The 72089-nt window shown below is 44.4% G+C and overlaps 1 protein-coding gene and 1 long non-coding RNA gene across 2 annotated transcripts; both read left to right on the top strand.

Annotated features, from left to right (window-relative positions):
- Positions 1 to 23313: 23313 nt before the first annotated feature.
- On the top strand, positions 23314 to 30783 carry BMP2 (bone morphogenetic protein 2). The gene is made up of 3 exons (XM_039528339.1): positions 23314 to 24423; positions 25267 to 25607; positions 29258 to 30783. The coding sequence occupies exons 2-3, from the start codon at positions 25274 to 25276 to the stop codon at positions 30100 to 30102; spliced, it is 1179 nt and encodes a 392-aa protein (XP_039384273.1). The 5' UTR covers positions 23314 to 24423; positions 25267 to 25273; the 3' UTR covers positions 30103 to 30783.
- A 9229-nt stretch (positions 30784 to 40012) lies between these two features.
- LOC120402037 lies at positions 40013 to 54291 on the top strand. Its single transcript, XR_005596922.1, has 3 exons — positions 40013 to 40120; positions 46923 to 46982; positions 54051 to 54291. It is a non-coding gene; the product is annotated as an uncharacterized LOC120402037 (long non-coding RNA).
- The last annotated feature ends 17798 nt before the right edge of the window (positions 54292 to 72089 follow it).

Raw genomic sequence — 72089 nt, forward strand, 5'->3', positions numbered from 1 at the left:
CAGACTCACTTGCCTCAGTAATAGCCCTCCTGAGCTGGTTGATTACAGAAACATAGTTCAGATGATCCAAGAAGTCCCCAGACATAGTCCATCCTTCATCTTCAGTGCATACAGTCCTTAAAATCACACCTCTTCTCGCCCATTAAGAAAACACATACCACATTCTGGTATCTTCTGCTATACCCAGACTCTTTGTCAGGCCTCGTCTGACCCTCAATCATAACGACCTCCCCAGCACTTCCACCTGGAGGGCAACCCCATTCTTCCCAGTGGGAACCCCCACAGCTTCTCTACTGGGAGATCATCCTCACCAGAGAAGCATCCACCATTCCCCCTGGCTCCAGCTCTCTGGTTTAGAAGTCAGCAGGTAACTCCCTCTGCTGCTCTCTAACCTTCAGTCCTCTCTAACCCTGGCTCTCTGGCATTAGGGAGGTCTTGCTGCTCTCCTGTCTTCAGCCTACCCAGGAACCACCTACAGCTTCCTTCAGGGACATCCTTCTGTCTCCTAGTTTCTGGCAGCTCTCGCCTGCTGATCTCCCGACTCTCCCATTCTCTGATGGCTCTCACCTGCCCTTCCTGACTGAAACCTGGCAATAGGGTGACCAGATGTCCTGATTTTATAGGGACAGTCCCGATTTTGGGGTCTTTTTCTTATATGGGCTCCTATTACTCCCCACCCGTCCTGATTTTTCACATTTGCTGTCTGGTCACCCTGCCTGGCAACCCTGACTCATCAGGTCTCTCAGCCTCTAGGGCCTAGGTGCCTCTTCTAAGCCCAGTTGGAGTGAGCTGATGAGTCTCCCTGTGACACATCCATATGGAATTACTGGCAAGGATAGCCGTCCCTTGTTGAACCTGTACAATCTGCAGCGTGGGCTGGGCACAGTAAATTGAATGGAAGATAAGGGTGATGTTTTGACTTCAAGTTCCATTGACATGCACATGATATACCAGGACATGCATAGAGAAAGACAGAGCAGTAGCATCAAAGCTTCAAGATGGTGCAAGGAATACTAACCCTGTAGTTTCAGTTGTGTCCTATTAACCCACCGCCAGCAGTGTTTCCCAGAGAGCTGAAGTCCTCTAGGCACCATAATATACTTACATGTGTTGGGAAATGCACGTAACAGGATCTTGACAGAAAGTGAGACTTAGAAACCTGAGTAGACTCATCAGGACAAGAAATGGAAGAAAGGGAAGTGCACAGAAGAACGAGAATTAACATACTCTCTCTGTCCCTTTGGTATGTTCTGTTGGGCACTAACTTTCTGTTCCTCCTGGGCAAATATCGGCTTGAGGAGAATGTCTGCAGGGGAAGATAGTTAAATGATATATGGGATCCGCTAGGAAAAGTTCTCTCTCTGCATTTGAACTTGAGCGTGTTTGTCTTTCAGTTGCGCCCTGCATGTAAATCTTCCTCGTGCTGTTGTTTCTGACAACGTTGAACTAGGTTGTGGTGGTTTTTATTTGTTTTTTTTTTCATGCAGAATACAAATTTAAGTCCATTCTTTGCTATGCCCTCACATTGGGAGAGCACAAAAACGTTTATTTGGTCATTTCAATGCTCAACATTTGGTTATTTCAAATTTTCCTTTACATTTTAATAGGCAAAATCTAACTTATGTGGCTTCTGCTCCCACCACAGCTGAGCACTTTCTGATCTGTAGTGCATTCTGCCTCACAACACCCCTAGGAGTTAGGGAAGGGCTATTTTAACCATTTGACAGCTGCAGGATTGAGGCAGAGAAAGAGAAGCACAAGGTCGTGCATGAAGTTTGTGGTAGAGCAGGAAATTGAAACCAGGTCTCCTGTATCCAGGATAGTGACCTAACCACTGGATCATCCTTCTTCTCACATGGCACACAGCTTGAAAAGAAGCCCAAACCCTTCCACGTACAAACACTGATACCTTTCTTCCTCAGCTGCAGATTTAGTCTCTGGCTCAGTTAACTTTAACCAGATCCTTCTTTCCCCAGTACACTGATGTTTATGCAAGCCCCACCCTAGGAAGGGATAACTGATATGTCTTGCCCTGATCCCACACTTTGAGTTGCTGTACTTTTGAGGAGCATGCTATCAACGTGCAACACTGGAGGTTGCTTCCTTCTCTCTCCTCCATGGTACTCAGATCTCAGTGAGGACCCTCCCTACTTTTGAGGTTAACTAACTGGGTCTGTCTTGAATCCTCACAGAATCTTGCACTAGCGGGGTTGCCAGAGCCTGACCCACCCAGGGGGGGAGTGGGAAGGAGCTTTGCATGCTACTGTGGACAGGGCTGTCCCCATTCTCTCCATGCATTAATCCCATGGGCCTAACTGGAGCTACTCTCATCCACTGAGCAAAGAATGGACTCCCACACAGAAAACTAGTGACTATGGGTATGATCCAGCAACACCACTGACTATGGGAGTCTTTCCTATTGACTTCAGCGGGCTCTAGATCTGGCCCTGTATCATTGTACCATGGTCAACAGAGCGTAGGCATGGTGAGGCCAAGCCAGTAGAGTGGTCTAGGGTAAGCAGAAGCACTCTTTCTTCTCCCTGAGAACCTCCTGGGTGAGTGTCAGAAGAGAGTTCAAAGGTGGCCTTTATAGGCATCTGAAACAGCTTGCTGCAGCTCTTTCTTCCTGACTTTAATCCAGCCGCCGTAGTGATCCAGCTGGCACTGCTCTGGAATTGGCTTCCTTTGCTACACGCTCAAACACTTTCTCTGAAAGCGGCTGCTGCAGTAGGGGAAGATGCCTCTTGCTCACCCAACTTACGATGGCCGAAGGCCTATTAACAGATGTCTTTTCCTCCTTTCCCATGTGGTTTTTACTGCTTTCCTGGATCGCAGCATGTTACATTACTGTGGGCAGCTAACGGCCGTGTCCAAAAGCAGAAACAGGTTCCCTCATTTGGACTGACATTCTCATGGCAGCAGCCAGTTGTAAGTGGTGTGACACGCTGCTCAAAACAAAGGCTTTATTCCAGCTCCCTATTTGATTCCTTCTTTACCAACAGACACGCTATCTTTAAAATGCACGGGGGCCGCGGAGGAGGAAGAGCAGGGAAATGTTACAAAAGTGCAAGGTTTCAACACGCTTACTAAGCCTGGGACTGTGACTGACTTGTAGAGCTTAACTCTTTTGGCCAATTATTTTAATGATGCTGCCGACGCTCCTCATTCTTGCGCTGTTGCTGTGCTGCTGAAACAGTCTGTGCAGATCACATGGGTAATATTCTGACAGAGAATGGGTCACCCAGTAAGAAAAAGCAGCTTGGGAAAACCACTCCTCCTTTTTCAGGCATCCTTTTCCCTCCTCCCCTTCTCTCTCTCTCTCTCTCTAAGCTTTGAAGGCTTAAATCTCAGATGGGGGCTTACTTGAGCTTTTATTGCCTTTTTTATCCCCAAAAGCTTATGTTCACTCAAAATGGCAATTACTTGAATTTAACTGAATCCATTTTGTGTCACTCCAGACTCATTGCTTGATCTCAATAATAAATGAACTTACAACATATTTTTATTACTCCAGGCTCTGTAGTCATGTAAGCCAGCTCTCCTGAGTTAGGCTTTCCCTTTCGTACGTAATACATACCGTAGTCAATTCTGAGCTAGTGCCTGTAGATTTAAGCCGTGCTAAGAACATGAATATAGCCGTCTACAGGTACACTGATGGAAGAGTTTAACTAACATTTGTCAGCGTATTATTGTTTGTTTGTATTGCGGTAGCATGTAGAGGCCTCCACTGAGATTGGTCCTCTCTATATATACATAGTAAGGGTATGTCTACACTGTAAGTGCTACAGTGGCTCAGCTGCAGCTACACTACACTAGTGTAGACACAGCCCTGATCAACACTACAAAGTTAGATTGATGTAACGTTGATCTAACTCTGTAAGCATCTACACTACAATGTTGCTCCCATCTATGTAACTCACCCACTGCACTGACTTAATAACTCCACCTCCATAACAGGTAGGTCAATGTAGTTAGGTCGACACAGTGTAGACACTGCGTTGCTTACATCAACTGTGGCTGCCTTTCAGAAGCCGTCCCACAATGCCAGGTAAATCCATGCAAGCGATCCTGGTGAGGATATGCACCGCCGACACAAGGACCATAGAGTGGACATGCAAAAGTGATTTAAGTGCTGCGGTGGCTGTACGTTGACGTAAGGTAGGTCGACTTAATTTTGTAGTGTAGACATGGCCTTACTACAGTGCAGAAGGTTTTTCATTACTATAGTAAATCCCGGTAGCTAGGATGACAGAAGAATTCTTCCATTGACCTAGCTGTGTCGACAGTCAGGGTTAAATTGACCTAACTAATACAGGGCATGAAACTTTCCACAGTCCTGAGCAATGTAGCTAGGTCGACCTAAGTTTTTAGGTGTGGACCAGGCCTCAGAGGCAATGCCTGTCTCAGAGAGTTTACATACTAAATAGGCAACATGGATAAGAGTGGCGAAAGGAAGATGGGGCAAAGAAATATTAAGGTCCTGATCCTACAATGTGATCAGAGCCCTGCACCCACCCACAACCCCATGACTGCTGTGGGACCCTGCCTCAGTGTTGCACATGAAGCCACTGGCAGAGGTAGGATATGAGCGCAGATTGCCCGAGTCCTATTCCAGTGCTTAACCCCAATCCCAGCCTTCCTGCTTGACTGCAGTAGAATAAAACACCAACTGGGGTCAACTTAACCCTTTGTCTCCAATGTACAGGTATTTTTGCTGGCCTACTGGATAAAAATGTATTCATCAAAGCTGTGTGAAATGTTGGAAGTGAAATATGTGCCAAAGTGAAACTTGCCTTGTGACAAACCCAAAACTCGGCCGAGGTCAGCCACAATGCCAGTGAGCCTGGCACCCGGTTGACCCAATCTATGGTTTTGTCTCAGACCCATTTGGAATCCTGATTGGCTGCTGTCAGCAGTTTTGCCCGTTCCCATTCAAGCTGCGGGGGAGTGTTGCCATTATGGGCAAGTTTGTCATTATGGGCAGTTGTCTAGCTCCCCAAAGGAGCTCTGTTTGTACCAGCTGAGGATGTGCTCCCATGCCCTCCTGGAGTCTGCATGGCCATGGCTGCCTTTCTCTGCCTTGGCGTTATTTTAAGGATTTCGTTCCATTTTGTAATCAGGCTTGCATGACAAGGTGCTGTCTGCATCACTGAAAGGCCATCTCCTTTTTAAGGTGCGTTAGCTTTCAGGCTGCCTTAAAAGCTCTTGTATCAAGAACCTGGTTTTCTTTAAAGGTTTGCTCTAACCAAGTGTTTGCAATCATGATTAGAAAACTTTCCAAACCTGCTCTCCGTTTGCTTAACTGATGAGATCCTGATTGGGTCCTGGGAGGTAAGCATGTCCCCAGGTGAGGCTTAGGAAAGGGAAGCCAGACAACACCCTCAGGGGAGGAGGTAAACACAGGGATTTTGGAAGCTGCTACATCAAATAGCCAGGGAATTATGATTAAAAGACTCTGACCAAGGGATAAAGGTTAAAATCCTGGCTCTACTGAAGTCAATGGAAGTTTTTTCCCCTTGAATGCAATGGAACTATAAGGGAACAGCTATTCATGTGTTAAAATAATCTAACCTTATCAGACCTAATGCTGAGTAGCAGAAAGGGGTTAGCCAAGAAACTGGAGCCGAAGGAAGGTTCCTTAGTAGTGAAAGGGCCACTTAATCTGTAAAGCTCTTGGGTATGTAGGAAGTTGCAGCGTTCCTAACTAGGCGTCCACTCAGCTCCTAATGGACTTTTGCCATTCGCTTTGATTGGAGCGGGATTGGCCCTTTAAAATGGAGCCCAGAAAGAGCCCTGAGTAATTTACTGCAGAAAGGATGGAAAGGCCCAATAGGTGTGGGACTCGTAGGCAGTAATAGCATGATGAGGATAGTTAATGCTGAGGGGTATGGAGTGCCTCGAATTTCTCCAAGAACTTCTGAACAGTGGCTGAGGGGGTGGTGTGACAGGGCACTCGAAAGCAGTTGACCCCGGATTTCTGGTTTGATGAACTAGCAGTGTTATAAACAATGTGTCAGACACAAAGGAGGGAAAGATCAAGCCATGATTTTTCTGCACTAGACCATGTCCAAAGCCAGAGCCCTGGATCTGAAAACCATTCTCTTTGTGGGACTAGGAAATCCCAATCTAAACTTTGTGGCATACGTAAAGCGAGCAGCACTATTACCCGTTACCGTGCTTACTCCCCTCACGAGCCCCAGTGCCCAGAGCACCAGTGTTCTGAAAATCACACCAGCATCTGGAGCTCTGAAACCTATGGGCATTGTGCCCTGCTCTGAAAGATGGAAGCCAGAATTTTCAAAAATGGCTGCCTAAAGTTAGCCTCTGAGGGCCAGATTTACAAAGATATTTAGGCATCTAAAAAAGTAGATGTCTAACCTTCTTAGTCAAGGGAAGTTGGGCACCTAACTCACTTAGGTGTTTTTGAAAATCCCACTAGGTGTCTACATCTTTCGGTTGCTGGTACGTAGGTATTTTCCAAATAACAAATCCTTATTTAAGTGCCTGAATATAACTGGTCAGATTTTCAAAAGTGCGAGTGCTCCACAGCTCCCACTGCAGTGAGTGAGGTAGTTGGAATGTAAGACAGAGCCATGGTAGCAGGTCCATAGTTAAAGCTGCTAGCTCACTTTCCAGCACGGACGGGTTTTCAAAAACACTCAGCATTGGACTAGTTCTGCCTCCATTCAATTCAATGGTAAAACTACCATTGACAGCAGTGGGAGCAGAGTTGGGTCAATGTTGGGTGCTTCTGAATATTCCACTATCGAAAACCAACTGTGACCCATGCAACCTTCAGGCCCTCTGTTGTATGCAGTGTTGTTGTAGCCGTGTCGGTCCCAGAATCTTAGGGCATGTGGTGAAGATGCACTGTGCCAACGGGAGAGAGCTCTTCCATTAGCATCAAAAAACCACCCCCGTGAGCGGCACAAGCTATGTCGGCAGGAGAGTTTTTCCCGCCGACAGCGCCATGCACACTAGCGCTTACGCTGGTATAATTTATGTCGTTCAGGGATGGAATATTCACACCCCTGATCTGATTTTTTTTCCATCATGCTTGAGATTTTTCCTGTGCTGGGTAAATAAGGCCCAGCTATTTTGGGGGGGAGGGGGGAAGCATAGGATTGAGCCCTTAGGGTACGTCTTCAGCCTTAAATCCATTGCTTTTTGAAAAGCCCTTTAAACACTTCTCCCCAACCTGGTGTTCTCCCAAATTTTGCCCTCTGATTTTTGTACAACTATTCAGCTTTTTTATTGGGCCTTTGGAACATTTTTAATTATCCCTAAAAGATCATAATCAGCTGCAAGGAAACAACCTGAAGAAGAAACGCACTGATTAAAGCATCTATAGTTGTTGGAGTTCTGGGGCATGATGCTTCCAGCTGTTTAAGTTGGGTAAAAGAGCATTTTAATGGCTCCAAGCCATTTAAAAATGTGTTTTTTATATATATAACACATGCCACTATTTGCCAGCTGGCCTTGACTGACGGCAAATTGCCTGGCCTATAACCTGTACTGCACCATAAAGCTGCCTGATTCTAATGGGTTATTGATCCTTTCTTGCTATTACCCCATTGTTTGCTTAAAAATAGCAATATTAAAAATTCCTTTGTCACTAGCAGGGCCGATTAGGAGACTGTTGCAACGTACTAGCTGGCAGTCTTGAGGGGCATCAAAATCTATTTACATCTCCTAACGCAACTGGGATATTCTCTTTGCTAATTTACTGCTGACATTAAAGACAGTTTACACCTGACAATCCAGCAACCTCTACATTCAAAGGATTCTTTAGAAAAGCTGAAAGGTCTTTCTTTGGCTTCAATGGACTTTGAATCAGGCCTCAAATCTAAATATTTCAGTAACTGAAATCCATGTGGTTGGGATTGAAAACACAGAATGGTATTTTCTGCAACCGTTTGAGTTTCTACTGGGGGAATTTGTATGCACAACTTACCGGCAGGGTGGATGGGCTGGACAGTTTAATACACTAGTACAACTTCCCGCATGCGCCATAAGTCTGGACTCTTTAAACCTTTCAGCTCTTGCATTTTGTTCTTGCTATGGGGACATTAAGTCAAGCAACAACTTTTTGTCGCTGGCCTGTTCTCATGCACACTCTGTGCCACTTCAGAGGTTGACCACAATGTGTCTGGGGTGTGCTGTGGGTGAAATTCCTACCCATGCAGTGGACCAACACAAGGCCTACATACAACTTAGGTCATAGTTTGAGGGCTTTGATGAACCATACATGGTGCATTTGAGTTGCGCTGGCCCTTTGCCCAGGAGTGAATTTCACTGCTGTAATTTACAGGCTTGTTAAAAGTGGGATATACATTTTACCTAGAAATCTTCACCACCATCCGGTGCAGAGGAATTTTGTACTTTGCAGTTTTCCACTGAGAACTAAACTGCATGCATGTCTTTGTGTTTCTGGGGCATGATTGCGTGTGGTACCATGTGCTAACGTAGATAGTTTTACTGGCATTCATTTAGGATGGCTGCATTACTGAGAGTGATACAGTTCATCCTGACCTAGTGATAATGAAACCTTCCTACAACCACATTGTGATGGGGTGTATAAACCCCATCCTGCCCCAGTCACTAAGGGGTTAAGACAAAAACATGAACAATGTCATAGAAAACTTTCAGCAAAAATGACAAGACAAAAAAGACCCCCCGCCAGAACAGAGTCTTTATTTGCATCACTATTTTTTAATCTCTTGGGGAGGGGGGGAATTCCCCACCAGCTGGAGCAATGAATATTGCATTTCACTGGGCAACGTGGAATTTCAGCTTTCCACTAATATAAGGACTGTGGCCTTGATTCTCCAAACACTTATGCATGAGCTTAACAGTTATGCCTTCTATGGGACTGCCCTTGTCAGCAACGGTAAGCATGTGAGTAAGTGTTCGCAGGATCAGAATCTGTGGTTTGTATTCCGGATGACTTGCTTGTATAAGATGAATTTGACTAGCAATTGTTGGGTTTCAGACCAGTAATCTGTGGTCTTACCTGATTCAGGTTCCTGACATCTTTGGGGGACGGGGGGGGGGGGAGGCGGAGGGGAGGGTGAAGAATAATATTTGGTGGGCTGTTTTGTTTTGGTTTTAAAAAGTGACTGTTGGAAATCTGCTCAGAGGTTTGGAATGTTAGTCCCCACGGAGACAGATCACGGAGCAGAGGGGAGGTGAGAAGGTCAAAGATGCAAAATAAATGGAATTTATTCCATGGTTCCACAGCTTGTTTGTTTATTGAGTGTTTTGATTTATTTAAAATGAGTTTATCCCATGGCTGAGTAAAGGCATTTATTCAATGTTTGTCATACCCACCCACCACATGTGAGTGTATGTGTGTAAAAATATATATTGTATATAAATATGACTCAAAACAAAACAAAAAAAGGCAAAAATCAAGCAGCCCCATAGTAATGCTATTCTAATTGCACCATTCAAATTAGAAAATGCAAAGTTTAAGGCACCAACAGGAATGTTAACCGAAAAGCACCGCACATCCTGTATGTTTTATGCTGTATAATGTCTTAAGATCCTGATTCCTGAAAAAACTCAAGGACATGCCTGACTTTGGGACTATTTGCAGCATGTATTGAAATGAGTAAATGTGTCAAATTAAATGGACAAATCACTCTATTGCAGGAGTGGAACCTCAAGTTGTTAAATACTGTAATCTGCTCAAATACATGTTCAAGAAGAAATGCAGGTAACGTTTCTATCCTTCCGTGCAACATGGGCTGGCTAAAGTTGTTGTAGGAGATGTCATTTTTATATTTACTGACACTGCAACCCTAAAATTCCACAGTCATTTGCTTTTCATTCTTTAGGGGTTTTATATTTTAACAGAGGCGGGACTGGGACATAAATGCTCCCTTGCACAGCCAACAGATACTAACGCCCACCTACTAACTGGGTGATGCTGCTGAACTTTGGAAAGTTACACTCCCTTTTATGAATGTGTCACATCTTATCCCCTTGGATCTGCAATCTTCACAACGAGAGGAAGATTCCAGTGACAGCCTGGTTGCTAATTTTGGCGCAGTCTGTGCCAAACAAATTCCAGGAAAATGAAAACCCTGGCGGCTGACTGCTCTTAACAGTTGCTGGAAGCAGAGAGAGAACTCAGGAAGAGGTACCGGAAGTACTGGACTTGAAGGATGGCAGATTGCAGTCTTCCAGGGAGCATGGGGCACAATTGCTGAGGAAAGATGGAGGGAAGACAGGAAACGCAGAAGGACGCTGAGGAAGGATGGAGGCGAGGGATGCAGAGGGGAGAACAGTCATGCATATTTGCTGCTATGATTGAGATATAGCAGCAACACCTCTGGTTTAGCTGACAAAGACCTGATGCATCAACATCCCTCCACAGCCCCCAAGGATGTCCTGGTGCTGCTTGAATGTATTAAGACTGCGGCTCCAATATGGGGCAAGACCCATGCAGAGAAAATCAAACAGAGGCCCGGTCAGACACATATTGTCATTCTCATGTACCACAGCAGTGTTCTCCCAAGTGGCAGGACTGGACCTGGTCTGGAGTCCTACCTGGCCAAGCTGAACCAAGCACAGTAAAGACTTGAACCTGGATATGGCGTCTTCTTATATTGCCTCATCTTTCAGGAGCATTTCTGCATGCTCACCTTCCGAGCGATCACACATACAAATGGGACAGCCAGAGCATGCAAGACACAGAGCCACCAAGCAGCTCTCAATGTTCAAGAAAAGCCAGGAGGACCTGCTTGAAAATCTCCCACAATCCTCTAGGCCAGCAGCACTCTAGGAGACTGTGTGTAGGATAGCTGCCTGGATTCTTTCAGAGTACACTGGCATGAAGATGTAGACAGACACACCCAGGCTCGACTGACTGCTGTAGTGGTAACGAATCTGCTGTGTAGACATCCTGAATGGTGTCTGTTGTAACACAGGTCAGACAGCTGTGTTGGAGCCCATTTACACTAAATGAGCTTCCACCGGCAGTGAGCATGGTACGTTATAGACCCAGAGATGTCCTCTAATGCGAGATGCTCATATTCCTGTTGGGCCTGGAAGGATACATCAGTCACCCCCCAAGGATTAGGGCCAGACTTTCAAAGGTATTTAGGCACCTAAAGATGCCGCAAGGCACCTACTGGGATTTTCCAATAGTGCTCGTTTGCATCGTTAGGTACTTTTGATCTTAAATGCGTTACCACTTGCTCCTATTCAGCATGACAAAAGGGCATGTTACAATGGAAACAAATGGTTCAACATACACTCTCTTTTGTGGTGTAACTGTGGATGCTTTCTCCAGTTCCATACAGTTTGTTTAGGGTAGGGTGGGTTTTTTTGGAGGGGGTGCTTTGCAGGGCTTTGTTTTACAGCTCTCATTTCTTCAGTTCTGTACAAATACAAACTTTGGGTGGCTTTTGGGGCGGTGGGAGTGGGAGGGGAGAAAGGCAAACACTGTTCGTTGGAGTTGCCTCAGTCTCCTGTGGAGCATCCCACCCATGGGAAACATTATCTTCCGTTGGCTTCTATGCAGTTAGCCACAATCAGGTTGAGTAAAAACAAACTGCTGATCTCTGTTCTGAAATTGCAGTGATTTAATGTAAGCTGTTGGTATTCGTCATGGCTGGAGGCCCAGCCAGACTCAGAATGGTAGTGTGCTAAACACTGGACTAACACAGAGGACAGTCTCTGATCTAAAGAGCTTGCACACTAAATCAAGACAGACACGTGGTAGTAGGATAAACAGGCCCAGAAAGGTGAAGTGATTTGCCTGGGATTACCCAACGGGCTAGTGTGAGGTCCAGGTCCCCTGAGTCCCAAATCAGTGCCCTATCTACTGGACCCTACTTCACTGAGTTCTGATGCAGGAGGGATAATCCGGGGGTTAGGGTGTTGGCCTGGTATTTGGGAGGACAGCGTTCAATTCCTTGCCCTGCACAGCCTTCCTGTGTGACCAGGGGCGAGCTACATAAGCCCAGATCCTCAAAGGTATTTATTTAGGTGCCTAACTCCCATTGACTTTGTCTCTCTGTGCCTCAGTTCCCCATCTGTGACATGGGATAATAGCACTTCCCTACATCCCAGGAGAGTTGTGAGGATAAACATTACAAGATCATGATGGGCTCCAATACTACAGCAATGGGCGCCATGTTACCCTTGTCTGATTTTACTTGTTTCTATTCTATTTCCAGGGGAGGAGCACTCGGGAAGCCCAATCAAGATCAGGGCCCCATCATGCTAGGCACCATACCAAGACGTACTCCCTACTCCAAAGAGCAGACGCTGTAACATCCCACTCCTGTAACTGGATCTGCGTGGCCTGACCTTGTTCCAGTCCCTACTGTACTCAACAGGGCTCGGCCCAGGCCCAAGATCGCATGCCGATCCGATTTCAGCAGCGAGGCCTCTAAGACTATCACTTATGAGAGCCTGGTTAACTATTAGTTTTTTCAACTAATGTGATGTGAGTTGAGAAAGCAGGTGGCAGAGGAAGGATGTTCCAGGGGTTAGAGGCACAGGCTTCCTGTGTGATTTTGGCAAGTCAGTTAGGGTGAAATCTACAAAGGGACTTTAATTGCTTAAATCCAACACTTACGTGCTATTGAGAGTCTCAAAACCTCTGCTCAGCTGCTGCCTTGCTCTGTGGGTACCTAGGTTTCTACTAGGAAAGTCCCATATGTCAGTGATTCTCAACCAGGGGTACGTATACCCCTGGGGGCATGCAGAGGTCTTCCAGGGGGTACATCAACTCATCTAGATATCTGCCTAGTTTTGCAACAGGCTACAGAAAAAGCACTAGCAAAGTCAGTACAAACTAAAAGTTCATACAGACAATGACTTTTATATTCCAATTGATTTACTTTATAATTATATGGTAAAAAGGAGAAAGTCAGCATTTTTTCACTAACGGTGTGCTGTGACACGTTTGTATTTTTATGTCCTGATTTTGTAAGCAAGTAGTTTTTAAGTGACATGAAACTTAAGATATTCAAGACAAATCAGACTCCTGAAAGAAGAACATGTAGTTTGGAAAGGTTGAGGGCCCCTATGTTTCTGCTGTTGGGCACGTGCAAAACCACCCAAGCCCTGCTGCTGATGCTCCTGCCTAAATCCTGGCAGGATTCTTCAGCTGGGCATCCCCCTGCTTATCTCATCGAGGGGCTTGGTCTGATAGATGTTCTTAGGCCTTCCACAAAAGACAACTGGGGCTGACCAGGATGGGAGTCAGGGGGTGTGCCCACTCCAGCATATCTAATAGCCAGGGAGTGAGAACCCTGCTTTCAGATCCCCACCACTCCACTTGATTCACAGCAAGGACTTACACTTGGGTCCTCCTACATCCCAGGAGTGCCCTGACCTTGGAGCTATTGGCTATTCTGGAGTGGGATCTCGGTCTCTCCTGTTGAAGCTGGGTTTTTTTCTGTATGAACTACATATTCCTGGGTGAGACTGCGTGTATCGCTCAGAGGTTAGAGCCCTCAGGTAGGAGACCTCAGTTCAAGTCTCTGCTGAGGAATGTTTTATTTATACAAAGTGGAACAGCTCCACCAGGAGATAGTGAGAGACTCATTCCATGATAGCCAAGAGCCTGGGGATTGGGGCTCTGATGTGGAACGGGAGAGACCAAAGTTCAAATCTCTGCTCCAAACCAGACAGAGCAGGGATTTGAAAATGAGTCTCTCATATTCCAGGTGAGGGCTCTAACCACTGGTCCTCTGGCTGACCTGGCTTAGTCACCTAAGTCCAGGGAGAGGGCTCATGGCTGAGAAAACTGATTGGAGATAGATACCTAACTACATTTCAGTGGTGGGACCTCTTCTTGGCTAGCTTAGGGGCTCCCTATTGAGGTTGCTGGCCTCTGTCAATCCCATCCTTAGGTGCCAAACTCCTCCTGCATAGTAAAGGGAATCTGGTCACCTAACCATGAATTTCACTGGGCAGCAGGGTGCCTAAAAGTTAGGAGTTGAAATGTCTAACTCCCTTTGTGGATCTGTTCCTTAGGGACAGTCTACACTACAAATTAGGTTGGCTTAACTACATCGCTCAAAAATTTCACACCCTGTGCCATGTAGTTAAGACGACCTACTTTGTAGCATTAGATGCCACTAGAATTTGTCCCTCAACCTACCAGCTGCCTCTTAGGTGGATTTACTACAGTGAGGGAAGAACCCCTTCCGGTGCTGTAGTAAGTGTCTACGCTACAACTGCAGCTGTGCTGCTTTAGGATTTCGAGTGTGGATGCACCCTTAGCCTCTCTGTGTCCAATAAGCATAATAACACTGCCTTACTTCACAGGAGTAGTGTGAGGGTAAATACATAGAAAGATTGTTAGATGCTCAGCTATTAGAGTAATGGAGGCCATATAAGTACTGTAGATAGATAGAAAGCCACTATAAGTTGGGAGAGCAGGGCAGGGTATTGCTACTAATGTCTGGTCTCTGTATTATAACAATGCTCCCTAATATGCTGTAGGTGGAACTTTCAAAAGCCCCAGAGGGACTTAGTGACGGGACCCGTGCTCCTAAATCACTTAGACTATTTTGAACACCGCCATCCTGTTCTCATCTTACAGTGGATGTAAAAAAAAAAATCATCCACCAAAAGCTACATTAAGAGCAACATTCAAGATGATGAACTTAAACAAATCATAGCTAAAGCTCCTCTGAAAACTAGGCAGAGCTGGGACCAAGGCGAGTAATTGAAACAAAGCGATCAAAACCAAACCTGAAAACAGCTTTACTTCCAACGTAAAACAAATATCCTGCGTGAGCGCTTGTGCATAGGACATACCATACGGCAGCCACAAAACTGTATTATTTTTTTCTGCAGTCCTGTCAAGCTCTAAGTCTATGACGATATTTCTATTCTAATAGGAAATTTTAAAAAACTGGAATGATAATGAGCTGAGAAAACATGACTCTAGACCAGAAAATAAAATCGCAAGTGTTCATTATCAAGGGAATATTGGCAACTAAGTGTTAGAGAACAAGAATGCCTGATGATGCAATGTTTTTCATCTGACACTGAGCACAGAAAACCTTTTCATATGCTCTAAATCTGCAGCTACAATAAAGCCTTCATAGAGACAATCTGCTTAAACTGAACGTCATACTTGCCTTTATTTTATTTTAATTGCAAAACGCTATCCAGTTTCACTGCTCAAATACGCAGCTCTTAAGGCAATATGCAGAGCTCCATATTAGCCTCCATTTTATTGGACGTCAATATCTCTGCAGTGACGAAGTTATAAGCTACTGAAGTGGCATAGCTGTGACGCAGCCATCTCTCTTATGCAGGATAATGCCCACACCTAATTTTTTAACCATTAAGATTTATATAATTGAAAAACCTTGCTTGTTCTTGACCTTCCTGTTTGAATCCACTACCTCTCCATAACAGTATTGTTCAAATGTGCAATTTTACGGCATTTGTCAGTGGAAGTTTTGCCATTGACTTAAATAATCAGAGGATAAAGCTGAATAGTATTGGGATAAAGCGAGGAGTCGGCCCCAAATAATGCCTACCTCTGGTATACTACTTTTTATCAGTAGAGCTCAAACCAGTTTACGAAAGAGGTCAGTATGATTATCCGCATTTTACAGCTGGGGAAACCAAAGAACCAAGAAGGGTAGCGATTTGCCCCATGTCTTTCAACAGGCCACTGGTACAGCTGGGAGTAGAACTCCGGTCTCCAAGACAGCGCACTATCCAATGAGCCATATTGCCTCCCACAATAAGTGATATTCATTATTTATTTAACACATTGTTATGCCTAAAAATCAGCCAGGTCATGGCTCCATGGTGCTGGGGGGCTGTACAAATATATACAAGAGCTGGAAACACACTTTTTTTTGCAAATTTCAAAATGTTGTTGAAATTTAAAATTTTGAAATTTCAGGAGGGAAATATTGGGGCGGGTGGCAAATGATGTGAAAATGTTTGTTTCCCCATTCCCCTATTGGCCTTTTTGGGGTGTGTGTGTGAGAGAGAGTTTTGTTTTGTTTTCTGAGCAGCACTATGAATGATAATCACAGACATTTAATATGTCTCTTAGCATTAATGCCGCACAAACATGTGAACTGATCACCGTATTCTAGATCCTTTGCAGATGAAAGTCAATTGATATTAATGGTACTTCTCTTGGATTGAGAGCAACATATGGCTCTGGAGACAGTGAAGTAATAAATCCATAAAACAAATATGGCCTTTAGTGTGATCTGGAGCTGAATGAATCTTGGGGTTGAGGGTAATGCTGCAAATGTTCATTCCAATTGTTAAATCAATTTGTGTTTGCTTTCCGGAAACACTTGTGCAGTTGAATTTTACTAGCACAAATGGTTGCAGAAGACAAATTTCAGAGCCATATGTGTGAGTATTCCTGGAAGGGTAAGATTAGGACAGAAGACAGCAAGGTCTGGAGTTTTACACCAATGCATTTCTCAGTTCCCGAGTTACATTCTACTTTATTCACGTTGCCATTTTGCAGGACTACACAGTCACCGAATCAGTTTCTCTAACAACGTCATTTTCATCTGAAAGGTTTGTTTGCCCCATACGGAAGGCCTATTCTAGTTACAGATTTGTTCTTGTGTGCAGCATGGGCTCCTTTTCGATACTTCCTTGTTGAAATGATCAGTTAAAAACAATGTAAAAAGCAGAGATATCAACATGGAAAAGACAAAGAACACTGAATGGAGTCACACCCAGTCACAACAGCAGGATCTCACACCCCAATTAATTTATGGTGATACATACTTCTTAATTTTGCATAGTCACAACAACCAGTACAGAGATGCAACACTGCAGAACAAACCTCACAGTGCAACATGACAGTATTGCCTGTGACGGCTTATTGGTTCAAATCCTCAGCAAGTACAATGAAGCTATGCCGATTTACACCAGCTTAGGAGGTGGCCCACTGTGAAGTCATTCATAGTTTAAAACCAGAAGGAACCATTAGATCATCTAGTCTGACCTCCTGTATATTGGAAACTCATACATTTCACCCATTTACCTGTGCATTGACTGCAGTTCCACAATGGCTGGGCCCTGTCTTAGAACATAAGAACATAAGAATAGCCCTACTGGGTCACACCAAAGGTCCATCTAGCCTAGTATCCTATCTTCTGACAGTGGCCAGTGCCAGGTGCCCCAGAGGGAACGAACAGAACAGGTAATCATCAAGTGGTCCATCCCCTGTCGCTCATTCACAGCTTCCAGCAAACAGAGTCTAGGGACACCATTCCTGCCCATCCTGGCTAATAGCTATTGATGGACCTATCCTCTATGAATTTATCTAGTTCTTTTTTGAACTCTGTTATGGTCTTGGCCTTCACAACATCCTGTGGCAAGGAGTTCCACAGGTTGACTGTGCATTGTGTGAAGAAAAACTTCCTTTTATTTGTTTTAAACCTGCTACCTGTCTTCTCCTTTCCTGGCTCCTGGGGCTCCAATACAGTGATCCAACCCTTCTCAGGGAAACACTTAAGCATGTACCTAATTTTAGGCATGTGCTAAAGTCCCACTGATTTAACTGCCTTAATGAATAGGGATGGATTTAAGCACATGCTTAAATGCTTTGATGAATTGGATGGAAGTCACTGCTCTGCATTCCACCTATAGCCTCAATAAGCATAGAAAGGGGCTCTTCTTGAACCCACTGCCTCAATAAATGCTGCAAATGTAAATGGATTGGTGATTTCAAGGCCATTTGCTGGTCTAAAGCAATACCTCCAAGGAAAAACTTTGAAGGTAAATGACCTTGAAATCTCCATTCTACCCCAGGAATACAGAAATTAAAGTACTATTGCTTATAAAAACAGTGAATACAATTTTACATGTCATTTTGCTCTTTGACGCTTGTAAGTTCTGCAGTGCAAAGAGAGAGAGAGAAAGGTTCATGTGATAATAGTGTCACTGTTCTGTTCTCTGTCCCTAGCAATGTAGACATCATGGAAATGTACAAAACACTGTGTGTGGGTTTCTTAATACACTTCTGATGTCCTTACAGCTATGATGGAAAGGAGGTCAAGATTTGATTAATGGCATTGAGAGATGCTGTTAAAGAAAGCAACAACTTTGAAGAGATGCCAGACATCAGCCAAGGTGGAAAAGAATTAAATGGAACGACTGTCGTTGAAAACAACTCATCTCGTAAGTAGCCTCCTGAGTGGGAATCCAGCCTCTTTCTTTAAGGGAACGGAAGAAAGGTTTGCCAGAACATACAACTGGTAGACCTTAAAAAACCAAACCATCAAGACCAAACATAACATTTAGGCTCCTAGTAAGTGAGATTGTAGGAAATGTCCACACATGTAATGCACATCGATGCAAACAGGAAGAACAGTTTAGAGAGAGAGTTCAGGACGGTCTTGACTAATTATGAAGCCAAAACAGGACTAGCGCTAACACCTTTCAATCGTTTTCTGAAACGGCCCCCTCCTTTATGTGATATTACTTATATTTTCCATATTTTAGCAAAGATTCCCCCCCCCCGATTTTTAAACGGATGGGTTTGGGGGAGCATGGTTGTGACAACTCAGCCTGGGAACTTAAAATCCAGCTGGCTTCTTTCTGGCTTGTGCATCATCACCAGGATAAGGATTTGGCAGGCCAAATGCTGGCCTCACTTCCACCTGTGCAACTCTTTCTCTCCACTGGCAACTGCGAAGGCGGAATTTGAGGATGGTTAGGTTGTACAGGTGTCCCTGCAAGTCAAACCTGGCTAATGGTTATGTTGATGAGGCATGAAGTGGAAAGGATTGTAGACCCAATGCACTGCACACAGCTCTATTTGGGGCTGAAGGATATAGCCAGAACTTCGCTAGCTGAGTCATCCTTTGATAAAGTAAGCTGCAGGGATACAGGCACCTTTGTGGACAAATTCTTCACGAGCTTCAAATCAGTGCATTTCTGAATCTCTCATTAGCACCCTCAAAAGGTGGTGCACACAGACTAGAACAGCCGACATCTATTAAACAGATAGCTGCCCCTTTACCATTGCTCAGCGGAGGATCTGCTATGGGGCAGGAAAATAGGCACCGTCCTGTATGCCTTACCTGTTTCATATGAGAAATCTGACCTGATACAGATATCTCTGCTTCAGTTCTGATATGCCAGTCTGTTCAGATTAGGGTTACCAGATGTCCTGATTTTATAGGGACAGTCCTGATTTTGGGGTCTTTTTCTTATATAGGCTCCTATTACCCCCCATCCCCTGTCCCGATTTTTCACATTTGCTGTCTGGTCACCCTCGTTCAGATGCCCACTTCCAGTGTAGAAGTCTTTTGAAGGAAGAGGGGGACTAGGCATTCAGGGCTAGATTTCATGTGGGAGCAATTGGTGGGGAGGGTATAATGAACTTCCCTTCCACAGCTAGGCACTTGAACAAACAACTAGTAGGAGAGAGTCCCTGCCCCCAAGAGCTTTGGGCCAGATGCCCAAAGGTATTTAGGTACCTCACTCCCATTGAAATCAATATCTTTGAGGATCTGGGCTTTACATTCTGAACAGACAAGCGACAAAGGATGGGAAGGGAAACATCTCTCCTTTTACTCCATTAAGTCTAAGGCTTTTATGGCTTTAACATCAGAAGGATCCATGGGCCTATTTATATTTAAAATCAGAAATAGGCAGCAAACCTATAGGAACCTCTTGACATGTTAAATCAGGTCAGAGTTTATCCAGGCCTTTGGAACAACTGTAGACACATTTCTCCCTGCTATGGCTCATCATCCTAATATAGCAACCATATGTAGATAAAGTGAAGCTGGGCATTCAGTACAACCCATGCTCCAGGCGCAGGGACTAAGTGCTAAGGCAAGAAATGACTTTTTCCTGGCGAGGCCCACTGCAGATTGAACTGGAATGGCAATTAGATGCTGAAGTGCTCATTTAATGTCAGTGATGTGTAAACTACATTGCTATTGTTATTTTAGTGCTGATTTACATAATTGGAGTGCCCTCAAGTCACACTGCATGCACCTTAAATTCATGCTAAAGAGCTCCAGGAAGTCATAAAATTAAACATGATCTGGGATGGAATGCTGAAGGAAAAGTTCCTAAGCTAGCACCCTCACTAGGGCTTGAATTTCAGCCTGGGCCACCGCTCCTGCCCATGCAATGAAGAGGAAGCACGGTAGAAATCAGAGCTTGGACTTGTATTCTCCATAGGAAATGTTTATCAGTTACATCATTATCTCAGTATAGTTAAAGTGCTATAGTTATACTGGTATAACGCCTCATTTGGACACTCTTGCTCCAGAATAAGAGTGGCTTTCTCAGGGTTGGCTTAAAGCCTTTCCAAAGCAACAAAAACTAAACCAAAAAAGGCTGCCCTTTTACCAGAGTAAGAGTGTCTCCATGAGGAATGATACCAGTGTAACTAGAGCCATTTAAATTCACACCTTAGCTTATACGGGTGTAACTTTCCTATATAGACAAGCCCTGAACTGTGCAAAATGGTCCACTCAGAATGGTGGAAATGACCATGGAACTGTCTCCTGGTGCTTTAAATTCTCCACACATTGATTTGATCTGGCAAATCCCATGAGTCTTTTGCAAGGCCTCTCCCCCGCCCCTCCTGGGCGGTGCTCCGAGGAAGAGGAGCAACATGGCAAGGGAGTCCAGGCAGTTCAAGTGAGAGCCTATGGTAGGATCTGGACAGTTGATCCTTTGTATTGTCGTTTCTAATGCATTAGTACTTACAGGCATCAACTTTGACCAGGTCCCCATTGTGCTAGGCACTGTATATACATATAATAAGGGACAGTCTCTGCTAGGAAGAGCTCATGATCCAAGCAGGACAAAGGGTGGGGAAAAGGAAGTATTAGTAACCGTATTCTACAGGGAACCACATCACAAAGAGATTAAGGCCCAGAAGATAGGACCCTAAAGACTTGTCTACTGTCACACAGGGGTACTGCAGCATCACACTCCAGCACCAGCTCTAGGATGGACGGGGACTAGTCGTGGAAATGGGCCATCAGGCCACGAAGCCTATAGACCGGCACCCTGCATCTGCTGAGTAGGGCACAGAGAGTGGCTCAGTGGTAAAGCCAATCCAAAAAGATTTTCTACTGGGGAGCTGCACATCCAGAGAGTTCTGACACATTTCCACCACTGGAGGGCAGGCATATCTTAAAAACATTCAGGGCTCTCAGCAAAGCAGCCCTGAACTCCCAAGAACTAAGGGGCTGAACCTAGAAAGTCAAATGCATTTAAAATGATGCTTCCCAAAGGATAAAAGGAGCTTTCTTGGGAATCTGATGTTTTTCTTTCAATCGGGGCAGCACATGATTTCCAGCTCCCCATGCGACTTATGGGCTGTGTGACGCGCAAGGTGTGAGTGGCAAACGTTTTAGCAGGGAGCTCCACTTCCCTTCTGCCACTACTTATCAAACTAGATGCTAGAGTTTAACAAAGAGGGGGCTATGTTACTCTGAGTCTCGTATCTCTGCTCAAGCCTGGGGACACAGTGTCATAGAAGCGGCCAAGGTTGGCCTGTAAGATGGGTACGTTTCAGGCAGCGTTCTCTGGAGGAATGAAGAAGTCAAGGTGCCCCTGGGAAAAGGAACTGATCTGAGTCCAGGGGAACATTTCTGAAGGTGCTCCCACTACAAGAAAGCAGCACAATGAACTTGATACCTACTGAAAAAAACCCATATTCTAGGCTGTGGAGTCATCCCTCTGAAATCTTTTGAATATGAAAGGTCGTACCTCTGGGAGATTCTACAAGCAGGAGATATGAACCTCCTTCATTTCAGGGGTGCTTATGGGAACTCAACCTAGTTTTTTCTGCTGGCATGACAGCAGCAGTTAGTTTTCCTCTCCGAGAGCCAAACTCATCCACTGCAATCTAAACAGGTTTAAAAAAGTGAGAAATGAGTTTTCTGTTATCTGTGCAAAGTTCAAACAATGGCTGAGGTTTGCTTTAGATTTGACCAGGGCTACTATATTGTGTTAGCCATTTTAACAGTAGACAGTCTATGTAGATGCATTAGACACAGTACCTTTAGATTAACCATTCTGATGCTGTTTCTAAGACCTTGAAGTCTTTGAACCACATCCACAGCCATGGGGCGAGGCCATTTACACCAACTGAGGGCCCAGGGTCTGTTGTTTATGTCATTAACTGGGAATGCCTTGTGTTCACCCATTGAAAAGCTGGCGTGCCTGGATTATTTTTACTTTTTCTATAGGCCTAGTTTATTTTAAAACACTCCCAATCTCCCAAAACCTTATTTGACCTTCACACCTTAGAAGTCAGCAAACACCTAAATCCCACTACACGAAACTAATCCGATTTGTATAAGCAGAGCCGGAGACTTATTCCACTCTTCTCGTACAGAGGGAACGTATAATGAATGGATCATTGTTCAATATACATCTCTGATTTTCCTCTGCGTTTCCACTTGTAGGCGTGCAGGCTCCAGCTAATGCAATTGTCATTCCCTAACTCCAAGGTTGTGCTCTGCTGGAGTGCATGGATTGATCCCGATTCCCGGGAGAAGAAACTATTCCCTACAGGGCGAGATCTTGTGGCACGGGAGATCCCTAGGACTAGGCTTATTAAACTTGACGCGAAACTAACAGCTACCGGGTGACAGCCTGATCCGACTCCCATTGGAGCAGAATTATCCGCTTCCCATCGGAGGCGCCTTATTTGCAAAAATCACGCTGCACGTTCGTTGTCTCTCATCGGTATGACTAGATCGGATACAGGCGGGCATGGCACCGTGCGATGCATTTATTTAAAATTTACTTGCTGCATTAACCGGCAATGGTGTCTGCAGCAACCAAACCTCGACACTGGGGGTGGGGGGAACGTATTGATGGGAGAGGAAAAAGGGGGTGGAGGGAGGGAGAGACAATAATCACGATTTTATTTTCAATGCAGGGAAGGTAAATCCCCTAAAAAAAGAAATGTCCGGATCCTTGATCTTGGTTTAACTTTAGCAACCAGGTTATTGGAGTAAATCGCCCTCCTCCGAAATAAAGCACCTGGAGGGAGCTAATGCTGCAGGCTAATGGGCCAGGGCTGTTGTGTCGCGTGACTACTGAGAATACCCCCGTTTCCTCCCAGAAGTTTGAAAATAAAGCGCTTGCGGGTTGGATCTGGCCGCCGAGCCTCGTCCTCGCTTCCCCCGCGGCCTTCTCCTCCGTCCCCACCCGGGAAGGCTGGGAAAGCAGAAGCGGCGGAGGAGCGAGGTGCCTCCCCGCGCTCCCCGGGCAGGGGGATTGCCCAGAGGAGCCGGGACTGGCCCGAGGAGGCGGCGTCCCCTTTAAAAGCAGCGAGCGCGGCGCGGCAACCGCTCGCTCCCCGCCCGGTGATTGGCGAGGAGCCGCAAGCCCCCGGGGTCGTGACATCAGCAGCGCCACAAAAAGCCAAGGAGGCGTCCAACCACCTCCATCAATTTGCAAGCGAAGGGACGGGCCTGGGCACCCCCCCGCCCCCCACACACACACCCCAGTGCGCCGCGGGAGGAGCGCGTGCGAAGAGCGGGGGTCCCCCAAGCGGCGCTGCTGCTGCGGCTGCTTCCTCCTCCTGCCAGGCGACTTGCAAAGGGGGCCGGGGAAAAAAGTCAAACTTCATCTTGCTGCTGCTGGGCTCGCCTCGCTGCTGATGCTCAGGGCGTATCGCTGCCAAGGAGGCTGCTAACTGTCCTGCCTGTAGCTCTCTCTACGCGCACCCGGAGGAGCGCTGCTTTGCAAGGGGAGAGCCCCGTGCCTGGCTGAGACTTGCCCTCTGCTGCTGCCGCCGCCGCCTCCTCAACCCCGCTGGCTCCCAGTATGTTTCAGGGGCGGACTGCGCTTCGGGGCGCTGCTGTGCTCTGCCCGGCCGCTGTCAGGGCAGCGGCGGCGGCGGAGTGACAGCCAGGGATGCCGCGGGAACGCACCGGAGTCCCTCCTGCAGACACGACCCCCTTGCTGCTGCTGCTCGCCAGGTAGCGCCCGGGCCATCGCGGAGCCTCTGCCCAGAGATGACTCCCAGGAGCAGCGATGGGCTGCAGCGGAGGCGTTAGAGCGCCCCAAGGAAGAGGGCGAGAAGCCCAGCAGCCGCCCAGCGTCTCCCAGGAGCGGGAAGCCGGTGGCTTTGGCTAAGGACGTAGCAGGACGATTTCCCTCCTGCTCTGGGAGCTTCCCCCCCTCCAAGGGCTGCCGAAACTTGCCCGGAGAAAATAACTTCCCTCCCCAGCTCTCTCTGCTGGGAATCTCGCCTCCCTTCCCTACCCACGGGGGTCCCTCCTCGCAAACCCCGCACGCCACTGGGGAGGTGCTTGCAACGGATACAAACCCCCGGCCCGGCTGGGGACCCCCCTCGCTCTTCCCGGGCCAGACCCTGTCTATGTGGAGCCCGTTTCAATGGACGTGCCCCGGCGCGCCGCTGCTGCTGCTGCCGCTTAGGCGATCGGCGGGCTCCTAAAGGTAAGCGCGGCGGAGGGCGCCTGGGCTGGGCTGGCAGGCGGCGGCCGGGCGCCTGGGCTGGCCCCGCGAGCCTCTGGCTTTGGCACACCTGTCCCGCCTGGCTCCGACGCCGCTACTCCCCCTTCTCCCCACGGCGGATCAACACACTGCAGTCCACGCGTGTAGCCCCCCCCCCACACCCCACTCCGCCTCAGTGCAGCCCGCCTGGAAGCTACTTTCTGGGGGCTGTTGGCCCTCCACTGATGCTGTGGGGGGGCTTGTCCTAGTGGTGCCGCTAGGCTGGCCCTCCAGGTCCGGGCTGGCTCAGCCCTTGCGCCCGATCTTCCTTGTTTTGCACCCCCATCTTTCTGTAGCACCCCGCAAGCACCAAACGAACCCCTCTGGGAACAGCTGGCCAGGGCCCTAGTATGATCCTACCTCCATCTGGAGATGGCCAGGCCGGTTCCTGCCCACAGACGACAGCTGTGTGGTCGCGTAGCTGCCACCTGCACAGGGGTGCGCCCTGTATCTCGACACCGACTAGGCTCAGCTCGGCTGCGGGCCAGATTCTGCTGTGCAAGGGCCCGGTCCGTGGCGGGGGGGCGGGGGGGGGCGCTTTGGATCAGGCCTGGAATCAGGAGTCACGTCGGGAGGCGGTGGAGCTGCTCCAGGTGTAACCGAGAGCAGGACGTGACCCGGTGTGGACGGGGGCAGGCTGAGCTCAGATCCGTTCCCGCGGCCTCCCTCTGCAGGGGGAGCAATAGGCGATGGGCAGGATCAGGCCCACGGGTGGGGGGGACGGGAGTGGGCGCCCCGACCGGCCCGCCTGACCTGCCCCCCCCGTTCCCTCCCCTGTCCGCGCAGGTTGACCATGGTGGCCGCCATCCGCTCCCTGCTCGCGCTGCTGCTGTACCAGGTGCTGCTGGGCGGCTCGGCCGGGCTCATCCCCGAGGTGGGCCGGCGGCGGTTCAGCGACTCGGGCCGCGCCGCCCCGCAGGAGCTGCTGAGCGAGTTCGAGCTGCGCCTGCTCAACATGTTCGGGCTGAAGCGGAGGCCGAGCCCCAGCAAGAACGCGGTCATCCCGCCCTACATGCTGGAGCTGTACCGCCTGCAGGCGGGCCGGCAGCTGGGCCCCTCCGCCCCGGGCGCCCCGCTGGAGAGAGCCGCCAGCCGCGCCAACACCGTCAGGAGCTTCCACCACGAAGGTACGGCCCAGGCTGGGGGTGTCTGTCTGTCTGTCTCTGCGCTGCCCCCTGGGGATCTCCCCCCCCAGCTGTGTGTGTGCTGCCCACAACCCCGGGATCTCCCGGGATCTCCCCTAGCTGTGTGTGTGTGTGCACTGCCCCGGATCTCCCCTAGCTCTGTGTGTGTGTCTGCGCTGCCCCCGGGATCTCCCCTCCCAGCTGTGTGTGTGTCTGCGCTGCCCCCCCCCCGGGATCTCTCTCCCCCCCAGCTGTGTGTGTGTCTGCGCTGCCCCCAGGATCTCCCCAGCTGTGTGTGTGTCTGCGCTGCCCCGGGATCTCCCCTCCCAGCTGTGTGTGTGTGTGCACTGCCCCCGGGATCTCCCCCCTAGCTCTGTGTGTGTGTGTGTGTCTGCGCTGCCCCAGGATCTCCCCTAGCTCTGTGTGTGTGTGTGTGTGTGTGTGTGTGTCTGCGCTGCCCCAGGATCTCCCCTAGCTCTGTGTGTGTGTGTGTGTGTGTGTCTGCGCTGCCCCAGGATCTCCCCTAGCTGTGTGTGTGTGTGTGTGTGTGTGTCTGCGCTGCCCCTCCCTAGCTCTGTGTGTGTGTGTGCTGCCCACCCCACCCCAGGATCTTCCCCAGCTCTGTGTGTGTGTGTGCACTGCCCCCGGGATCTCCCTCCTAGCTCTGTGTGTGCGCGCTGCCCCCGGGATCTCCCCCTAGCTCTGTGTGTGTGTGTGTGTGTGTCTGTGCGCGCTGCCCACCCCCCCCCCCCCAACACCCCCCAAGCGGTTCTTGGGAGCCTCTTCCTTCCCCTGCAGGAGCGAGGAGGGGTGGGAGGAGACGGGGTTTGGTTTGGGGGAGTGTGTGTGTGTGAACTGGGGTGGGTTGGTAGGAGGTCACTAAAGCATGTGTTCGGTTGTCAACAGTACTGTGTCTATGAATGAGTGTGAGCAGGTCTTGTGTGTTGTGTGTGTGCCATCAGCATTGGGACCCCCCCCCCCCAGGAAGAAAAAAGGTGTGTGTATGTGTATGGGGGGGGGAATCTTTCCAAATAGTGAATAAGTTTTGGCTGCTAATAAGTTTTGTTAAACTCACAAGAAAGGCGTAGTCAAGTTTCCTTTTTTTTTAAAAGCCCTCATCAAAGCAGTCTTTCAATGTAATGTTCTGAGGCATTTATTCTGAATCTCCTCCCTCTTGTCTCCCACTTCATCCCATGTGAAGTTTTCCTTTTTATTTTTACAGCTTGGGTTCAAATTAAGAATTCCCACAAATAGCCTTAAAAAATAAAAGCTAAATACCAGAAAAGTCTCCTTGGTTTAGAGTTGATCTGGGTTAGTTTTTTTGGAAGGTTTCTAATCCCTGGGAGAGATCAATGCAACAATCAATTGTATTGTTTGCACAATGACTTTCTTGTCTCGTGTTTGAATCTAGGATAGATTTAGTGTAGATCTAAGGTAAGCCTTCAGGTTGATAAAAGCATTGCCACAGCTGGTCATTGGAATTCATGTGCACCTGAGCCTTCAGGTAACGTGGTCATCTCTTTATTAAGATGCTGACTGCATTATTAAAGAAGGTAAAATGGGTACTCACAAGAACTGGAGTGTCTGTGGCTTAAAGGAAATATAGTAAAGTAAAACTATTCAGTTGTTCAACAAACATTTAGTACCCATCATCTCTCAGCTTTGTTAAAAATGTGCACATAAATCTCTTTGAAAGCATTCAAAGTTCTGTGAGTTTGAATCTAATTAACTAGATCAGTACTGTATAACTAGAGCCTTACGTGTCAGTTCCAAAAACTAGTTACATTTAGCTGTTATATTCAGTTTGATGCTTACTAAATGCGCAAAGAGATGATGATCTTGACTTCCTGGATGAGTTTCTTCCTTTTTAAATTTGTCTGTTTCGTAGTTAACTGGCTTACCAGTTGTATGTCCATGGACTGACAAACTCACAGAACATAGCTGAACTGGGGTATCTAATCTGACACAGGTAGACGTATCTAATCTGACACAGGTAGAGTGAGTGGGTAGCATGCTGCCCATCTGCTCTTTGTGCCCCCCCCCCCCAAAAAAAGTTTCCAGAACTTGTAAATAACTTCTAGCTATTAGTCTTCAGCGGTGGTATGCTATAGTCTCACTGTAAAGCTAATGAAAATACAGACTCCACATGTTATAACATGGAGCTGTGATGAAAGAAATTTTATTAGGATTTAATTAAGTTGGTATACAAAGGAAGTGGCTTAAGATCAGTGGTTATACTGTCTGATGGGATGCCTTATAATGAGGAAGGAGATTAATTGTGAAATCTAACCTTGCACTGTGGTTTGTGCTGGTGTGTGAAAGTAAATTCTTCATAATGAAAATCCAGTGTATGGTTCATTCATGCTAAAACATTTCCGAATGTAAAACTATACATGGGGGGAGGGGGGGGAAAGAGGAGGAGAATTCTACAAAAGTTGGAAAGTAATAGCACATTTTATAGCTATGTAGGTCAGTAAAATCTGCAAATTAAGTAATCATGCAACAAATTAAAAATCTCAGCACTTGCCTTAAAACCATTGTTCAGTTCTAGCTACCTGGAAATCCTGTTGACTGATGAGAAAACATGAGTCCATGTTTTGAGGTAGACAAATACAATACAGCTGTATATATTTATATAATTTGGGCTGAATCTAGAAATGTTTATGAATAATGCTTACTCATACAAGAAATCAAAATTAAAATCAATGGGATTAATCACTTGAGTAAGAATTACTCACCCGAGTAATGATTTCAGCTAATAAGATGAATGAATTATCTTCTAGCATATTTATCAAAGTTAAAAACACTTTTGGAAAGGCTTATTTGTTAACACTCTTGTTTATAATTTATAGGGCTACAAATGTGGTCTGAGCCACATGCATACTTTTTAATTAAGACATCCATTTCCCCCCCCCCTCAAGTATCCCAAAATGTTTATTATTTAGTGGTGGGGGAGAGAACAGGATAAATTTTAGGAAACCATTTCTCATTTGTATTGTTTAGAATGAACTCAGTTTCATTGTCTGAGTACCACCCTTGAGTGTCAGCAGAAAAAAATCAATACAAATACCACCTTTTATGGATGGTATTTGGAAAATAGTAGGGTGTGCTTCATAAAATACCATCACAGATGTGGGGTTCCTGGTCTCCAATTAGGACCCAAAATCTGTATATTAAGATTTGTAAATCTAAATAGTGGAATATTATTATTTTTGGAATGGAGTTTAAGGGATTGACATAAGCCATATTTTTGAAAAAACAAGAAATGCAATAATTACCTTAAATCCTCAATCAGTTTTAATTATTCTGATTAGACCTCCACTAACTACAGTGCTAAAGTTTTCTTGCTAATGTCCTTGAATTCCAAAGTAATGCTTCACATTTCTTACCCGTTATTATAACCACTTGGAATGCATGGTCTACCAGAATTGGATCAAAAGGCTTGACAATGAATGAAGTATTCTTAACTTCATGCTATACATGGTTGCATAAATAAACAGACAAGGGAAACAGGTTTGTTTATCTATTTATTTTTGTAAAAGTTTCAAATCTCACATGTGCTGTTTAAAGTTTTCAGCAGAAGAGTAATTCACGTTTTCATTGCTTGTCTGTTACTGATTGTGTTTTTTGTTTTCCCTCTTTGATGAACTTAGAAGCTTGGGAAGAGCTCCCAGAAGCAAGTGGTAAAACAGCACGGCGTTTCTTCTTTAATTTAACTTCCATCCCTAATGAGGAGTTTCTCACCTCGGCTGAACTTCAGATTTTTCGGGAGCAGGTGCAGGAAACCTTCGAGAACAATAGCAGCTACCATCACCGTATTAATATTTATGAAATTATAAAGCCAGCCACAGCGACTTCTAAGGACCCTGCCGCAAGACTTTTGGACACCAGGTTGGTGCATCAGAATGCAAGTAAATGGGAAAGCTTTGATGTAACACCAGCTGTAATGAGGTGGATTGCACATAGACAGCCTAATCATGGGTTTATAGTAGAGGTGGCTCACTTGGACAATGAGAGCAGTGTTTCCAAGAGGCACGTTAGAATTAGCAGGTCTTTGCATCAGGATGAAGATAGCTGGTCTCAGCTCCGGCCATTGTTAGTAACTTTCGGCCATGATGGCAAGGGACACCCTCTCCATAAAAGAGAGAAACGCCAAGCGAAACACAAACAGCGCAAACGCCACAAATCCAGTTGCAAAAGACATCCTTTGTATGTGGACTTCAATGATGTGGGGTGGAATGACTGGATTGTTGCCCCACCAGGATACGGTGCCTTTTACTGCCATGGGGAATGCCCTTTTCCATTGGCAGATCACCTAAACACCACAAACCACGCCATTGTTCAGACTTTGGTCAATTCCGTGAATTCCAAAATCCCTAAGGCTTGCTGTGTTCCGACAGAACTGAGTGCTATTTCGATGCTCTACCTTGATGAGAACGAAAAAGTTGTATTAAAGAACTATCAAGATATGGTTGTGGAGGGTTGTGGGTGCCGCTAAATATATTAGACAAATACAAAAAAAAGCTGACACTTTAATATTTCCCAATGAAGACTTTATTTATGTAATGAAATGAAAAGAAAAAAATACAGCTATTTTGAAAATTATATTTATGTCCACAAAAAGTTTGGGAAAACAAATATTTTAATCAGAGAATTATTCCTTTAAAGATTTTAAATGTATTTTAGTTGTACATTTTATATGGGTTTAATCCCAGCACATGAAGTATAATGGTCAGAATCTTATTTTGTATTTATTTACTATTATAACCACTTTTTAGAAGAATAGCTAATTTGTATTTATATGTAATCAAAAGAAAATATAGGGTTTGTACATAATTTTCCAAAATTGTAGCTGTTTTAATTGTGTGTATTTAAATTGAAAAGAATACATGGAAGGTTACTATGGCAAAGTGCATAGCACATTTGCTTTCTGCTGTGCTACTGTTAAGGTCACAAGTTCAAGTCCAGAAAAAAGTGGATAATCCACTCTGCTGACTTTCAAGATTATTATATTGTACAATTCTCAGGAATGCTGCAGGGTGGGCTGTCCCATCCATGAGAACTGGCATCCTCTTTAGGTGGAACATTTGGATAAGAACCAGACATTACTGATCTAGTATCCTGCTATTCCCAACTCATGTGCAGAGTGAATACAAGCAGGGCCAATAGAAATCATTAGGAAAAAAGGCTGAACTCTTCTTAGACCTACAGAACAGTTGAATGATTGTCATTCTTCTCCTTTACTTGTCCTCTCATTTAAATCCTTATCCTGGCCAAATATTAAATAATAAATTTCTTTTCTTGTGTGTGGTGATATGCTAAAAAAGGAACAATTTTATTTCTTCTGGCCCTTGTCTAACAGTTGGGAATACAATTACTTTTTTCTTATCTCAAATGAGAGCTCATTTTATGAGGAATGCTATAGAGAACTAATCTTCAAACTTTACCCTAAGTACAGCAAACTATTGTTAGCTGTAGGCTCTATCTACTTTCAACTGCTGGTTTTGCTGACTCTGGGAGTAGTTTTGTCTTTCTTTCCAGGCTCTTGTGTTTTGTTTTTTTTGAAAGAATTTTCCTGCCAAATGTTAAACCGATTTCAGATAATAAATAATAGAGCTCTGACATTTCATTCTGCAAAGTCCCATCTGTAAGAGCAAATGGTTCATTCACAAAGATAAACTGGGTTTTCTTGCTTCTTAAATTCATTTTAAATTCTCCATTTAAAAGGGCAAAAGCATGATTTGCAGTTGGCAAGCAAGGCATTAATCGCAGCTCCTACTTACACCAAGAGTCTTGTAAATGTTCGGTAATAGTTTGCAAGTAACTTGTAGAAGATGAGAAGAGGATACAGAGGCTGGGTTCTTGTTGCATTGGAAGCCCAGCCAAATATTAGACTTAAAAAATATCTGAGGTTGGCTTCTTGCGGATGTATTGTAAATTGGACTGAAGCCAAGTGCAGAATGAAGTCAAATTAGCCTACTGGTAGTAAGTTCGTTCTTACAGTCAGAACTCTTAGCTCTTAAAAGCTATAGAATTGGCCATAGAATAATGATTCTGTGATTATATCCTCCAGGAACTTTGAAAGCTGCTTTTTTTGTTTGTTTGTTTTTTGTTTTGTTTTAAAATCCAGTTAACCAAAGCCTTTGCCAGAAGGTGGCACTTCAAAGCCAAGAGGGCAGATATCCACCGATGGACCTTTTTAGGTCCGCATCTGAAATAATATCAGATGCCAGCCAGTTGCTAACTTGCTTAATGTTTGGGGTTGGTTTTTTTGTTGTTTTTGAACTATAAATAAATACCAGTATGCTACAATGGATGTACTAACTGGGCTTGTGGGTGAAAAGATTTTTAAATAGACGATATCTTTAAGGCCTGTTTAAAGAATAATTCCTCTCCCTCTGCTCCAGATAAAGCTGCAAATGCAATTGTTATTAGAGGGGACAGGAGAGAAAAATTAGAGTAATTACCGGTTGGATGCTGCCTTTTTTCTTTTTTTGTGAGCCTAAAATACACCTTTACCCTGATATAATGTTGTCCGCGGGAGCCAAAAAAAGTTACTGTGTTTATAGGTGTAACCGTACTATATCAAACTTGCTTTGATTCACCCGAGTGCATGGCGCGCCCCCCCCCCGAGCACTGCTTTACCACGTTATATCCAAATTCGTGGTATATCGGGTCACGTTATAGCGGGGTTAGAGGTGTATTTACTAGGTTCATCAGTCAACTTCTGTGGCAGGATAAGTTTAATATATACATAATTTATTCTAGCAATATGTTTTTAAAACCTCTATAAAGAGATCGTCCAGTCTATCACTTTGGGTTTTTTTGGAACATCTATTGTTTATTTGTAATGCTGATTCAAGTTTGTGGCCTATGTTTTTGCTGGATGACCAGTCCTCTTGGTTTTTGTGGCATTTTGTGAAGATCTGCTTAAGCCATTATCACAATCGCCGGTTTTAACTTTCAGTTCCTTGCCGCCTTAAAAAATATGCACCGTGTTTTGGTCTGCACTCTGGCTTGTTGAACAAGTTCACGGCCATTGGCTTGTGAAGGCTGCAAGTCACAGGAGTAGGGGGCAGTTAACAGATTCTCTGGGAGTTCAACAGTGAACAGTTGCAAGGCATAGTCTTTGCCGTCATAGCAATGCTGGAGCCTTCTCCCATCCATGCTGCAGAAGCCGAGCCTGAACTGTGGAAATTCAAGAGGTCGTGCCTTGGATTATACCACTTCTATTAGCCTAAAGGGGCTGATCCAACCCCCCCTGACATCAATAGGAAAGCTTCTATTGTCTTCTATTTATGCTTTTGACTTGGACCCTAAATCAGATCCTAAATTCTTTTGTCTCCTGACTAAATTCACAGCTCCTCACTTACTGTATGAAACACTAATAGAAGGGGCCTAGAGGAGAAGTGAAACAGTCACTATTCTCTAAGGCATAAGAACACATAGATGCTACAGCACTTGTCCATGCATGAGCTGTAGCTGGCTCAGGGCCTGACACTGCATTCCTTTATAAAGGCAAAACTCACATTGAAACCGATTGGCTTGGGTTCAATTGGAAACCAATGGGTTTGGCTTGACTAAAGACGGCACCCTTAGTAAAGTACAGGGTGAGGCCCAGGAGTAGCTGTAAGCCCATTAGGGCCCTGATCCTGGGAACACTTCTGTAGCTGTGTAACTGTGAATGACTCATGTGCACAAAGAGGCTGCTTGTGTGTGTCCAGTGAGGTGTGTCTGCAGAACTGGGGTTACAATATTTATATTTTTGAAAAAAAGTGAAACCCCCAAAACCATTTCTCTAGATTGAAAATGTTAGTGAGTTAAAGGAGGTGGTCAGGGACTTTAAAAGAATAGCACAGAGTACATCGATTTGTAGTGAATTTGGTCTTGAAGGTTAATTGGGACCCACTACTAAACTCTGGAAAATAGTCTCGGACAGTCCCATTGGAGTTTTGGGTCCATTGACAATTGCTAAATCAGCCTCCTCAATACCAAAAGTGTGCTATTTACACAGTCCTTCGAGTATTCTTTCTCTACAAGAAGAAACAGAAGTTGTCTTTTCTGAATTTTCTCTTATGAGGAAAAAAAAAAAGATACAGAAGCCATACCATTGCCCTTGCCCTTTCTAATCAGCCAGTGTTTAAATTTCCATTAGCCAAGCGTATTACTTGATGTGCCTCTGATCTCTATGTGTGGTGAACCTGGAAGACAGGCATGTTATCGTTATTTGTAAGTTTCAAATAAGCACCTCTCCAATGAAGTGATCAGCATCTCTGCCTAGTATCCCTGACTCTTTCAGCCTTTCCAGACCACTGTACCCCTTCCAGGAGTCTGATGTGTCTTGAATACCCCCAACTTTCACCTCACTTAAACTACATGCTTACAAAATCAGACCTAAAAATACAAAGAAGTGTCACAGCCGCTATTACTGAAAACATGCTGACTCTCTCACTTTTACCGTACAATTATAAAATCAATCAATTGGAATATAAATATTGTACTTACATGTCAGTGTATACTGCATAGAGCAGTATAAACAAATCGTTGTATGAAATTTTAGTTTGCACTGACTTTGCTAGTGCTTTTTCTGTAGCCTGTTTTTAAAACTAGCAAATTCACCTCTGCCTCGCTAGAACGCTGTCCTGGGGAGCCAAAAAATCTTACCGCGTTATAGGTAAAACCGCGTTATATTGAACTTGCTTTGATCCACGGGAGCGTGCAGCCCCGCCCCCCCAGAGCGCTGCTTTACTGTTATATCCGAATTCATGTTCTATCCGGTGGCGTTATATGGAGGTAGCGGTGTATCTAGATAAGTTGATGTACCCCCTGTAAGACCTCTGCGTACCCCCAGGGGAACACATACCCCTGGTTGAGAACCGCTTCCCTAGTGAACCTAAATAGTTTGCATAGAATTCAGTCTGGTTCAGAGGTCAGCAACATATAAAAACATATGCGTGAGATCCATGTAAATGACCTTATTTATACAGCAAGGTCTTCATTGCTGGTATGTTCGGCGTATGCCTACACCAAGTACTATTTGCTTTCACCCCTCTTAAGCTTCTAGTGGACCTTCACTTTTATGCAATCAATCTTTGAGGCTTGGATATGAAAGCTACTTGCTTATTGTATTCTTGACTATGAAGTAGGAGCTCATCCGGACTGCTTTTACATTCGACCCACTTTGCCACACCACTAGGAGTGAATAATTATTGAACTATTTTACTGTACAACTATTCCCAAATTGTTGATTTTGTTTTTATTTGATTTCAGGAGGCAGCTAATTGCCATATGGCAGCTTGATCTTAATGTTTAATGAAGATCAGGAAACAGTTTATGAAAAGCTTTTGTACTGTAACTGCAGAGTTTCAAGAACTGTTTTATACTTCCTGACAGTGCAGGTCTGGCTTAATGGTTTGTTTTTATTGCTTAAGAGTGTAAACCTTTCTTCAGCCGATGTGTGGAAATTATATTCTCATCCTGCATTACGCATTTCTCATTGCTCATTACTCATTCACTGCTTTCCTTTCTACCATCTGTAAGCAGAGCTTTGCTGTTTCAACTACATGCAAAATACTCCTATCCTTTGCACAGTAAGATACTTTTCCTTAGCACCCACCCACCCCTCAAAAAAAAAAAAAAGCCTACTCTGTGTCTATATTGTTTTTCTCTGTTTTGGGTGGAGTCTGTCTTAGATTTTGGTTGCTAGATGGTTTCTGTAGTAACAAGCAGAGGAAAAACTCAAGCCTGAAAAGGCATTTGTAAAGATGCCGTATCTTGCCTGAAGTATTATTTTATCTCATTATGTATATGGAATATGCCTTTTTTAAATATAAAGGCTACCTTTTCCCTTTGGTAGGGCAGACTGCTGCTATGAGACTTGGTTTGTTGTGTTCTTACAATATAGGCGTGCATGAGAACCGCAAGTCTTGTTCCTCATCGACTTAAGCTGCTTGAAATACCAGTAAAAGCCAAAAAGTATTAAAGATGCATTTTTAAAGAAGTAATAAATGGTTCTTACAGGCACAAATCACTTTGTTTGTTTTTTAGTTACACAGGGGTCAAAAAAGGCTAAATGCAGAAGGATGCAGGACCTTCATAGTTTCACAGTATGTCAGAATTGTGGCTGTTGTGGGTTTTTTTGTTTTGGGTTTTTTTTTCTGTTAAACTACTGTTTAATTTTAAAGAAATCCCCTGGTCTTTGCTTAACATACTTTAAGAACCTAATTTTACTTGACTGTACTTTAAAGCACTCGTCTGTTTCTCTAAGAAATTCCAGAAATTTAATAGAATTTAATGGTTCTCACACATCTGTCACATTTGTCCCAATCTGGGGACAAAGTTGATGGGAGAAATATTGTAGATTGGATCTTTGCTTCCCTGGCAGTGTTAACCCTCTGTTACCTGTACCTTGACCTTACCTGCAGCAAGCACTGGGTTTTCATCTATGCTGAAATCTAGTCAAACAGGTAGTGCTGTCTGTGACTCTTCTATACTGGTCACCTGGATCCCAGACTATCAAGTAAACGTTTTGGTCCTGGTTCTGCAGTCTTTGCTGCAGCCAACGTGCCCCTCACTTCAGTAGGAATGTTGCCTGATTAAGGACTCTGAATTGGGCCCATTGTACATCCTCTATCAAAGGAGACAGGCTTTGTAAGACCAAGGACCATCTTTGTAACGTGCTAAAAGTCTGAAGGCCAAAGCTCTTTTGCATATATATTTACATACTGCTCTGAATGCACTCAGCTGTGATACTTGTCTGGACTTGTATTGCCCTGGGTGAATAGAGATTAGAGAACTCCTGACAATTTACAGAGACAGAAAACGTGCAGTGGATCAGCGTCGTCCTCAACCTGCATGGAGGGGTGGCCCTGGGCTGTATGTTTTATGACTCCACAGATCCCATATTAGGTAGCCCTCCAATACATCCTTAGCCGTCAGTGTAGAAACTATACTGGATGTTGTGCTGAGGTACTGGGTCCGGTCCCAAGTTGGTGTAAATTGGCATAGTTCCCCGAACTCCACTGAAGCTATGCTGATTTACACCAGCTGTGGATCTTGCCCCCCTGTTTGTAGTTTTCAACAGGTGCATGCTGAGATTTTTTCGGGGGGTGGGGAAGGAACAAGGAAGAGAGTTGAAGTTGAAAGTGCTTAAAGCTTCTAAACTACTTCAGGTAGAAAGATCACAGCAGTAAACTGATAAGATTCCAAAAGTTCAGTTTCCCACAACAGCTGGATGATGGCAGATTTACAATTTAATGAGGCTGTTAATCCCATTAGAGATTAAATTAAGAAGGTCTTTCTGGGAGATCACCAAGAAACCTCTGAAGATTGTACTTCAGTTTGAATAGTAATTCTAAGGCCAGGGAGGGTTCTCAGGCCTTTCTTGAACTGCAGGATATTGTTTCATTCAATGTCTTTCATCAAACCAGAAAGCATCCAACTTCAGCAGCACTTACATAAAAGCACAGCATTTTTTTAAATTATTATTCTGGCAGTAACATGTAAACAGAACTTTGAAACATTTGGCTGGATCCTTGGTGGGGGAAAAATCAGCACAGCTCCATTGACATCACCAGTAGAAGATCTGGCCCATCCTATTAAAACAAAGCTTTGGAAGCCAGAAAGCTCATCTATATTTAAAGTAGCTGTGGGCATAACTCCAGGAGCTTGGAACTTGCACAAAACCATTTTTATAGCACTCTCTACATCCAAGTGATGGGCAAATGTTCTATGATATAATGACGGTGTAACCACAGGCTTCAAAAGCATAGAATGGCTGTGGTATGATGCTCTTTCCCACATCAATAGTATACATCCGGGCATATTGAAGCTTTAATGGCAAGGCCAAGGGGGGGATGGGGAGAATATCTCATTGATAATTTCATATGAGACTTAATCAACCAAAGGAGTCACTGACTTTTTAGGAATTAGGAATTGAGACAGGGGACGTACTATTTCTTGTAAACATCAGCGCCACTGATGGAAACATTTAAAAAAACCCCATTCTGTTTAAGGACAATTCAGATATCATTTTCCTGCTCTTATTTTTTCCCTCCTTCCTTCATTTGCATGAAAAGACCCATTGCTTAAAAGCAGGATCTCCCTTGAAGAACTCATCTGCTCTTGCTCTTTTCTTCATCACGACGAATTCTAATCCTCCAACTGCCATTATGATATCCACAGTTTGGTGTCACAAACTGCGGATATTGGGCTAGACCCTAATTTATACAGATGCCCCTTATCCTAGCACTGGCAGGGTAAAGGGATCTTACAGTCAGTGATAATGGGGCCCAATAACTTTAGATGAGGAATAAGTGCAAAGGCCTCTATGGTAAAATGGTGCTGCCTTTATTGATACAGTTCTTGTTGTTCATCACACAGATCACATAGGAATGGCTATATAGATTTTTTGATACCATATTCAATATATGAAGCATGGACTCACAATAGTATCATGAGTCTGGCAATAACTGGTGATTATCTTAAAGCTCCAGCTCCTGGAGTCAAATGATAACATAAGAATCTCAGCTTTCAGTTTTTTTAAAAAGGAACCTTTAGCCCTCCTGATTGCAGAGGAAAACTTGAAACCGTGACCCAAGTGCACCCTATAGGCACAGAAAGCAGATGATAAAGAAAAAGAACTCACAACTTAAAAAAACAAAAAAAAAACCCACACCTTCCCTAGACTTAAAAATCATCTCACAACTTTTGAATGCTCAGGTTTGGCAATGGTGTATATGGTAGGTGCTTTTAATATAAAAACAGGATAAAAGATTAATATATTTTCCATCAGATATTTTGTGGTTATTTCTTGCAAGTGTTAACTCATTAACTCTTAAGTTTTGATGTTTAGGGGCAAACAATTTTTCAAGGCCGACTGAAATGAAAATGTTCAGCTTTGAAAATAGGGTGGAGTGTTATAAAGCTCACTTCTGCACCTGTGAATAAGGTGTTGTCTCACGCCCACTATGATAGTTACTTGGCTAGTGGCACAAAGGGATGAGAAACTGTTTGTGCCCATTGAGCCTCCTGTCTTTGAAAATGGGTTATTTTCCTGACTGTCGATTGGACAAACTTTTGTATCTGTCTCTGTAAGACAGTTGTCTTGTTAGAGGAAACTCTACAGAAGCATAATACATGTCTTGAGTGTCCCTCTATAAGCCACTGGGCAAATGAATAAAAGCTCCTCAAAGCACTAAAATTTCTATCCCTTTCTTCAGAGATGGGTTTATTTTTCTGAACAGAAAGAGTTCAACATAAAGCAGATAAACCAGACCCTTCCTAAAGCCTCTTCCTTCCTAGGCTTTAGCCTCTGACCACCCAAGAGGTATCTCCAGTCAGGTCTTCCACTGGGCAGGTGTGGAGGGGCCCCTCCCAGGTCCTTTCCCATGAGTCTGGATCTCCTGCAGGAGCCGACCCATTCCCTGAAGGCCTCTCCTGCTCTTCCAGGATGCAAGCCCCTTCCGCACAGCTCCCTGGTACCAGAGCTTTTAACCCCACCTTCCCTGTGAGCACAGGAACTCTGCTGGGCCCACTCCAGACTCCGGGTTACTTTGAAGAGAACTTTCCAATCTCTGGTCTCCCTCCCTCTGACAGAGCAGGTTCCCTCTTGGAAATCCTACTACTGGGAGGTCCAGCCCTGCCCCCCGGCTTTTATGATTTATCCACAGAGACTGAGGGGAGCCTCACATCAGAATATCCCATAGCCCAGTGACTAGTGCACTCTCCTGAGAGGTGAGAGATCCCTGTTCACACTGTTTCTCCCCTCAGGCAAAGGGGGGAATTGAAACTGGGTGTCCGGCTTCCCAGGTAAGAGATCTACCCACTGGCTAAGAGGTTTAAGGTGGGCGATGGCAGCCAGATTTTGATGTGACCCGATCCAGTAGGTGCGCTCAGAGACCACTTAGGTGCCTTCAGGGTTCGGCAGGAGTTCCGTGGATTGCAGTGGAGACTAAAATGAGGATGTAACCTGAACCTGAGACTTAGGAGCCTAAGTTTGAGGTTTAGGCACCTAAGTACCTTTGTGGATTGGCAGCTCTGTGCCTTTGAGCTTCTTTATTCCTACTCTAGCCCCATCCCTGCTCCATCTGGCCTTCTTTAAAGTAGCTCTGAGCTTCCTTATCACAAGTCGTCTTCTCCCAGCCAAGTGATTGGCCATATGCATTGTCATTCCCCCCCAAAAAACTTTTGCTCATTGTTCACTGAACATGCTGCCCGGGAGGAGCCTTGCGAGTTATTATTCTGTTTAGAGAGAACATTTCATTCATAACAGTTATGGCAGGAGCTATTTTTAATGATTGTTTATGCAAACTGAATGTAAGCCATAAAACTCTTGAGGCACAGGGAATCTCCCTGAGATTTAAGGGAGACAGGCTCAGCCTGGCCTAGGACATAGCAATTATCCCCCAGCTGATCCTGATCTGGTGGCATAAGTGAGCACAGCTGTGAAAGGGCCAGGGCAGACGCAAGTGCAAGAGGGGAGAACGCGCTCAGGAAGGAGATCCAGGAGAGTGGAGGTAAGGAGTCTCTCTGCCTAGGAAGGGTTTGGAGAAGGTCATCTGAAAAGGGCAATAGGGATGGAGTTAGTCCCTGGAGAAGGGACATGGCCCAGTGTGGTAACGCTGTGAGGTACCATTCCAGGGGAGGAACAAGGAGCAGATGGGGATTTAGAAAGAAGCCTGTGAACCAGAGAAGAGCTTGCGTTAACCACAGGTTACTGGGAAAACAGCACAAGGGGCTTGGAGGTGGGAAGTGGCCCAGAAAAACAGCAGCAGGAGCAAGGCTTAGCTGCTTAAAACAGGGTCCCTAGGTCAGAACCCAGAGCAGAGGGTGGGTCTGCGTACCCTTACTAGTCCCTAGGAAGGAGCAGAGAAGCTCCAACACAAATACTATCCAGTCAGGTGCAGCTGAGAACAGCCCAGCAGATGGGTTGAGAGGTAGCCTGAGAGGAGTGAAAGGATTTCTTGTTGGGAAGTTTGGATTTCTAGTTGTCCTTTCCTTACCCTGGAAAGGATCCAGACTAGATGTGACTTAGCTAGAGGGCTAAGTTGTGGACAGAACCAGGCCATTGCAGGACCAAAGTGGCTGCACAAGGGTGTTTGAGGTGAAGACACCCACACTGCCATCCTCTGACACCAGAGGGCGACTGCTACACAATTCCTCTGTGGGCTGCGAAGGTGGGCTGAATCCCATAGGCATGTCAGCCAAGAGTTTCAGAACCAACTAGTGATTTTTGGGTGCCTCCCTTCCTGAGAGCCTTTCCGGTGCCTGATATTCAGGGGGTGGGTGCTCAGCACTTTCGGGAAATCAGGCCTCTCAAGTTGTGTCCCCAAGAATTGATGCACCTGAAGTAGCTAGTTGTGCTCAAAACTCTTGGCCACGGATTTCTCGTTCTAGGAGGGGCTGTAGTTACCCTGGATACCCACAAGGCATTTCTAGGGAACTGTGCACTAGCCAATTTGCTTCAGCTCCATGCAGCATAGAGAGAGCTTCATTGCGACTGTGAAATATGACCCAATTGTACATACGGATAGTGCTTGGGACTGGTGATCTGTGCAAAATGCTTTTCCTCCTGCCGGGGAAGCCTTCCCAGAGCCAGATACATAAGGGCTCTGCTCTGCAAGGCGGCAATACTTACAGCTTTCCTTCTTTGGTAACTAGTTTAGATGTGGATAAGGTCTGGTCAGTATTAGGTTGGGAAGGAAAGATGGTTCCAGTGATTAGGCCACTGGCCTGGGAATGTGGGGTCAGCCATAGACTCCCTGTGTGACCTTGGCAAGATAATTAGGCTGAGATTTCAAAGCTGTCTAAACAATTTGGACACCTGGTTCCCAGCCATTTTAATTAACTGGGAAGCTTTGAAAAATTACAGCTTTAGTTTAGTTTCTCAGTTCCCAGTCTGTAAAACTGGGGGGGAAATATTTCCATACCTCAAAGGGACATTAAGAGGATACATTAATTAATGATTGTGAGGGGCCACAGAAGTATCTAGCTAGATATACATAGACACAGGTGCTGATGACTTGCACTCAGGCTGATGAGAGTAGACTGTATTCGGCACCTTATAGGCTTGGGTCCCAAAGATATAGCTAGCCACATTTTAGGCATGGGATACAGAGATTATGTTCACAGCATGTATATGTGTTCACACACAGAGAAGTTAAAGAAAAACAAATACACTTGCTGAAAAGTTGCAATGTAACACTCCTTTCTTTCTTAGGCTTGGTCTACACCTAAAACTGAGGTTGAACCAGACTTCTAGCACATAAAATGAAAAAGGGTGTAAAAGATTTTTTTTGTTTTAATGTAAGGGTTGAGGGAAAGCCGACTGGTGTGGAGGACCACACGTTTTGGGCAGACATCCCTTAGGGATGAATTTATTAGAGGGGGGAACTCTGTATCTTAGTAGAGAGGATAGGAAAGAAATTGGCGAAGTAGAGATAGGAGCTAGTGAGGAGCAGTTGAATGTAAGAGTCTCATTTAAACAATACACATGAAGGCAAGCAACTAAATATTGACAAAATGTACGAGTACTTACATACAAATGCTAGAAGTCTAAATACTAAAAACGGATGCACTAGAGTGCTTGGCAGTAAATGAGGATATTGATATCATAGGCATTGCAAAAACTTAGTGGAATGGGGATAATCAATGGGACATGCTAATACCAAGGTACAAAATATAATGGAAAGATAGAGTAGGTTGTGCTGCTGGGGGAGTGGTGCTATATGTTAAACAAAAGCATCGCATCAAATAAGATGAATCTAATATGAATCAAACTGTAGCATAGAGTTTCTCTGGACAGAAATTCCGTGAACAAGAGTATAGCAAGGAATATACTACTGACCACCTGACCAGGGTGGTGACAGTGATGGTGAAATGCTAAGGGGAGTTAGGTTACACAACCAGAAAACATAATAATAATGGAGGGTTTCAACTATTCTCATATTGACTGGGTACATGTCACCTCAGAGCATGATGCAGAGGGAAAATTTCTGGATGCCATAAATGAGTGCTTCCTGGAGTCGCTAGGCCTGGAACCCACAGAGGGAGAGGCAATTTGATTTAGTCCTAAATGGACCCAGGATCTGGTCCAAGAGGTAGTTATAGCTGAACCACTCTGTCATAGTGACCATAATGTAATTCAATTTAGCATCCTTGTAGGGGGGTGGAATATGAAAAAACCCACCACAGTAATGTTTAATTTTAAAAGGGGAAACTCTACAAAAATGAGGACTCTAGTTAACTCTAGTCAGTCGCAAAGGTCAAATGCCTGTAAGCAGCAGGAGACTACTTGAAAACACCATAATAGCAGCTCAGATCAAATGTATCCCCCAAACAAAAAAAGACAGTAGGGGGACCAACAGATTGGCCACCATGGCTAACTAGCAGAGTAATGGAGGCCATTAGAGGCAAAAAGGCATCCTTTTAAAATGTGGAAATCAAATCCCTAATGAGGAAAATAGGAAGGTTCACAGATTCTGTCAAGTAAAATGGAAAAATATAAGGCAGACCAAGGAAGATGTGAGAAGCAACTTGCTAAAGATGCAAAAACTATTATTTATTTATTTATTTTGGTAAAAGTACTTCAGAAGCAGGAAGCCTTCCAACTAGGCAGTGGAGCTACTAGACAACAAAGGTATTAAAGGAACACTGAAGGATCATGAGGATGAATTCTCTGCATCAGTTTTCACTGCAGAGGATGTGGGGGAGATACCCACATCCAAGCTATTCTCTTGTGGTGACAAATCCGAAGTGCTGTCCTGCATTGATGTGTCAGTAGAACTGGTTTTAGAACAAACTGATAATCCCTAGTGACCAGGTGAGATTCCCACAAGAGTTCTGAGGGAATCAGGTTACGTTACATACTACAGTTATTCTGCAATTTCATATCTATCAATTAAATCAGCTTCTGTACCAGATGACTGGAAGGTAGTTAACATAACACCAGTTTTTACAGAGGGCTCCAGAGGAGATCCTGACAATAATAGTCCAGTGAGCCTAACATCAGCACGGGCCAAATTGGTAGAAACTATAGTCAAGAACAGAATTATCAAACACGCAGGTAAACATGATTTGTTGGGGAGGATTCAACATGGCTTTTGTAAATGGTGAGGTTTGACTTCTCATCTGATAATGCTTTGAGGGAGTCAGCAAGTATGGAGATAAATTGATATTGTGTAATTGGATTTTCAGAACGTATTTGACGAGATCCTACATCAAAGGGTCTTAGGGTAACTAAGTCCCTATGGGATAAAAGGGAAGATCCTCTCATTGATCAGTAACTGTTTGAAAGGTGGGAAACAAAGGGTAGAAATAAGTGGTCAGTTTTCACAATGGAGGGAGGTGAACAGCTGGGTCTAAGGATCTGTACTGGCACCTGTTCTGTTTATTCATTAGTGATCTGGAAAAGGGGAGAACAGTGAACTGGCAAAGTCTGCAGATGATACAAAACGGTTCAAGACAGTTAAGTCCAAAGCAGACTGCGAGGAATTACAAAAGGATCTCACAAAACTGGGTGACTGGGCAACAAAATGGTAGATGAAATTCAATGTTAGTACAAAGTAATACATATTGGGGGAAAAATAATCCCAACTATACATATACAATGACATATACAGTGTCTAAATAAGACAGAACGTATCATAATGACCCTATATAAATCTATGGTGTGCCATACCTGGAATATTAAAGACTAACAGATTTATTTGGGTATAAGCTCTCGGGGGTAAAAAACCGCATCTGAAGAAGTGAGGTTTTTTTACCCACGAAAGCTTATGCCCAAATAAAACTGTTAGTCTTTAAGGTGCCACTGGACTTCTTGTTGTTTTTGTGGAGACAGACTAATACGGCTACCCCCTGATACTTGACACCTGGAATATTGTGTCAATTTCTGGTTATTTCATCTAAAAAAGAATATGAACTGGAAAAGAGAAGGGCAACAAAGATAATCAAGGGTATGGAATGGCTTCTGTACAAGGAGAGTTTAAAAAGATTAGGACTGTTTAGCTTAGAAAAAAGAGACTACTAAGGGGGGATATGAAATAGGTCTATAAATCATAAATGGTGTGGGAAAAGTAAATAGGGGAGTGTTATTTACCCTTTCATATAATACAACAACCAATTAAGTTAATAGGCACCGGGTTTAATACAAACAAGAGGAAGTCTGGTTTTTTACACAACATACAGCTAATCTGTGGAACTCATTGCCTTGGGATGCTGTGAGGGCCGACAGGCTATTGGAGTTCAAAAAAGAACTAGATAAATTCCTGGAGGATAGGTCCACCAATGGCTATTAGCCAGATGGTCAAGGATGCAACCCCATGCATGGGGTAACCCTAAACCTCTGACTACCAGAAGATAGAGGTGAATCACACCATAATTGTTCTGTTCTGTGCACTCCCCCTGAAGCTCTGGTGTGGGCCTCTGTCAGAGACTGGATACTGGGCAAAATGAACCATGGTCTGACCCAGTATGGCAATTCTTATGATAGAGCTGTGGTACTATAGGGAATGAAAAATTCATATTCTCAGCTCCACAGATATGCTAGCATAAGCCCTGGTGTAGCCACAGCTAGGTCAATAGAAGAATGCTTCTGTCGACCCAGAATCTGTTGCTTGGAAAGGTGGTGGCCCTAATGCGATAGAAAAACCCCTTCTGCTGTAGCCTTCGTCTACACTATGGGGTTAGGTTGCTATAGCCACTATCGTCCCTGTAGTGTAGTGCACAAGAACCCCAAAGCAGAGAAAGACGAAGCAGGTTTCTCCCTAAAACAGAGGCACAACTGAGCCCACCTTACCCTTAGGCTGGCTATAAATTGGCGGCTGCTCCCAGAAGCTTCAATACAGAGCTCCCTGCCCTGCAAGCAGAGCCAGAAAACCCCTTAAAAGCAATAGTTTGCACTTCCAACACAGTCCTCGTTACACCACAGAGTTTGGTCAGGGCTTCTTAAAGAGAGATTTTGTTTACACATAGGCACAAGCCTGGATAGTTACTCACGGTACACAATTGGGCCCACAGGGAGACAAACACCATTGCAAAAACCCTGTAAACAAAATATTTATTAGCGGGAAAAGCTCATTTAATTTAGATTTCATTTAAGTTCCATAATGTTCTGCCATTTTTTTTTACAGTGAACATTAAACTTTTACAAGACAAAATGACTACTTATTAACATTTGCATTTATTCAGCCTGACTTCATAACAAGCCATACACCCTGGTCAACATAACTGACGGTATGTCCCGTTGCTCAGCATTATGTGATCGTGCAATGAAAGCCCCATAATGCACATGGGCAAGGGGAAGGGTTAGAGGAGCCGAGGGAGCCTTAATTCCTGAGTTCCCTGACTTTTGTGGGCTTAATTCACAATCTTAACATTCCATTAATAAGTGGTTTGTTTTCTCTCTATTTCACTTCAGAGATTCAAGGCTCCTTCAGAACTGACATTTTTGTTACTCTCTTCAGTCATGTATCAGCTGGGAAGGAAAGGGGAGCAGTTATCAATAACCATTTTTTACATGTCACCAATCTTACTCCCAAAACTGGTCATCAGAGGTCTGTTGAACATTGAGCATGTTCAACACAGGGCTGCTACTCTTAATAGGACTTCGGTCAGAAAAGTGTTTTGGAGGCAGTGTTTCCTATTGGCTAGAGCACGAGACTGGGATGACTTTAGGCAAGTCACGTTCCTGCTCCGTGCCTCAGTTTCCCCATTTGTACAATGGGGATAATGATACTGACCTATTTTGTGCAGTGCTCTGAGATCTACCGATGATAAGAGGCTGGTGGCATTATCATTTCAGTTGCCTGCTGTTGGTGGGTCTGATGCTGCATATCACCCTTCTTGTTTACATGACAATAATACCTAGAAGGCCCGCACAGGGCCTCACTGTACAAACAGAGTAAGAGGACAGGCCCAGGTCCTCAAAAGTATTTATGCTCCTAACTTCTATTGAAATCAAAAGCAGTTTGGATCCTAAGTACCTCTGAGGATCTAGGCCATAGCCCCAGTGCTAAAGAGCTTCCATTAAAGTCATGGTGTCTTTAACTTCAGTGGGAACAACATCAGGCCCATCGTCACCAATGCGTGTACCGGTGTATCACATGACCACTTTGTGGCCAGAAGACCAGATTCTGACACCTTTAACTGATGATGAGTGGCAACTTGCTCTATGAGTAATCCCACGGACTTCAATGGGATTACTTTATGGAGTAAATTGGTTTTTAACAAGGGTTTCAAATACAGCCCCAAATTAATCTTTTATGATACCATTTATACGTTTTACATGAACTAAGTCCTTTCCTAATTTGTTTCCAGGGACCAAAGATTTGTGTAGCAGATTCTTCAATCTCCCTTGTACATTCTGAATTTTGAAAGGTATGTTGAACTTCACTGTTACTATCTTTTTCCGCTAAAGTTTTACAGTGTCATGTTCAAATCCCTGAGCCTTTCTCTCTGTTTATGCTTTCAACTCTACTCAAATGTTACCTGTGACAACTGAAACCACTTGGTGTTTTAAAATGAAATTGGGACAGTGGCTATTATTTTATAAGATTTTTCTGATTACTTTGGTTAAACTTTATTCCCCAAAAAGCCAAGATATTAAACGTTGACATATGGTTGTTCCGTAATGTGTACATAAAACTATTTTCCCTGGAGAAATTTCAGAAGGATTTCTCTTAGATGGCCATGTAACTATTTTCATGCACTTTCACACCTCTAAATTTGCTCATTGGCCTCTGCCTGGTAAATATGTGGTTTAAAACTCTATGCAAACATACAACCTGAAAGAATCTTGTCTAAATACTTATTTACAAAAGAGGGTTAGAATGACCCTAGACAAATATTTGCCTCCTAATCTTCCAGAAAAGATTTTATTTATTTCTTCTTTCACTAGAAAAACAAACAAGCACCATCAAAATGACATTACAATTTTTGCCTGGGGCCCTGATCCTGCAAAGACTTACATGTGTGCTTAACTCTAATTGTATTGGGGCCTAGGCAAGACTTTTGTAACAGAACCACAAACCATCCTGCCTCACTTCGTATCTTGTTACAAACCCCAAATGCTGTCCAGGTTTACCAAAGTTTGTAACCCTTCTGAGCTTGCCTGTTCCTCCACTTTCTTGCCTTGGGTTCTGGGGAGGGATTTATGATTTTATGTGAAAAAGACTGTGAAACTTGGCACTTCTGCATGGTTTCAGCCTTAACAACTCCAAAACTGAAAGTGAAACCAGGGCTGTGAACTCATCCACACCAGAAGCAAAGAAAAAGTTAATTGAAACCCGTGTGAACCACAGCTTTTAGGGTTTGCAGTGTCTGTCTACATTAGCAGTATTGCCCACCACTAAGTGTTCAAAAATCATGAAGTTGGTCCCCCCCAAAATCATGAGAGTGGCTGAATAATTAGGTTTATGCTTTCAGGTTTTTCTCTGCAACCATGAGGGCTGGTGACTGACTTCTTAAAAGCGGAAATGAAAATTCTCATGTAGTTATCTGACTCCAGGAGATGGGGCTTGGAGAAAAACACCAAATATCACAAGACTCATGATTTACACACAGAAAAGTGATAACACTGTTCAGGATGTTCTTTACAAAATATTCCTAACATTCATGGGTGGCCAGTGAAATGCCGTTGGGGGTGGCTAGTCCCCTTCCCTCCCCTTATGCACCCCCATCCCCACAGGAGCCCAGAGCACCCCACACTGCGGCCTCCAGCCCTGGTGCAATGGGCGGCATGGCCACAGAGCCTGGCTGGCAGCGCGGCCTGAGCTCCAGCTGCCCAAGGTCCCCACGGTAGGCCGGCCAGCAACAGCCTCAGCCAGCCTGGACCAGGGCAGCAGCAGAATGATGGGAATAGAAGGAGGGAGCCTCAGGGTGGAGCGTGGGCAGGGCCATGCCAGGCTCTTTGGGGAGGTACAACCTCGCCCCGCCTATGATACCCGCTGCCCATGCTAACGTTGCTAAAACCAGTATGACTGAACTAGTGTTTGCACTGGTAGGGCTTTTTGTGGGAAAATTCAGGAGTGTGGAAATCATGGTGGCACTGGGACAAAACCCAGACCAACAATTTCAGTGGGAGTTAGACACCTAGGTACTTTTGAACATCCCACTAGGCATCTATCTGCATCTTTAGGCGCCTAAATACCTTTAAACATCCAATAGTCTCTGTGTTCCACATCTGTAAAACAGGGATAATTGTTCTTCCCTACCTCATAGAGGTGTTGTGAGGAGATAGCTGCTCAGATACTGTGGCAACAAGAGCCATATAAGTACCATAGATAGAAAGGTAGATGACCAAGAGATGCACCCAACGTATTCTGACATCGTTCCCAAATGATTTTGGCTATTAGAAAAACAAGGTGACTTCTGTTGGGCCAATGAAAGATATTACTTCACTCACCTCGTCTCTCTAATATCCTGGGACTAACACGGCAACAACTACATTGCATACAATATTTTGATTAGGCAGAGTTACATGCCAGTGAAGGAACTATCCCTGGGCAATCACAATAACCTTCTCCTAGGACAAATGCGTCTTGGTACAGATAGGGATTAGGACTTGCCTCTTCTCAAGTCCAGCTGACTGACATAGCCAGTGTTTTATGCTCCGTTGTTCTGAGTTTTCTGCCATATAAGATCTCACGACAGTAAGATTAATTAACTAACTCCAGCTTTATTGTGGCTGCTCACAACATGGCTTCTTCAGCCTCATGGCTTCTCAGGCCATTCCCAGGAGGTATTGCCTCCAAACACTGCCCTCCCGCCCCCTCTCCCCCGGAAACAGTAAGCTGACGGAAAGTGCCTGCTTAAGCAACCTGCAATTCCCAGATGTGACTAATGAACTTTGTGCCTTCTCTCATTCCTAAGAGCTTCTGGAATAACTCTTCTTTCTCCTCAAAATATAATGCCAGTCTGTACACACACCTCATCTCTTATCTGAAAGAATGGTGTTCTCTTTTTAGGTAGTTAGTCTTTCATTGCTGGCAATCCATGTAGGACCATGAATTTCAATGTCTGCAGCATCTATCTTCCTCTGTATCTCTCTCAGCCTTTCTTCTGAGATAGGTAAGGACTGCACCATATATATTGTCTCCATCTTGGCCTCTGTAGACTCCTCCTTGCTGAGTTCTGGCAGGTATGCATGGCTCAGGATGTCTGCCAACACCAAGTCTATGCCTGGACAATACTGGATTGGTACATCGTACCTCTGCAGTCACATCATCATCTGCTGTAAGCATTTTGGTGCACTGAGTAATGGCTTTCTCCAAATGCTTTTGAGAGGTTTATGGTAAAATTGTATGTTTACGGTGCAACCATAAGAGTATTGGTGAAATTTTTTTTCATTCCAAAGACTATTTCTAACAACTCTTTTTTTCAAATTGAGCAGAGGCCTTCTCTGTTATGGACAATGCTCTGCTTGCAATCACAACAGATTGTCCCCTTTACAGAGTGGTAGTTGACTCAGATGTGTCACATTGCAGCATCAGGGATTCCTCTGCATTGTAATATTTCGAAATGGGAGACTTCCCAGTCATCTCTTTGCCTTTCCAGAATGTTTGCACGTGTTGGTTTGTCCAGTCTCATAAGGTGTCTCGACTTGTCAGCTGTCTTAGGATCTCGCAGCTCTCAGACAGTTGGTTGCAAAACTTTGCTAAATAATTCACCGATCCCAGAAATCTTTGGACTCCTTTAACGTCACTGAGTCTTGGCTTTTTGTCTAATTGCCTTCACTTTCTCTGGGTCTACTTTCAGCCCTTTGAAGGTCACCAAATGTCCAGTGTATAGTGTTCAGTTGCTCTCAACCTGAGCTTGTCTAAGGTCAATTTAATAGTTTTTTCCTCTGCAACTCTGTAAAAACTGTGGTCATGAGCTCATTGTGTTTGTTCTGGGTCCCCATTCTCTCCCTCGTTAGTACATAGTCTGCAATTGTCCAGATTCCCGTCAGGGTCAAACTGGTCTGGAATACTTCTGGTGCCAGACTGATTCCCACTGGCATCCTTACGGTCCATCGGTATCTCCAATATGGAGTTGCAAAGGTTGTCAAGTAACTGGATTCTTCCTCCAGTTCGACTGTGCCAGAATCCATGTTTTACATCGCACACTGTAATGAGTCTCGCTTTAGACCAATCTGGTAATATGTCCTCAAATGGAGGCACAGGGGAATGGTTCCATTTCAAAGTTTTGTTTAAAGGTTTTGAGTCTATGCATATTTTCAGTTTTCAGAATGGCTTTCTTACCTCTGCAAGGCTGCTTCTCCAGTCTGTGATCTTCTCTATAGGCTGTAGAATTCCACGATTCTGTAGGTTCCGCAGTTCGTCTTTCAGTGGCTGTAGTAATGCAATGGGTACTTTTTTCTTTTTGGCAATTTAACTGGCTTCACACTGGTGTCAATCTCTATTTTATAAACACCATCTAGCAGTCTGTCTCCCTGAACACATCTCTATACTCCCTCTGTATCACCTCCTGATCCCAGGTAATTCCATCCAATGTGTCTTCAGTCACCCTGCTATCCACTTTCATTACATTCTGGAACTGTCGTTCTATCACGTTCATGGCAGGGGCAGTCTTGCTGTCCCAAAGCGGGACTGCTGTCTCATCATCTATGACCACAAAGTCCAGTCTGTATTTCTTCTGTACCTTGGATTTCTTAATTTAATTTTACATTTCCCCCATCAGCGTTAACAATGTAGAAGCTTATTGCTTTAACAGCAGGTTAGTCTCTTCCAACTGTATGTCTGGGTTCACTGGACTGATCAGGATAATGTTACAACTTTGTGCCACAATCTAATTGAAATCCTATCACTTCCTTCCCAGGTAACATGGCTGCATATAACAGTTTCTAGTGCTTACTAGGGTTTTCTTGCACGGTGTTTACCACTATTCAGTCACCCACATAACGTCCTTTATACTCACTGTTGCTCTGTTTGGTTACTGTGTGTACCTTGGGTTTGTTTTTCTTCCTGCTGGACAAACACTTGGCTGCAAAATGATTACATTTGTCACAGATATTGGCATTTTTCCCGATAAGCCAGGCATTTCTTTTTCTATCTTATGTCTTCTCCCACAGTAACTGCATGTGTCCGAACTGTTGCCATCTACTGATGTTGTATCTGGTTTTGATTTCTCTTTCTTATGTACTGCATGGACAATTTCCACTGACTTCCCTTCCAGACGTCTAGGCCTCTCTTTGGACAGCTCTGCAGGCCTGCATATCTCCAAGCTTTTCTCCAAAGTGAAGTCAGCTTCCCTCGGCAACCACTCTTGGCTTTGCAAATCTCACATCCCACGCACTATCCAGTCCCCTATCTTTAATATTTCCAAAATTGCAGCTGGCTGCTAGCACTTTTAAGTTGGTGCTCTGTTGAGCTATACCCTCCCCAGCTGTTTGATCCCAAGTAAAGAAATTGTATCTTTCCACCATTTCATTCTTCCTGGGGTTACAGTGAATATCAAAACAGGCCATTTAGGATCTTCTGCCATATAAGATCTCACGTCTGACACAGGGTGAATTAATGAACTCCAGCTTTGTCATGGCTGCTTCCAACATGGCTTCTTCAGCCTCCTGTCTTCGGAGACGCTTCCCCAGGAGGCGACACTTCCAAACATTTCCACCCAGAAAACAATATGCTGCCTGCGAGTGTCCTCTAGCACTTTCATATTGCTACAGCCCACTTCGAGCAACTTCCCGCCCTTTTTTCAGACATAAACGGAAGACCTAGTTCTCCTCTCAGTTACACCATGAGTTTCAGTGGTGAAAGCAGCGAAACTGGGAATTTGGCCTGAGTTCTAAAAGGCTCCTTGCTACCTGTTTTCTAAATCAACAACCCCAAAAGGGCTTTCTGCATCCAACATCTGTCCATTGAAAAGTGAACCGTATATACTCGTTCACTAGCCTGTTCGTTTATAAGCCGACCCTCCAAGATGGATAGGTTAAAAATAGCAAAAACTGTATGACCCTTTCATAAGCTGACCCTATATTTCAGGTGTTGGCAAACTTTGGGGCTCCTGGCCCATTAGGGTAAGCCACTAGCGGGCCTGGATGTTTTGTTTACCTGGAGCATCTGCAGGCATGGAGCCCCTCAGCTCCCAGTGGCTGCGGTTTGCTGTTCCTAGCCACCGGGAGCTGTGGGAAGTGGAACGTGGGAACTGAGGGGCTCCATGCCTGCAGACGTGCCAGGTAAACAAAACAACAATGTATTAGATATTCAATTCAATGATTCCATAGCATTCCATTTAAAATCATCAAATTTTGGTGTAGACCCGTTTATAAACCGACCCTCGCTCTTTGATGCGTTGCTTTTTTACCAAAAATATTCGGCTTATGGACAAATATATATGGTATACCTTAATGTTCTTAAGCTCCACCTCCACAGAGCACACTTTCTTTCATAGGGTCTGATCCGAAGCCGATTGGAGTTGATGGAAAGACTCCCACTGACTTCAGTGGGTTTTGGATCAGGCCCATTATGTGCTGGGAGATTTCTTCATTCACCCACAACTGTGTGAGCCCTGCTACCAGGAGCGACGGAAGCATCCTGAAAATGGCGGGGGAGGGCCTACAGGCACCCGAATTGTGGCCTCGCCTCCCACCTCTGAGGCCCCACTCCCTGTTCGCTTCTCTTCATTCCCTCTTCCCCCCACTTGTCGCTTGCCCTTTCGGCCAGTGAAAAGTTCCCGCCCCCGTCCATTCCAGCGCCCCTGACTGCGATTTTGACAGTCATAGCATGTAGGCTCTATAGCTTTGGTCTTTCCATCCTTCAGAAGGTGAATGTTAACCCTTTCCTTGCCAGCTCCTGAAATGGGTCAATGCATCTCATCACAAAGCCCCAAATTAGTTCTATGCAAGCACTTCAGGGCTGGGAATCACCCACTTGGGATAAGAAGCTGCGACTGCTTCTGCAGAGCTGAGGATACTCACAGGTCCTCCTCCACAGGTGATGCAGGCAGGCTGGCAGTTCTAGTCTGAATAGACCCTTTACAAAGCGACTTGCAAGTGATTATTGCACTTATATAACAAAGGCTCTAACTGAGATCCTAATTGTGCTTATGAAACTAGTCGCCCTGCCTATGAATTCAGGGTGAGGCTGTTCCACCATAAATACATACCCATTATCAAGAGGTACGTGCACTTATTGACAATGGACCAAACTTCCTTTAGGAGGAAATCTCATCTATTGGAACAACCAGAAAAGCAATTAAGGAAGAATGATAGTTTAGCAGAGTCTTTGTGTACTTAATATCTTATACTAAATTGTTTTTGCTCTCCACTTAATTATTTGGGCATGTGTTTTGCATTTCTCTCTGTTATATTTGGCTACAAATGTAGGAAATTAGCTGCATTATGCAGATTAAAGAGCTAATTATTCATTAAAACAATATCTGAAGAAATGGATTAGTTGCCTCCTGTGTTGTCTCTAGCAGGTATTTTTTTTTCCTCTTAAGTTTCAGACATGAACGATTTCTAACAGGGGACTTAAAAAGCTTCATCTGGAAAAGAGACTATAGTGCTAACTTCTGTCCTACCGTACAATAAAAATCCATGAGCTCCAGAATGGCAAATGACCACAACAGAAGAAATGAAGAATGTTTTGGGTTCTTACTTACAAAAACTGTTATGCCAATGCTGATAAAGTGCCATGAGGAAATCTTTTAACCGATGGGAACTTAAATACCCACATACAGGCATTTGCATCAATTAAAATTCAAACTCATACTAGGGTATCCAGCTTGTGCTGAAATATGGTAGGTGTGTGCGCGCGCAAGTGTGCATGCACCTGAAACATTGCTTCAGAGCCTGGTGTTATTTCACAGGTGTATCATGTTAAAGTGAACATGATCATTTTGTTAATTGCAGTTCAAGCTCATTATGGAATTATAAAAGCAGAAGAATGAATGTACCCATGCATTTAATGGTAAATGACCTTGGGGTGGGAAGCAGTCAGGTGTGTTGCCTTAGGCTACGATTCCCTTCTTCCTCCTTCCCCCGAATTAACATACATAGCAAAGAAAGGAAGAATGACCAGGGGGAAGGGAAAAAACCAGCAGGTAACCAAAGCAATCTTTCAGACTTCCAGGGACACTAAAGAGAAATGTTCATTTCTAAATTGTTGGGAATCTTGCACTGGCTGGGTCACACCAGGTGACTTTTGTTGTTGTTGGTTTAGGTTTCTTCCAACCAAATATGGTGAAAACTAAACCAGTGAGGTTTTGAAACAGCCAAACTCAGGCTTGGGGCTATGAGTGCTTGTCTGACCAGCCAAACGCTTCCCCTCTGAGTTTGAAAGTGTTTCTCACAAATCTGGCTGCTTGCATTTCCCTACTGGGATCCTGGAGCTACCCATGTTCCACATCCTTTCAGGTTTGGTTGGCCAAGATTTTCAAAAGTGACTAGTGATTTTTTGCATGTCTCAGTATTGGGATGCTTAACCTGAACCAGCTTCAATGGGCTGAGATTTTTTTTTCCCCCCAGAGGGCAGGTGCATAGCACTCTCTGAAAATCTCAAGTCGCTTCACTTAAACACTGACTATCTTGGCAGTGCTCATATTAATAAATAATGGAGGTGTTGACAGAAATAGTAAATCTAAGGCTGGTTAAAATTTGCCATTGGAACATTTTTGACTGAAAATTGGATTTTCGACCATGCAATATTTTCTGTAGGAAATGTCTATTCTCCTTTAACATTTCTAGGGTGTGTTTTTTTTAATTTTTTTATTTATTTATTTTTTTGGTCAGAAATGTTTTTAGTTTTCTGCATGTTCTGGGGTGTGTGTGTGTAGGGGGGGGGGAATCAGTCTTCAGCAGTTCTGGCCAAAAATATTTGGTTTTTAGGTTCTCCGTTTTTCAACTAAAAGTCAAATTTTTTCCTCTGAAAATTTAGATGAAAATAATTGTTTTGGCTTCAATCAAAATTTTCAGTGGAAAAAATTAAACCATTTTCCAACCAGCTCTAACTAAATAAATCATTTAAATATACAGAAAAAAGCCCTGTAAGGTGTCAAGAATATACAGCATTAATTGCCATCATTAATATCTGATGAAATTATATACTCTCAGGCCAAAGGCAGAGTTTAGTTGTTTCATTACACCTGACTCAATCTAGTCATATTTTTCAGGCAACTCCTAACGGGCGCAGGACAATAATGGTTAAATAATCCTTCCTGGCCTAAGTATTTAGATTGTATCTTTGTTCCTGGTAGATGACTGCTAAATTACTAGCCTCAGGCCTGAATGTTACTGCGGCAAATAACGGCCATCTAAAATTTGATGGAGGAGCTGTTTAACTCTTTCAGCCCAAGAAATTTATAAAATGGAAGGCAGGATTACATAAATCTATAACCTTCCTCTGCAACATCTGGTGTTAGTCCAGTATTCTGTCTCTGACATGACCAAGGTATGACTTCATTTGGAATGCTGTGTACAATTCTGGTTAACCATGTTCAAGACAGGTGAATTTAAACTGATACAGGTGCAGAGAAGAGTTGCTAGGATGATCAGGGGAATGGAGGGCTTATCTTGAGAGGAGACTGGAAGAGCTTGTCTTGTTTGGCCTAGAAAAAGGAAGCCTGAGAGGGGATATTATTGCTTTCTCTAAATATATCAGTGGGGTATATACCAAGTAGGGTGAAGAGTTTTTTAAGCTAAAGGACAGTGTTGGCTCCAGAATAAATGGGTACAAACTGGCCAGGCACAAATTCAGGCTGGAAATTAGAAGAACGTTTCTAACCCTCAGAGAGGTGAGGGTCTGGAACAGACTCCCAGTAGGAGTAGTAGGGGGCAAACAATTTAATTAGTATTAAGAAAGAGCTGGACAAACTTATGAATGTAGTTGTTTGATGGGGTTGCTTCAGAGGACAGGGAGCAGGGCTCAGACGCCTTGGGGTTCACTTATGATTTATGTCTTACGTTTCTAAAAGTTTGTGCTTCGGGCTTTCAGCCAGCCACCTGAAGGGGTCAGGAAGGATTCTGCCCCCCTCCTCCTCAATATTTTTATCTCCTTCCTCTGATGCACCATGGATGGCCCTGGCTGGAGATGGGATCTCGGTTGGGGTGGCACCGAGCATTCTCTTTCTCCGGTGCTCATTTGGAAGCTCTTGCTCACATGCTCAGGGCCAAACTGATCTCCACATGTGGGAGTGGGAAGGAACTTCCCCCCCCCAGGTCAAATTGGCAGGGACCATGGGTTTGTTTTTTGTTTGTTTTTCTTCACCTTTCTCTGCAGTGTGAGAGTATGGGTCACTTGCCAGAATTATCCAGGTGTTTCTCAATCATTTTCCTGCCATTGTGTGGGCCTAAGGCACTGGTGCACTTCAGTCCCTTCTATTCTCTGCTTGTGGCACCTAACAGTTTAGTCTCCTGTGGGCTATAATGTTATAGTCTAATTTCAGTTGTTGGGTTTAGCATGCAGGTGCTGGATGGTGGTGGCTGCCTGTGATATATAGGAGTTCAGACAGGATAGTCTGGTGGTTCCTTTTGGCCTTAAATTCTATGATTTCTGCCTAGATGGACCCCAGATCTGATCCAGTTGGCCATTCCTGTGTTCCTCAGATTCCTAGCCCAGCTACCAATGTTAATTTTAGAGCAGGAAGAGTAGATTTCCAGTGCTGGGTCCAGGCTCCTCAATGGCTTCACTTTGTAGTACCCAAAAAGGTCAATTAAACAGGATAACCCTCTAGGAAGTACAGATATTGATCCATAACAAACTACTTCAACATAAAGGGAGTGTGGTACTACTTACATTGCCGTCTTTATTTCCATTTAATCTGATTACTTTCATTAGTTAATTTTATCACACCGTCAAGCAGTTTATTTGCTTACCTGCAACACACACATGATCTATGCCACTTCATGGATCTAAAACAAGAGCGTGCCGCTCTATCCAGGCATGGGGCGAGCTGTGCAGCTGCAGCTGCATGAGAGGAATAAAATATACCTGGTTGACCTCAACAGCTCATGAAAGCACATTTAAAAAGGTTCAAATTGGAATGAAATCTCTGTCTGGGAGCTCAGTTTGGGAGCACTGAGACAAATATGGTGGAAACACTTTAAAAGAAATGGCATGCAGGAGTTTGCCACCATCATAGCGTTTTGTATAATTACAATGGGTGGATCTGAAAAATAAAAATTCTCTGAAGTTTGTTGTAAATCTGAGCAGCTCCAACCCTTTACTTAACAATACAGACATTTCAGCAGTAGCCCTGCTTACCTGCTCTTTGTGTATGTATATATGAGTGTGTGGTATATATTTATATAATGCCTTTCTCGCTTTCCATCCTCTCTGCTCTTTAAGACAAAATGTACTAAGTTAGTGATTAGTTATAAGGAGGAAAACGTGGGTGGGGGGAGGGAGGAGGTGTGTTGCTCTTTCACTCCATAAAAGTTTGTGACTAGATAAAGATTTTTCTCAAAATGCATTTGCTTTACATAAAACAGCAGTCCCCACTTGAATTTTTATGTGGAGCCCGTGTGAAGGTTTCTGACCGTACTTCTGTAAACTTCATTACAACTCATGTCCTTGCGTGCCAAATTATAATCACCATGATCTTTGAAATTAGGCATCTGTTATCTCTTGCCTGCCGTTTACTTAATGAAAACAAGAATTCAAAACATTCATGAACAAAATCTTTACAAAAATACTGCTGTTTACAGTGTGACCTTTACTTTCTAGGGTCTACCTAAGGTAGAATTATGCTTTGGCTTATAAATGTTTATCAGCTACCAGGAGTGGTATCAGAGTTCTCATGAAAAATAAGTGCCACTAAACATTTGTATGACAAGAACGATAGCGAAAATAAACCATGCTGAACTTTCTAAAAGAGTTGCAGCTTTGATAGCGTAAAATAGTCCTCTGGCAGATTTTCCTAAAGTTTGACCACAGTGTGTTACCAGAAGATGGCAACAGTCAGCTCAAAAAAAAAAAATGGAAAAAATCTGGGCCAGGATGTCTCAAAAGACAGTGGGTGAAAAAAAAGATGCCAAAATCTTAAAACTTGGCGGTCTGAGGTCAAGCACCGAAACAGATATTTACATACTTAAAGTGACCTGACTTGTAGCGATGTTGTGTATATAGCAGGTCCCAGTGAAGCTTATCTGCTGTACCAGAGAGAGAGAAGGATTAAGTGCTGTAGGAGGAGAAGGGGCTCAATGACTTGTGCCTGTCACAGCTCTTGCAGATCTATCTGCAAAGAAAAGTCAAGGGTAGTTCCCCTCAGGAAGGTTTCTATAAATAACTCATTCCAGATTCTCAAGTAAGTTTGTCCATTCCTGCACACAGTAGGCCAGATCTTCTGGTGGCATATACGGCTGTAGTTGCACTGAAGTTAGCGGAGTTGTGCCAGCTGAAGATCTGGCCCATGCACGTTCAGATGAAGCATAGTCACAATTGCTTAGTTCTCTTTTTTCTGCTTGCCTTTGGAGCTTGATTTAACAGATATTAAATGGTATTCCGTCATGGAGTCCGATCCCAGGCAGAGTTTAAGGGACTGGCATTTAGAAAGACCACCGGCCTGGTCCTCTCTCATTCTACTCCTTGTGTATCATTTACACCAGTGCACAGTTGGCATGAAACACTATTCTTCTAGCATGTGCAATGGAGAATCCGGCTCCATGTTTACTTGTAAACTAAGCACAACTGGCCTGGAGTCACTTTATCTCAGAAAATGTGGTACTGCATAATGCCATTTTTTACAGTCATGTTGCACTATAATAGTTAAGTACTGTGGGGATATAGTCTACACACCATTTGGTGTGATGGATATGAATTGCTAGATAACACAAAGAGAGCTCCTGAGGCCTCAGGAGCTAGCAAATGGCCAGGAGCTTCTCAGAGTTTATGGGTGAGGCAACATTGCTTATTATCCCATATAAATGGGAGTGACTAACAAAAACCTTAAGCTGTGTTGGTTAGATTTGAGTATCAGCTATATAGATGGCTTCAGTAAAGTTACTCCTAATTGGTACTGGTGTCAATTAGGTCAGAATGAGGTCCAGCTGTTTAATAAGTATCATGTGCTCCTGATTTGAATATATTATATGTGGATGATGACTCCATTAGTTAATCTCGAGTTCTTGTGGACCATCATGGAACTATCCAACGTGTTTTTTAGTCCCACACATATATGCAGGTAGCATCTATTTTTAGGCTAAGATTGGAGCTTGTGGGGAGGGGCTTACATGTATATTCTTGCCACGGTCAGACCATTCCCCTCTGTAAGGTGATGTCTGAACTCTTCATTGTGCTCTTTGGGGTGGTGGACCTATTTCATTGGTCACCTCCTTGCAGATTAATGGACCTAATTTGGATCCAGCGTTCTCAAAGGGTGCAGTACTATACAGCTGGTGGCACGCTCTGTTAGTGGCCATTTTGCTATTGGTTTCCCTTAATCATCAACATGATGGCTCCTAAATGCCCTTTTCCTTCAGCTGATCTGTAAGCGACGAATAACTTTTCTCTGACTCTTGAACTGGAACCACATTGTCCGTCTAAACCATTTGATCACAAGAAAGTGAACTGGATGCTGGACCATTGAAAATCCAGTCAAAGTTACTGGTCTGCATCTGCTATTAGAACTGACATCCAAGAACTATTAATACTAATGGTTAGCAGTTGTAGTTTAGCTGATGCATTTGAATAATAGGATTATTATTATTATTGTACACAAGTATTCTGTTAATTTTTTCCAGTTTGCATACCTGTCCAAATTGTCCATTGTCTCATGCTATCTTTTAAAGCATTGTCTGATAAAGAGAGACAAATTCGTTGTTAATACAATGAAGGCATTGGTCAGTTCATTATTAACTCCTATTTAAATATCAGAGTAACAAGAGAAACTGCCTCAACTGGATGACCAGTTAGAAGGGTAAACTTTTCCCTTGTTCTACTAATTTAAAATAAACTGCCAATGCCATCAGCAATCAGACTTGTATTTAGTCAAAAATAATAGATGGTATTATCAGTCTTTCCTCTGGTGCATTTTTTTTTGGGGCGGGGGATAGATCCTAGTGTAAATCAGCATTGCTCCATTGAAGATCTCCTATGCCTGTACTGATTTACACCATCTGGGGATGTTTCTTTGTCTATTGTCCTGCTGTGCGGTATATAGTAGTTTGGGGGAAAAAATCTTGGCGACTCCATTCAAACATCAGACCTTTTTAGTTTTTTGCATGTAAAGCTGCAGAGGAATTATTACGGGCAAACCTCGTTCACAGTTAAGCCCCAACGTGACATTAGGCACGCGAACTTCCAAAAGTGCCTGGAATTCAGTTTCTGCCCTTCAAAGCAAGGCTTGTTTGGTTCATGTGAATCCATTTGATTGAGGTTCTGGCCAAACCATCAGTGCTGAGGTGATTAAATATGCAAGCATGGCTACGGGCTTTTCTGTACATTTGCCTTCATTGCGTTATCCCAGAACCATTTATTATTGGAGGGATGATGGTTATCTCTGGTAAAAGGTAATTAATTTACTACATGAGGCTAGATTCACTGAGGCATGTGACAGGAGGTGCAAACTACACCTCTCTCTGCTGGCAAGGCCCTCTGTGGGCCAAGTGGTGATTCACCACAGCGAAATGAGGTTGTCGGTCCACCATTGTGCTCCCTCAGCGTTTCTTGCCAGAGGGAAGCCATGTCAGTTTCCGCTTGGGTAAGATAGTGTTTCCCTGAGTTGGATATGCTATGGGGATACAATGTGGATCAACCTGCTTACTGAGTGCTTAGCCACCCCCTGTTCCTATTTATCTAGCTGTTTTGGGCCCCTCTAGTTCCCTTAACGTGAGAGACATTTCGTTGGCTTCGAACTGATCTAGCGTTCTTGTGAAGAAAGTGGTGGACTTTCTGCCTCTGAAAAACTCTGCTGGGCTCTAAGGTGCTGAATACCTTGGGGAGTGGCTCTAACCTCCCCTCCCCCTTCTCTTGGTAGTACTTCCTGGCAGTCCTAGAGTCTAGGGTCTAACCGGCAAGGAGGGAGGGTTGTTTCTAGGGGGTGTTATTTCAGGAACTCAGTAGTAGTTAATGTAATTACCCTGCAGGGCAGATTGAATCTTAAAGGCTCCAGGATTGTAGCCTCAAGAGTGAGAGACAGAATGCAGCAATGTCTACTTTGTGAACATTGATCTCTCAGCAGCGAGAGGCTGGAGTCCAGTTTCATTGACAGAACATTCTAATTCCTGTCCCGGTGACTCCTGTCTTCCTTTTCTGCAATTCTGCCAGGTTCTTTAGGTTCTGAATAAGACTGGTCTTGTATTGTATTGTTTTCATTTATTTATTTGGATGCTTGTTTAAAGGAAGATTGCAAGCTTCTCCAAACAGCTCTGCAAAATCATGCCACTCCATCCCTGCTCCTGAGGATCTCTCATGCAAAGGCTGAACAATAGGCTAGATTGTACCAAAACATATAGGAAAAATTTGGGACCTTATCCCATTTCACTCCAAAGCTCCAGAGGTAAAAGGCTAGATCATTACATCACTAAGTTACCTAGTGTCCCAGCCTTGCTTCCATATTTCTGGTTTGCTGTTGAAATTCTGACCTTCTTAAATGTCATAATATTTCAGCTGTTCCCCGAGTCTTTGAGTTGCACTAAAAGAGAAGTGCCCTTGACTGTAGCTTTCTGCACAGTCTGTATGGGATCCAGATTGTCAGCTGATGGAAATGGGCATTGCTCCACCCTAGTCAATGGAGTGACGCCTGCTTATACCACCTGTGGACCTGGCCCAGGTGAGGCAGAGAACAGCAGATCTTCTTTTTGTGAGACAAAAGCCTTGCTCTGTGAGCAGATGGCCATCTCTCCACCCCAAAAAGCTAGTTGAAAAGAGCAAAGCACAACCTTTTCAAAGGAGAACAGAGAGGAAGTTTTTCAAAGGGCTTAATGAAGCACTAATTAAGACCTGGCAGGGACAGATTTCACTTCTGCTCTTCCCATTCCACATAGAAAAGTGAACACCTCCTAATGCTGTTCCTGGGAACAAAGGAGTTTGCATGTAACAATGAGGTGCTCATTTAGTAGAGGAGGAGGGTGACAGGGGAGTACTAGGTAGGTGTGAACTGCATTCAAGTAACCTTTAGTATTTGTTGAACAGGAGCAGCTAGGGACCTCACTAGGCTAAGTGCTAGGTTGAGACAGACACCATGCAAACACAGCAGGAGAGTAAGTGTGATGGACACTGTTTTGGGATTTAGGTGCTTAAATACCTTTGAAGATCTGGGCTTAAGGTCATAGAACAGTGTATCCTCAACAGTGGGTCGCAACCCAGCAGTGGGTGTTGTGGTAAGGCTCTCGATGAGTTGTGGGGCCCCAGGCAGACATATACTTCTCCCAGCCTGAGGCAGAGGGGAGAGGCTGGAACTGGGGGTGTTGGAGAGTAAGCCCACCCCACACCCCCCCCATGGGGGGGGTGGCTCCTGTTCTGTGGGGCTGGGCCTGTTTCCCTGCTCTGGGCATTGCAACCTAGCATACAGGGTAACAGCTCACAAGTTTGGACCAGGCCATCCCTCCGCGACATGCCAGGTCACAGCATCACTTACTCAAAATTGGCTCGGCTGCGGAGGGTCAGTGGGGCCAAACCTGACAGGTGCTGTGCCCCCGTGCTGCAGGTTGCAACGCGTGGAGCAGGGAGCTGGGCCCAGCCCCACAGACGGGGACTTGCCCCTGCAGGGTGAGTGTGGGGCGGGCCTGCTCCCTGCCCCTGGAACCTCCCTTCTGCTCCGGGCCGGGGTTAGGATTTCAGGGCTAGGAGGGATGGGAGGTACCTCTAAGGCTGGGTCACAGAAAAAGACACAATGCAGTTGGTGGGTTACTTAGTAAAAAGTTTGGGAACCCCTGTCCTGGAGGTAAATCTGTAGCAGAGCTGGGGATGGAATGCAGGTCTCCTCAATCCCACGCCCAGGCCTTCAGCGCAAGACCAGCCTTTATTGCCAGAAACACGTGTTCCATAACGAGGGGCAGATTCAGAATCGATACGGTTGCTGACTGGATGGACCCTCCTGCTACACAAGCTAAAATGCTGCCTGAGGTCACAGATAAATGGAATGAATGCAGAGCTAGGTCAGGGAGGAGGTCTGAGGGACAGAGGGAAAGCACGTGACCTGAGGGCCGTTCCTTTTTTTACATCATCCCGGTTTTGATCCGAGACTGCAACAGCCTTGTAAGGAAAGCAAAAATAAGAACACGGGGGAAATTCTGGCTATAAACCTATATAATCAGCCTGAACGTTGGCAAAAATGAGGTCATTTCTTGTGTTTATATTTTTACATGCTTTGTAAACTTTCGCCGCCTCCTCATGCCACTGTGATGTGAAGGGAATTTCCTGCGTATGCAGCATTGTTTTTGCAGAACTTTTGGGAACAAAACCCCACCCCAAGTGGCAAGGAGAAATAACACTTACTTCTGATGCTGAGAGAAAGAGATGAATTCATTGAAGATAAGAGGCAAAAAGAGCATTTTGATTTTTAGTTCGTCTAATATTTTATATAAGAATGGAAAGAGAAATGATCACTTCCATCAAATGGTGATACGTTTCAGCCCTGTAAATTTGCACGGGCTAGGAGTGTCAACCAACCTGGCTCTGCTCAGATCAGTGGGGCCCATGCCTATTTACATCAGCTGAGGATCTGGCCTGGAGAGAAGATGCTAGTGAGAACTCTCTGTCCTAGTGTCTTTCAAATTGTCCATCAAATCTACAAGTGAAAGAGATTTGAATGAAAAGTGACTTGCTCACAAACTCTCTTCTTTGTGAGCATGAATGCCGCTGGCTACTCACATTAGTCCCACAGGTTGAGGCAGGTAGAATTAAACCTTTGACCTTTGGTTCCCATGAAATAGAACTTACTTAGTGCAGGAGGAAGCCTCCACCTTTGCTGGCCTTCCTCTGTCTGTATGACAGAAAAATCCACAGTTAAATTTAAGATTTTTTTTTAAATAAAAAATGCAAAGGCTCCGTTATACAGAATAATAATAATAATAATAAAAAGCTTCCTTGGAATCCACCTCTAGAATATTGGCCTAAAAGACAGAATTGCTTAAGTTCCTTTGGGGAAAAAAAACATCAGTAAGAGAGACCGGAACCTGCTGCAACTCCATGATCATTGGCCCTGGGAAGAGCCATGAAAGATGTCTATGTTCATAGAATGATAAAGTTACAAACCAGAAGTCCAAGGGAGAGTGCTTCCTCCCCAACTCCGATATGCTGCTCTGGCTTTAAAGGTGCTGCAAAGGGAAGGGGAGAATTCTTCCTGGCACAGGAGCCCTGCAGGGCCAGCATAATCACCCTGTGCTCAGTGGCAGATCAGCACACGGGCCCATGCCCAGGTGTCCTGGCCAATTTGAGGGCCCCCACAGAAGCACTGGGTGTGAGGGGCCCAATGTCCTCTGTGCACAGGGTCCCAATAAATCTTAATCCGCCTCTGCACTGTGCTACTTCCCTTGCATGCCCCGGGTGTGTTGGGGAATGGGAGGGGCCGTCTCCATAGCACATAATGCTATGGAAATTCTGGGGCATGACACAGGCTTTAGGAGAGTGCCATAAACCAGAGAAACCTCAGGGTTACTCTAATTTACACTAGCGGCTGCAACTTTCCCTCCTGCCCATCCCACCCCCTAGGGGATGCCTCCTGGTGGTGCAGCACAGAATGGGACCCCAACAGCGGGGCAGATCGTTCAGTCCTATGTGGACATATAACTTTACTTACCATAAATAAAGCTGGTGGCGGAAGCCATCAAGCCAATTTATTAACACAGCTGTAACGAGAGAGGCGACAAAGAAATGGGTCAATGGGTACTTCACACCCGAGTGCCCTGGGCATGAAGCCAGACCTGAAACCAAAAATCCGAGTCCCTCCCAGATACCATCCCTCTCTTTCCATTACATTTGGAAGGGACTTGAAAGAGCAAAGCTTCTGGTGTAAAACCCAAGGTGGAAGAATAAAAGCTCTAGACAAACATTTATATTGGTGTCACCTGATATCAACAGAGATTAAATGGATCTACAAGCTTCCCTCCAAACTGCAGACTTTAAGGTGGATCCCAAATCCTGTCTCCACTTTAATTTAAGTGCCTTCCAGTTAGAACGTTGTGCTTGCTTTCAAAGCTTTGTATAAACTTGAGATCAGGCTTTTAATAGTGCAGGCTTGTCTCATAACTCAAACATCTACAGCCGTTCACAGCCTCAGCCGCATGGGCCAGATCACCCCGTCCTGCAGTCAGTCCCGAGGGAGGAATTTTGCGTGAGGATCCCCCAGCCACCACCACCATGCTGGCCTTTCAGTGGGCTCTGGTTTGCTTCACCCTTCACAGAAGTTCCCACTGCCCCTACTCCTCCCATTCTTTGGCAAGTTACCAGGGAATCTCCTAGCTGTGGAAGCCTTCAATATGCCCCAGGTAAAAGAGAATACAGCCTCAGAGAAAAGCACAGTACAGTCAGTGGGGCCAGAGCAGGGGAAAATGTGCATGCCCCCCATAATTCCAATCCCCTCCCTCAGTCCCCCTTGTTTCCTGCGACTGTATCTACTGCCTCCCCTAGAGGCCAATCCTGGACCACTGAAGTCAATAGGATTTTAACAGTGATTTCAATAGCAGTAAAATCAGTCCCCTACTGCAGACCCTGGATGCACAGAGAATCCTCCAAGGGATCTGGAGGAAAAGGGGTGTGAGGGATGGTGCCAGAGAGAAAGCCAGTCACCACTCCATGAAGCAGAGAGGAGAGACACCTGCAAAGGGTGGTGGTCTAGTATTAGAAATTAAAGGCCGTTCTAAAATGTTAGTCTGAAGCTGGCAGTGTGGCCCCTCCCTGTGCCTTTGCTTCCTTGTCTGTTTAGAATGTAAGCTTTTGGGGGCAGGGACAGTCTCTTTAGGTAGGTGGTGAGGGGCACGATATAAGCACCTGAATAGAAATGTTTCTTTCTTTAGTCACACGGTAGAGACCCTGTCATCTGACAGCAGCCTGGGCTCAGAAATGAGACTTTGTTAATTAAAGAAAGAAACCAGAGGTTTTTACAAAACCTCCTATGAATAAAACCCAGAATGTGTCTCTTTTAATTGCAATATCTGCCGGCAGTGTAGTGAACACAAACACAACAGCATTGTGCCACTCCATGGAAATGGAAAAGGGAAAAGTCTTAGAAACTGACCGTAGTGAAACTGACCGGTTTCATATTATTGGCCAAGATGTCATGCAAAAAGGAGAAAAGCCCCCGCCCCCCGCCCGCAATAAGTGAAAGAAGTAAATCTTGTTTTTCCCCATAAATGAAGGCCGGGATTTTCAAAGGAATCTAAGGGAAGTCAATGGGAATTGGGCCCTTATATGACTTGGAAAATCTCAGCCTAGGGTTTGTAACCCAGGCAAGGATTTGCTCAAATGCATGGTTCTTTTTTCTTATTTTGACAACGTCTCTTTAAAGCAGGGCTCACATGGGCACATGCCCTTTTCTGTACAATTGGCACAAAAGAACCCACCTCCACCCCCACTCTTTTATTTTTATTTATTTATTTATTTGGCTGGGGAGTGGAATATTTGAATGATTGACTGAATGGAGTCACCACGGCCAACACTACCATTCTGTGCTCTGTAGAAGCCACTGATGCTGCAGGGAGCTCCATGCAGGGAGCAGGAGGGAGGATAGCTGTGTGGAGGATCAAGGTCGAAATCATTATTGTCCATTTTCTATCTATTTTCACTTATGAGCCCCTGAAGAGTTTGCTAGAAAATAAGGCTCCAAAAATGGATACTTTTCCCCCCTTTTTTGTGAATGTAAAACCAACATATCATCATGACATTGTCAAATTATTCTTGCTCTAATTTCCATATATATTTTAAAACTCTACGCAGACAGCCAATAAACCTCAAAGTGACTCGACTCTGCTCCCATTGAAGTCAATGGCAAAACTCCCATTCCCGCAGTGGTGTAGGTAGGATCAAACTCCTAGAGCATAAATAATCAGGCACTGGAGTGGCTCTGTGATCTTTCTGTCCACATCTTTCCGTTCCTTTCAGGAAGCCTCTGAGGTTGGGCCCAATATTAATCTCATACACAGGCTGGGAGCATCTTTTGGATTTTTTTTCCCCCCTTTGTGAGTTTTGATCTTTCCCTTTGAAATGGAAGCAAATTCCCTGCAGGGTGCTCTGTGATCACTTGCTGGGTGTAGTCGCATGCTTTCACTTCTTGCTCTAGGTGAAATGGCTCATGAGCAATGGTATTAACTCTCTGTTAGGCATTCCTGTGCTCAGTGAAAAAACAGGAGCATATTGAATTGGTTTATTTCTCTAGATTCTTAACAGCATGGGCAGCTCTCTTCCAATAAAGCCTTTGTAAAGAATTACTGTATGTAATGTATTGATACTACAATCTAATTTACAAAGATTTCGGTGCCATTAAAGAAAGCGACATTTCCTTTTAGTTTTAATGGAATGAAACCGTAGACATAGTGTAGGATGTTGGACACTGAAAAGGAAAGTTCTGTTTGTGGAGTAAGTGCTGGAAAACGTGCTTAGTTTAAGTGGATCTAGGCAGATCGAGGCACTAATCCAGTATATAAGCATGTGCTGAACTTTAAGTGTGTAAGTAGTCCCATAGGCTTCCAGCAAATGACTTAAGCATGGGGCCAATCAGGTGCTTAAAGTTAAGCACACGCTTATGTACTGTGCTGGATCAGGGCTGTGACTGGCGAGATTCAGAGAGCCACAGGGACTGATTAGATGGCCTAATAAACTACCAAAAGTAAGTGCATAATCCTGAAAAGTCAACGTCAGCAGGAAGGCTCAGGGGGTCGGTCACCATATGGTTTTCTCTGCAGGATTGGAGCCTAAAGTGCCTGATCTTGCAAACATTTCCTACCGGCTGTAGTGATGGTGGGTGCCGTGAGCATTGCCACTGAAAAGTCCCATATAGGCCCCAAGGCCTTGTCTGCATTAACAGAAAATCATGTTAAAGAACTATTTTTTAAAGAAAGTTTCATCTAAAATGGCCAATATAGATGGTACATGAATTTCTTCCCCATTCTTGAGCCTTTTAAAGAATAGTCTGTTTAAAATCATCACTTTTTTGTCTCAAAGGGTTTTTTAAATCTGCTTTAGCAAAGTAATGCCTCCTCTGTATTCACTGTGTTAACTGAAACTGTCTTTGAAATGCTTTCTTAACATGGCCAATTATATGGTGTAGATAATGCCTCAGGCTCTATTCTTTCCTTAGTTATACCCTACATGGCTTGGACTGTCATGCTATTTGAAGAAAAATATACAGGCACCGTTCAGCTTCTTTTTAAATTAGGTGCAGCTTTTCTCTGTTCAGAATTTGGTGTACATCACTGGAAATAGACTATGCATTTCTACCTGTGTGCACATGTGTGTGATGCATGTGATATGCCCATAAAAATGGAGAAAAGAACAAAAGGGAAAGAATTGGCCTACCTGCAACTCCAAGTGTAATTTGGCCTTCCTGATTTCACTCCTGCATGCCTGAGCAATATTTTTATACTCTTTCCTGGTCATTTGTCCAATCTTCCACTTCTTGTAAGCTTCTTTTTTGTGTTTAAGATCAGCAAGGATTTCACTGTTAAGCCAAGCTGGTCACCTGCCATATTTACTATTCTTTCTACACATCAGGATGGTTTATTCCTGCAACTTCAATAAGGATTCTTTAAAATACAGCCAGCTCTCCTGGACTCCTTTCCCTCTCATGTTATTCTCCCTGGGGATTCTGCCCAACCACTTCCACTTCGCTCTATTAAAGCTGCCATCTTGACGGGCGTTAACTCAGCAAATAATCAAAACACTCGCTGAGTTGAGTAGCCCTCAGAGCAACAGGAGTTTTCACACAGGAGTTGGTGTTGCTGAATTTTTTGCCAGTGTATATGGTGGGAGAAGCTAGCTTTGATTGGACATTGTTGTGTTTGGAACACTAATGGCACAGCCCAGGGGAGAGTTAGAAACAATGGCCATGGAGTTAAATGGAGCCTAACTGAACAGTGCATTAGGAGATACGCTCTGGGGTTTTCCAACAGAACTCCATCTCCAGATCTCTCCAGTAAGTTGTGAATGGACAACGCTGTTCTACCGCACAGCTGTGGAGTTAGAACATGACCTTGTGGTTAAAGAATGGGAGTGGGATGTAGGAGAGCTGGTTTCAGTTCTTAGCTCTGCCACGCGGTTATTGTAAAACCTCCGACAACTCACGTGATCTCCCTGTGCCTCAGCTCTCCATACGTTAAACAACACTTTCTTTGTCTGTTTAGGCTGCAGATTGTAGATTGTCTATTTTGGGGGCAAGAACTGTCTCTTAATAGGTGATATACAATGGGACCTCTATCTCGGATACAGTTCTAAGCACTACTGCAATGCGTCTAATAACAACAGCACTAGAGGTATCTCTGAATGCTAGAAACTTCTGTAGATTTATGTCCCCAAATTAGCCTTCCTGTGCCCTCTGTTTTTCTTCAGTAAACATTTTTTTATATTGACAATCACAAGGAAAAAATCAACTCTTTCTTTAGTTGGAATCTCTCATACGTACACACCCAATATTCTCTCTTACAAAGTCATGTTGGAATACAAAGTTGTTCAATGCTTGTGCCTAAGTCCTCCCTTTTCAGCTGAATTTGGCAGGAGTTCGGCCATTTATTTGTGCTGCCTGGGATATAAAACCCTCCTGTGACAGATATCAGGGGTGCTGCATCCTTCAAGGCTTTGAAAATAAAGTAAATTTGAAAATAAGGTTTAAAAAAACCTGCCTTACAATTATGAAGGCCTTAGCTGATTAGGAGAATCCTATTTCTCCGTTCAGTGTCTTAAAATGCTGTGTATAAAATAAGCTGTATACATGTTCCTTCCTTGTGGAATCTTTCCAAAACTCAGGGCTCTAATATTGTTCACTAGAAAGATTAAAGGATGACATTAGCAATTGATATGTTACATAGGTGGGATAAATTTTTCAAAAGTGTTCAAGTGAGTGAGGAACCTAACTCTCACTGACTTTCCTAAATAATACAGACCAGAACTTCATCTAGTATGAATCTACATACTGACACTTTCAATGGGACTCAGGTGCCCGAGTCACTTAGGGCAGGTCTACACTAAGGGCGGGGGTCGAATTAGGGTACGCAAGTTCAGCTACGTGAATAGCGTAGCTGAATTCGAAGTACCCTAGTTCGAACTACTCGCCCGTCCAGACGCCGCGGAATCGAAGTCCGCGGCTCCAAGGTCGACTCCGCCACCGCCTTTTGCAGTGGTGGAGTACCGGAGTCGACCGCGGCGCTTCCGGAGTTCGAACTATCGCGTCCAGATTAGACGCGATAGTTCGAACTCAGAGAAGTCGAACTCACCGCGTTGACCCGGCTGGTAAGTGTAGACTAGCCCTTAGACACTTTTATAAATAGTAACCTTGATCCCTATTACCTTCTTCATCCCCACCCCCACCCCTTTGGCAAAATGTTTTTTCCATTTCTTTTCCTTTTCCACCCTGAAATACCAAGTTTCCCTGCTGTTTAAGCTTATGTCACTGCTGGAGAACTAGAAAACGGAAGAGAATGGAGGAAAATCTGATAATGGTGAAAGTCTAGTGCTTTGCAGAACTTTGCTGGTATCAGTTCAGTCAGTTTTTGGCAAAATGGCCTTAACTTTGTTTCCTGAATCTATACTGAGACACCTACGTAGACAAGGAGCTGCTAGACCCTCAGATCTTTTGAAAATCAGCTCACAGATTTAGTCTTCAACCTTTGGCAAAAATGGAACAAATGAAGCCACTTGGATTCTTCAGTCTGGCAGAGACCTGAAGGAAATGGTAGGAGTGCTTCCAAATGTTCCTGGAAGCAAATGGCATTGCAGAGATGGTGGAATCCTCCAAGGGCCTCTTGGTGGTTTCTCAACTATTCTCAGTGACATCCAGCCATTATCAGCGGTAGTCTTCCACCGAGGTGATGCGGCATTAGGTCGCTCTATTCTATGAGCTGTGAAAGTCAACCTGAGGAATCAAAGGACAGAGAGGATGGATTATGGCTACAGTATGAAGACATCCGTGCCACTTAACTCTCTTGTGGCTTTGTTGTGGAAGCTTGTGATGGCTCCAGGAACCGCATTTGCAGAAGTACAGTTTCTACCTACCATACAATTTTAAATAAATGTGGGGAAAGTGTAATGCACCGTCCTCTCCTTTTTAAATCACCAGTGGTATGTTTCTGAGCTAGCGCTTTATAGCACTATGCAGAGGTGGTGAAATGTTGGGGATGATTATTACGGTGTTTAGTACATTGGTGAGTCCCCGCATAATAAACTCTTCTGATGATGTATTTTAAGAAGTATCTTGCCTTTTGGGTTTTCATGGAAATGGTGATCTATAAAAGAGAGAGTGTGCTTAAAGCATGGTAAATTATCCAAGAAAGTATATTCAGGGAGGAGGAGGCTTTCAAATACAAATGCAGGAATATATTTAACATCTTGACTTCTGTTCTTGCGTCATTGTATGAAGTGGAAAGACAATGACTAGAGCTTGTTAGTTACATAT

Source organism: Mauremys reevesii, linkage group 3 (genome assembly GCF_016161935.1).
Source record: "Mauremys reevesii isolate NIE-2019 linkage group 3, ASM1616193v1, whole genome shotgun sequence".
NCBI classification, from domain to species: Eukaryota; Metazoa; Chordata; order Testudines; family Geoemydidae; genus Mauremys; species Mauremys reevesii.

What these genes read in the sequence shown, in the direction of transcription:
- BMP2 (XM_039528339.1), top strand. Translation starts at nt 25,274, where the DNA reads ATGGTGGCCGCCATCCGCTCCCTGCTCGCGCTGCTGCTGTACCAGGTG. An exon ending in CAGGAGCTTCCACCACGAAG is followed by an intron (nt 25,608 to 29,257) that starts GTACGGCCCAGG and finishes TGATGAACTTAG; the next exon opens with AAGCTTGGGAAGAGCTCCCA.